This window comes from Somniosus microcephalus, chromosome 10 (assembly GCF_052327205.1).
Source record: "Somniosus microcephalus isolate GS21.2 chromosome 10, FLI_Smic_1.0, whole genome shotgun sequence".
NCBI classification, from domain to species: Eukaryota; Metazoa; Chordata; class Chondrichthyes; order Squaliformes; family Somniosidae; genus Somniosus; species Somniosus microcephalus.
In genome coordinates this window covers 18,154,721-18,226,809 of record NC_140996.1, presented here as the reverse complement: position 1 = coordinate 18,226,809, position 72,089 = coordinate 18,154,721, and the positions used below count along the sequence as shown (strand labels likewise).

Below are 72,089 nucleotides of genomic sequence, written 5' to 3'. Positions count from 1 at the left end.
TCGAGCTTCTTGCAGTTGCACTCATCCAGGCAAGTGGAGAGCATTCCATCACACTCCTTACTTGTGCCTTGTAGGTGGTGGAAAGGCTTTGGGGAGTCAGGAGATGAGACACTTGCCACAGAATCCCTAGCCTCTGACCTGCTCTTGTTGCCACTGTATTTATGTGGCTGGTCCAGTTAATTCTCTGCTCAATGTTGACCCCCAGGATGTTGATGGTGGGGGATTCGGCGATGGTAATGCTGTTGAATGTCAAGGGGAGGTGGTTAGATTCTCACTTGTTGGAGATAGTCATTGCCTGGCACTTTTGTGGCACGAATGTTACCTGCCACTTATCAGCCCCAGCCTGAACGTTGTCCAGGCCTTGTTGCATGCGGGCATGGACTGCTTTATTATCTGAGGAGTTGTGAATGGCGCTGAACACTGTGCAGTCATCAGCGACCATCCGCGTTTCTGACCTTATGTTGGAGGGAAGGTCATTGATGAAGCAGCTGAAGATGGTTGGCCTAGGACACTGCCCTGAGGAACTCCTGCAGCGATGTCCTGGGGCTGCAATGATTGGCCTCCAACCACCACAACCATCTTCCTTTGTGCGAGGTATGACTCCAGCCAGTGGAGCATTTTCCCCCCAATTCCCATTAACTTCAGTTTTACTAGGGCTCCTTGATGCCACACTCGGTCAAATGCTGCCTTGATGTCAAGGGCAGTCACTCTCACCTCACCGCTGGAATATTGTGTGTGGCATTGGATTCGCCACGCCCCTCCGTAAACCCATTACCCCCCTGTTAGTGCCCCCCTAGGCGCTAACGGGAGGCACTAACATACCGAATTTCTTCCCCTAAATCTCTGTGCCACCTGTCTCCCCATTCTCTCTTTGACCTTTCTTCAACCTTGGCTCAGTTAGTAACCTTCTCGCCTCTGAGTCAGAAAGTTATGGGTTCAAGGCTTAGTCCAGAGACATAAACATGTAATCCTAGCTGACCAGTGCAGTAATGAGGGAGTGCTACACTGTCGGAGGTGCCGTATTTCAGATGAGACATTAAACTGAGGCATCATCTGCTGTCTCAGGTGGACATTAAACATCCCACGGCATGATTTGAAGAAGAGCAGGGGAGTTCCCCCGGAGTTGGGCAATATTTATCCCTCAACCTGGGAGTGAGCAGTGAGGCGAGCAGCGAGGCTTAAAACTGGCAGTGAGGCCCGACCAGAACGACGGACCTGGGAGTGAGCAGTGAGGCGGGCAGCGAGGCTTAAAACTGGCAGTGAGGCCCGACCAGAACGACGGACCTGGGAGTGAGCAGTGAGGCGAGCAGCGAGGCTTAAAACCGGCAGCGAGGCCCGACCAGAGCGACGGACCTGGGAGTGAGCAGTGAGGCGAGCAGCGAGGCTTAAAACCGGCAGCGAGGCCCGACCAGAGCAACGGACCTGGGAGTGAGCAGTGAGGCGAGCAGCGAGGCTTAAAACCGGCAGCGAGGCCCGACCAGCGCGATGGACCTGGGAGTGAGCAGTGAGGTGAGCAGTGAGGCTTAAAACCGACAGCGAGGCTCGACCAGAGCGACGGACATGGGAGTGAGCAGTGAGGTGAGCAGCGAGGCTTAAAACCGGCAGCGAGGCCCGACCAATTCAACAACGGGGGAGAGAGGTAAAAAGTAATCAAAATGTGACATCACCAGGAAGCAGGTAAGTGATTGGTTGGTGAGTATTTCTCTTTTTAAACTTTAACTCTGGTTTATAGTTTCTCAGGTCTCTCTGGTGTAGCGGGGACTGTTGGTAAACCAGTTAACTGTAGTGTAATTAGTGGGCATGAATGATTTAATTTAAATTCAACTAATTAAAGGGTAAGTCATGGCAGGACAGCCGGGCCACGTGATATGCTCCTCCTGCGATATGTGGGAAATCAGGGACACTTCCTGTGTCCCTGACAACTACATGTGCAAGAAGTGCATCCAGATGCAGCTACTGACAGACCGCATTGCGGCACTGGAGCTGCGATTGGAGGCATACTGGAGAGTTCACGATGCTCAGGACATCGTGAATAGCATGTTTACGGAGTTGGACACACCGCAGGTAGAGGTTGGACAGGAAGAAAGGGAAAGGGTGACCAACAGGCAGAGTACTAGGCGCAGGCAGGTAGTGCAGGGGTCCCCTGTGGCCATCCCCCTCTCCAACAGATAAACCACTTTGAGTACTGTTGGGGGGGATGGCTTATCAGAGGAAGGCAGCAGCAGCCAACTTCCTGGCACCAGGGGTGGCTCTGCTGCACAGAATGGGAGGAAAAAGACGGGTAGAGCTATTGTAATAGGGGATTCAATTGTAAGGGGAATAGATAGGCGTTTCTGCGGCCGCAAACGAGACTCCAGGATGGTATGTTGCCTTCCTGGTGCAAGGGTCAAGGATGTCTCCGAGCGACTGCAGAACATCTTGGAAGGGGAGGGTGAACAGCCAGTTGTCATGGTGCATATAGGCACCAACAATATAGGTAAAAAGCGGGATGAGGTCCTAAAAGCGGAATATAGGGAGGTAGGAGATAAATTAAAAAACAGGACCTCAAAGGTAGTAATCTCAGGATTGCTACCAGTGCCACGTGCTAGTCAGAGTAGAAATAGAAGGATACTTCAGAAGAACACGTGGCTAGAGGAATGGCGCCAGGGGTAGGGATTCAAGTTCCTGGGACATTGGAACCGGTTCTGGGGGAGGTGGGACCAGTTCAAACCGGACGGTTTGCACCTGGGCAGGGCTGGAACCGATGTTTGCTAGTGCTGTGGGGGAGGGTTTAAACTAAAATGGCAGGGGGTTGGGAACCTGAGCAGGGAGACAGAGGAAAGGGAAACAAGGATAAAAGCAAAAGATAGGAAGGAGAAAAACAAAAGAGGCAGTCAGAGAAATCAACGGTTTAAATCAAACGTGGCCACAGTAAATAACAATTCTAATAGGTCTAAGAGCGTTAAAAAACAAGCTTGAAGGCTTTGTGTCTTAATGCGAGGAGCATTTGTAATAAGGTGGATGAATTGGCTGCGCAAATAGAGGTAAACGAATATGATTTGGTTGGGATTACGGAAACGTGGCTCAAGGATGGCCAAGACTGGGAACTCAACATCCAGGGGTATTCGATATTCAGGAAAGATAGGCAAAAAGGAAAGGGAGGTGGGGTAGCATTACTGGTTAAAGAAGGGATTAACACAATTGTAATGAAGGATATTAGCTCTGATGATGTGGAATCTGTATGGGTAGAATTGAGGAATACTAAGGGGAAAAAATCGTTCGTAGGAGTGGTATACAGACCTCCAAACAGTAAGGCGGAGGTTGGGGATGGCATTAAAAGGGAAATTAAAGAAGCGTACAATAAGGGCACAGCAGTCATCATGGGTGACTTTAATCTACATATAGATTGGGCCAACCTAACAATACTGTGGAGGAGGAATTCCTGGAGTGTTTACGGGATGGTTTCCTGGACCAATATGTCAAGGAACCAACCAGAGATCAGGCCATCTTAGACTGGGTATTATGTAATGAGAAAGGATTAATTAGCAATCTTGTTGTACGAGGCCCCTTGGGTCGGAGCGATCATAATATGATCGAATTCTTCATTAAGATGGAGAATGAAGTAGTTGACTGAGACTAGGGTCCTCAATTTAAATAAAGGAAACTACGATGGTCTGAGGAGCAAGTTGGGTAGGATTGATTGGGGAATGGCACTCAAAGGGTTGACGGTGGATAGGCAATGGCAAACATTCAAAGACCGAATGGATGAGCTACAGAATTTGTTCATCCCAGTTTGGCATAAAAATAAAACAAAAAATGGTAACTCAACCGTGGCTAACAAGGGAAATTAGGGATAGCATAGGATCCAAAGAGAGGACATAAAAATTGGTCAGAAAAAGCAATAATCCTGAGGATTGGGAGCAGTTTAGGATTCAACAAAGGAGGACAAAGGGATTAATTACGAAAGGGAAAATAGAATATGAGAGTAAGCTTGCAGGGAGCATAAAAACTGACTGTAAAAGCTTTTATAGATATGTGAAGAGAAAAAGATTGGTGAAGTCAAGCGTAGGTCCCTTGCAGTCAGAATCAGGGGAATTTATAATGGGGAACAAAGAAATGGCAGACCAACTAAATACATATTTTGGTTCTGTCTTCACAAAGGAGGACACAAATAACCTCCCAGAGATGCCGGGGAACATAGGGTCTGATGAAAGTGTGGAACTGAAAGAAATCAGTATTTGTAGGGAAATGGTGTTAGGAAAATTGATGGGACTAAAGGCCGATAAATCCCTAGGGCCTGATAATCTACATCCCAGGGTACTTAAGGAAGTGGCCCTAGAAATAGTAGATGCATTGCTTTTCATCTTCCAGAACTCGATAGACTCTGGATCAGTACCCATGGATTGGAGGGTAGCTAATGTTACCCCGCTATTCAAAAAAGGTGGTAGAGAAAAAGTAGGGAATTATGGACCGGTAAGGCTGACATCGGTAGCGGGGAAAATGCTAGAGTCCATTATAAAAGATGTAATAGCAGAGCACTTGGAAAGCAGTGACAGGATCGGACAAAGTCAACATGGATTTACAAAAGGTAAATCATGCTTGACTAATCTACTGGAATTTTTTGAGGATGTAACTGGTAAAATAGATAAGGATGAACCAGTGGATGTGGTATATTTGGACTTTCAGAAGGCTTTCGATAAGGTCCCACATAAGAGATTAGCGTGCAAAATTAAGGCACATGGGATTGGGGGCAAGGTATTGACTTGGATAGAGAACTGGTTGGCGGACAGAAAGCAAAGAGTTGGAATAAACAGGTTGTTTTCCGAGTGGCAGGCAGTGACTAGTGGGGTACCGCAAGGATCGGTCCTAGGACCCCAGCTGTTCACAATATATAGTAATGATCTGGATGAGGGAATTGGATGTAATATCTCCAAATTTGCAGACGACACAAAGCTGGGTGGGAGGGTATGCTGTGAGGAGGATGTCGTGAAACTGCAGTACGATTTGGACAGGTTGGGTGATTGGGCAGAAACATGGCAAATGCACTATAATGTGGATAAATGTGAGGTTATCCACTTTGGTGGCAAAAACAGGAAGGCAGATAATTATTTGAATGGCAATAGATTGGGAGAAGGGGAAGTGCAAAGAGACCTGGGTGTTATTGTGCACCAGTCGCTGAAGGTAAGCATGCAGGTGCAGCAGGCAAATGGTACGTTGGCCTTCGTAGCAAGAGGGTTCGAGTACAGGAACAAGGATGTCTTGCTACAGTTGTACAGGGCCTTGGTGAGACCGCACCTTGAGTATTGTGTGCAGTTTTGGTCGCCTTACCTAAGGAAGGATGTTCTTGCCATGGAGGGAGTGCAGCGAAGATTCACCAGGCTGATACCTGGGATGGCAGGAATGATGTATGTGAAGAGATTGTGTCGATTGCGCTTATACTCACTGGAGTTTAGAAGATTGAGAGGGGATCTCATCGAAACCTATAAAATTCTGTCAGGCCTGGACAGACTAGATGCAGGAAGGTGTTTCTGATGGCCCGGGAGTCCAGAACCAGGGGTCATAGTCTAAGGATAAGGGGTAAGCCATTTAGGACTGAAAAGAGGAGGAATTTCTTCACCCAGAGAGTGGTGAACCTGTGGAATTCTCTGCCACAGAGGACGGTGGAGGCCAGTTCATTAAATATATTCAAGAAAGAGTTGGATATATTTCTTAAGGCAAATGGTATCAAGGGACATGGGGAGAAGGCAGGGACAGGGTACTGAATTTGGATGATCAGCCATGATCTCATTGAATGGCGGAGCAGGCTCGAAGGGCCGAATGGCCTACTCCTGCTCCTATCTTCTATGTTTCTATGTTTCTCTGTAACCAACACCTAAATACAGATGATCTGGTCATTTATTTCATTGCTGTTTGTAGGATCTTGCTGTGTGCAAATTGACTGCCATGTTTCCTACTATATAACAGTGACTACACTTTGAAAGTAGTTCTTTGGTTGAAAAGCACTTTGGGATGTCCTGAAGTTGTGCAAGGCGCTATATAAATGCAAGTTATTTTTATGCAAGCTGTGTTAGCTTTATTTTCACGTTATTTCTAAGAGATAGGCTATACTGTGTTTTAATATTTCAGTGGGAAGGTTCTTATCTCAAAGTTCCAACAGCGTAGTTGCTTGTTTTAAAGTTGCAGGTGTAGCAGGAGACACATGTTGAACAGCGACTACACTTTGAAAGTACTTCATTGGCTACAAAGCACTTTGGGACTTTGTTCCACTGTCCATTCTGGGAGATTGTTTGAAAACTCATTTCAGAGGCTATTTTCACAGCCAGTCAATGCACAGGATGTAACAGTTTAACCTGTTTTGAGTTGTTGACGTAACCAGATAAAATTAAGAGCATTTTTTTGACATCGGGTGCCCTGACCACTCAAGCTTCCTTATTGACAGCTTACTGGAGCAGGTACCTCTGCAACAGAACATCGAATTGGCCCTATCTGAAGGGTTCCTGTAAATTACCCTTTTGTAAAAATTCATTCATGGGATGCGGGCGTCGCTGGCAAGGCCAGCATTTATTGCCCATCCCTAATTGCCCTTGAGAAGGTTCCTGCAGGAAGACCTGTAAAAAATGTAACACGACTCCTCCCACTTGTTGTATTCTGGATGTAACCTCATGAAGTCTTGCCATGACAAGTCTCCCAAGCAGAAAGGAATTGCTTGGTCGATACATCTTAACAGGTGCATCGACAGTCCGCTACTATTTGCGTGAGGAGAGGATTTAGGTGAGGAGAGGTCAGCAACCCCGAAAGCTAAGCTCGCTCTTGAAATGCATCGTGAGGCCACTATTTCTTTTCATTTATTTTTAGCTTGCACCAAACCAGCTTTATGATTTGTCTGTGCTTGGTGCCAATACTTGACGCCAAAAATAGAAATTACTGTCACTTCCCAGCACTCACATTTCCTCATGTTCATGGCTATAGAAATACTCTCTTCCCAAAGAGAGACAGAGGTGTACCATTATCAGATTCACCCTGTAGGCTAGGAAATACAGCAGAAGCTTTGCAACTTCGCATATTAGTGTTCTAAAGAAAAGAAGAAAGAAAGAAATATTTGCATTTATATAGCACCTTTCATGATGTCTCAAAGTGCCTTACAGACAATGAAGCCACTGTTGTAATGTGGGAAACGCCGCAACCAATTTGCACGCAGCAAGCACCCACAAACAGCAATGTGATAACCACCAGATAATCTGTTTTTGTTATGTTGGTTGAGGGATAAATATTGGCCCCAGGACACCTCTCCTACTCTTCCTTGAAATAGTGCCATGGGATCACCCAAGAAAGCAGATGGGGTCTCGGTTTAATGTCTCATCCTGTAAGGGGTTCTTAGAGATCGCAGAGGTTTCTCTCTCTAGAGGCCTCTCTCTCTTGCACAGTAAAACCTTGAGTGGTTCGACCCACTCCCCCTTAGATTCTATACACTGGACTTTGAGGCAGGAACTACAATGCAGAGAAAACTCTATAGACCAAGTTTAATGAAAATGAAATGAAACTTTGTTGCATAAAAGAACAAATCAAACTGCAAGCCAATAAGGTACATGGGAGGGAAAAACAAATCATAATACAGTACTGGCTAAGATATATACAGGCATATTATACTTTGCAAAGGTCCTCACGAAATGGGGAAACACACGGAACATCGAGGGACAACAACTCATTGTTAAAATTAACCCTTAAATGCCCACCCCCTACGCCTATCTAGATCAGATTATGAGGGGCCAGAAACATGCTCACCCATCCAGTTGGAAAGTATAGAGTTTTGAAAACGGTCTGTGTTTTGATCCTTTCAGGCGTCCTGTCTCCACGTGGTCAGCGCTGCGGGCTGCGACTCTCTCTCTTCTTCCTCGAGGTGAAGGTCACGGACAGGCTGGATGCTGGTGGGCCTGGACGGCGGCGTGGTCGGAAACCACCTATTTGATCATGGTCAAATAGGTTTCTTCGCAGAGCCCAGCTGGTTTACCATTTTCAGATAGGTTTCTTCTGAAGGGCTGCTGTCCTTCGTCTCATCAACGGCCCGGGGTTTGATGATGATCTCCTGATGGTTACCCCAGGGCGGGACGCAGACTCGAATCACCTTTTTGGCTGGTCTCCGGATCGACGTTCCTCCACGGCTCTCGAAAGAGCAAGCTAGCTCAAAAGCTACCAGCTACAGGCTCCAGGCTGAAAAAGCTGTAAAAGCTCAAAGCTACCAATGGCTACCCCGGGACTCCAGTTATACTTCTCAAAAGAGGCCTTTATCTCCCGCCAAATCAAGGTTAGTCTTTGTTTAACTTTTGGCGGGCTTGTAGCACAGCGGGGTAGTTATTATGTTTTAAACTACTTTGGGATGGCCGGTAATGGCCATCTCTGGTCTGGAATGACCCTACATTGTTTTTAATGTCCTTTTGATGTCTTAAACGGTTCTTGATGTTCCCCCTATGAATACGAAACTGTTTTCCTTTGTCTGGGTAAACATCTAGATGGCCTTTATCTACAGGCCAATCTGACTGGATCTGCATCCAATCCATATGTATGTGGTTCTGTCTGGTTTCATTTTCTCCGAAACGGCCTTCCAGAACTTACTGTGGGCTGAATCCACAAAGGCTGTCTGGGGACTGCAGGAACCATTTTAAAGTGTCCCAAAAAGCTGGTCACGGGGTCTGGCGGTCATTTTCTGGGCTTCTTTTAAAACAGTCTTTAAAATTAAGGCCTCTTCTGCCAATAGACTCTTATAGGACAATGTTCAATTTTGCAAATCTTACATCTGAAAGACGGCACCTACCAACAGTGCAGCACTCCCTCAGCACTGCACTGGAGTGTCAGCCTAGCTTTATGTACTCAAGTCCCTGGAGTGGGACTATGAACCCACAACCTTCTGACTCAGAGGCGAGAGTGTGCTACCAACTAAACCACAGCTGGCACATGGGACCAGATGAATACGAGTTGTTTTCAAGATGTTGAATTAGTGCACATTAGTTCATGAAGTTGTTCAGGATGCTTCTTTATTAGATTAGGCAAATATTTGTCTTAATGCTTCAATGGTTTTTTTTTATTAACAAAATACAGTTGGTTCAATGAAGAAGCAACAAACTTGAGTATGGGAAAACATTTTCTGTCAAATTTCAGTCGACACTTCCACAGATTTCACCGAAAGAACACAACAAAATAGGTCAAAATCCACTGACCCTGCTCAAGCATTTTGGGTCCCTTTGTACTTCCATAATAATTATTGTAATGCACTGTCACCAAAATGAAGACCTTCCTTCATTTGCTGAGTTAGGATCTAAATTGATTAGACAGTTCTTAAGTGCATGTATCTCAGAATTTAATTGATTGTTTGATTAAAACAGATGCCTTGATTTTTTAAAAAAGAATAGAATTCTTTGATATTAAATATGCCATTAATTGGGTTAATTCCAGCTTTGTGTCCCCAGTTAATCCAATTAATGAAAGGTTTCCCTACCCTGGTAATAGGATTGCCTTATGTATCAATGTTAATTAAAATCTTGGGTGTATAGCTAGGCTTTGCTCAAAAACTCAGTTGGCACAATCAAGGATAGTTTGCTAATGAAGGCAGTTTTCCCACGGGAGTGGGAATTCCTATACTTTACAGGAAACATGACAGGTATGTTAACTCAGGTCGCAAAATAACAGAATTCGGCAATCCAAGAGAGGGACGGTGAAAGAGTGATATGCAAAGAAAAAGCAAGAGAGTAAAAGAAACAGCGAGCCTGAGACAAAGAGAAACATGAAGGGGAAAATGTGCAGAGATTAAATATACCATGAGGTTAAATCTATCAGGAAAGGATGAACAGGCTGGGTCTCTTTTCTCTTGAAAAGAGAAGGCTGAGGGGTGACCTAATAGAGGTCTTTAAAATTATGAAAGGTTTTGAAGGAGTAGACACAGAGAGAATGTTTCCACTTGTGGGGAAGAGCAAAACTAGAGGCCATCAATAAAAAATAGTCACTAATAAATCCAATAGGGAATTCAGAAGGTCCTTCTTTACCCAGCGAATGGTGAGAATGTGGAACTCGCTACCACAAGGAGTGGTTGAAGCGAATAGTATAGATGCATTTAAGGAGCGGTTAGATGAGCTTATGAGGGAGAAGGGAATCGAGGGTTATTCTGAAAGTTAGATGAGGAAAGATGAGAGGAGGCTCGAGTGGAGCATAAACACCGGCATGGACTGGTTGGGCCAAATTACCTGTTTCTGTGCCGTATATTCTATGTAATCTATGAATAGGATGCAGGTCAGTGCGAGTGAGAAATGTCGAGAAGTCTTGCTCCTTTTTGAATGATTATGATGATTAATGTCTTTGCAAAAAGAGATACCACGACCGGGTAAAAATCCAACTAACTCACCAGTAGAACTACTCTTGTAATGTTATTACGATTTAATCAATAGATTTGGAGAGATTCATCTCTCTTAAGAGACCTCATCCACTTCTGTTATATTCCTTTACTGTCTTGAAAAATATCGGAGGAATTCCCTTGTATCTGTCCCTTTCTTCGTCTGTTTGGCTACCCAAGGGAAGAACACAGGACAGGCAACAAGAAAAAACTTACAGGAGAAGTAGAGAGGCAGTATGTGGGGCATGTACAATTAGTTGTAAAGGTTGCCCTGGTGATAATTAAATCCACATAGATACAATCGTGATTAAAGAACATTTTGGCCAATATCTTAGTAAATGCAAATCAGTGTGAATTTCAATTTTGCTCTTTAGTAAGTAATAAGACAACTGCCCTCGTCTTCTAATATATACAAGTCTTCTAATTTAGCATTCATCCCAATGTGTTTTTTTTTCAATTATACCAGACATTTCAATATGCAATCATTACGTTTAACAACAACAAGTTGCATTTATATTCAGGTGTCAGCCAATGGCTCAGTGGGTAGCACTCTCACCTCTGGGTCGAGAAGGTTGTGGGTTCAAGTCCCGTTCCAGAGACTTGAGCACAAAAAATCTAGGCTGACACTCCAGTGCAGTGCTGAGGGAGTGCCGCACTGTCAGAGGAGCTGCCTTTGGGATGATATGTGAAAACGTTGCTCTGTCTGCCCTCTCAGATAGATGTAAAAGATCCCATGGCACTATTTTGAAGAAGAGCAGGAGAGTTATCCCTGGTGTCCTGGCTAATGTATATCTCTCAATCAACATCACTAAAACAGATTATCTGGTCATTATCACATTGCTGTTTATGGGAGCTTGCTGTGCATAAATTGACTGCTGCGTTTCCTACATTGCAACAGTGACTACACTTCAAAAAAAGTACTTCATTGACTGTAAAGCACTTTGTGACGTCCGGTGGTCATGAAAGGCGCTTTTGTGTGGTAGTATCCAAAGAAAATCAAATGTCAATATCTAAGTCAGCTATCCCGGCCAAAGCTTCCGGTGTAACAGTGTGGATATCTCGTAGGCTGCCTGCAAATTTCCTCTGAGGGCAGTGCTCAATGATGTGCTCCTGGGTCTGATTAGGAGCTCCACAGTCGCATGATGGGAATGCTTTAATCGTCCATTTATGGAGAAGGTGGCAGCATCTACCATGACCGGTTCTGAGGCGGTTGATGGTTGTCTACTGTTTGCGAGGAAGGTTTGATCCATCAGCTTGTACTGTGGGGTCCTCTGTAAGGAATCCATTCCGTATGTCACAGTTCTTCCAAGCATTTCGCCATCGGTCATCAAGGCTGAGGCGAGATCACTGAAGAGCTTCGGCGACGGTCCAAAATGGCCACCTAGATTTGAGACGAGTTGTTGACAGCTTGTTCACATCAACCTGGATTGGCAAGTCTTTGCTGGTGTAGTGGTTGTATTCTCTGGAGACTGCATAATCGCGGTGTAGGTGGGGTGGTGCGATGTTTGCAAGCACGGGCAGCCAAGGTGTTGGTGGCAATAAAAGCATACCGGTGATAATTCTCATGGTAGAATTCAGCTGGACATAAACAGATTTGACATGCGGACTTGATAGCCATGCTGGAGAGCAGTACTCTGCTGTATGTAGTAAAATTTCCCAAGGCGCTTCACAGGAGCGATTATCAAACAAAATTTTACACCAAACCACATAAGGAGATATTAGGACAGGTGACCAAAAGCTTGGTCAAAGAGGAAGGTTTTAAGGAGTAGCTTAAAGGAGGAGAGAGAGATAGAGAAGTGAGAGGTTTAGGGAGGGAATTCCAGAGCTTAGGGCCTAGGCAGCTGAAGACATGACCGCCAATGGTGGAGCGAAGAAAGTTGGGACTGCGCGGGAGGCCAGAATTGGAGGAGCGCAGAGATCTTGGAAGGTTGTCAGACTGGAGAGGTTACAGAGATGGGAAGGGGTGAGGCGATGGAGGGATATGAAAGAAGGACGAGAATTTTTAAATCGCGGTGTTGCTGGAACGGGATCCAATGCGAGCACAGGGGGTGATGGGCAAGCGGGACTTGGTGCGAGTTAGGACACGGACAGCCGAGTTTTGGATGACCTCAAGTTTGCGTTGGGTAGAACGTGGGAGGCCAGCCAGGAGTGCGTTGGAATAGTCGTTGAAAGGACGTACAAACTAAACAAGGTTCTGTGCTAAGTTAGCGCCCCAAAGGGGGGGCGTGTCCCAATTTTTCACCCTTGCGCCTGCTTTTACCAGGCCTAAGAATTTCACAGGCACTCAGCGGGCACAAGTTGGGCAAATAGCGCAACCCTCCACCCTCGGAGGCCCTTCTCCCGGGGATGCGGAGGATCTGTCAAGAGGATTCTTGACAGATCACAAGTGCCGGGTTTTAGCGCATCCGCTTCGCATGCCTAAACCCGGAACTTGCGCGGCCCCTGCAGACACGTACACACCCGTAGGGGTCGCAAAATATGGCCCATTATCTTGCAAAGCTTGTGTATCTTACATTGGCCCAGAAATTAGGTTCGGGGGCTTGCCGCGCGTGCAAGCCCCCGATGTGCACTCACCCGGCGCGCCGACATCTGAAGCCTGGGCCTGCTTGGAATTCCTGTCACTGGCCCGGTTCAGATGTCGGCGTGATGTGCTTACCTGATCCAGTAGCGTAGTTAGTTCGATGTGCCGGCTGGGATCAGGTGAGCACTGTGCAGCCAATCAGGGGAGGGGAAACTTCATTCATGAGTTTGATAGTAAGAACTCATGGTGGCATAGTGGTTAGCACTGTTGCCTCACAGCGCCAGGGACCCGGGTTCAAATCCGGCCTCGGGCAACTGTCTGTGTGGAGTTTGCACATTCTCCCTGTGTTTGCGTGGGTTTACTCTGGGTGCTCCGGTTTCCTCCCACAGTCCAAAGATGTGCAGGTTAGGTTGATTGGCTATGATAAATTGACCCTTAGTGTTAGGGGGATTAAATACGTGGGGTTATGGGGATAGGGTGGGATATGTGTTGGTGTAGGGGTTACGGGGATCGGGTGGGATATGTGTCAGTGCAGGCTCGATGGGCCGAAATGGCCTCTATCTGCACTGTGGGGTTTCTGTGATTTCTGTGAACTGTCAAACTCATGAAAAGTACGGGCGCCCAAAAGACTAGTTTAACTTTAAATAAAATTTTAAAAAACATCCCAATAATTAAATAAAGTATAAATAACTTTAAAAAACTATTTTAAACAATTAATCAAATTTTTGAAAAAAATAATTTTTTAAGAAATCGGGTCTAAAAATAAACTTACCTTACTGTAAAGTCCTTAAAAACAATAAAGCTGTGGAAAAAATGTTATAATTTTAAATAATAGACCACTTACCTTAAAGAATCAATCCTTACGTCTCCTTTTTATATGTCTAAAAAGTTCAGGCCCTTACACACGGGCAAACCTGTCAAAAAGAAGGAAGTTCAACGCGTGCGTGCAGAGTCCTGCGTGCACGTATTGGACCTCTGAACCCCTTGGAGGAAATGCCGGTTTCCCGCGCATGCGCTGTGCATGCTGAAATCCGGCACTTCCAACGGGCCCACGCGTGAGTACCCCGTCCGTACTCACGCGTTGGGACCGGAATTACTGGCCCATAATCTCTAAACCAGTACATGTACCTGTGCAAAAACGCTGTCAGATTCAAGCAGCATGCTGGATGTAGGAATGACAGAACTACAGTATATTGATTCATGGTAGTCATCCTTTATGTAGTATCTGTCATAAAACAAACACTGGCTGTGGAGATTGCTACCAGTACTGTTGGGCATGTCCTCAAATGCTACAGCAAAGACAAAAAAAAAGGAAATGGCAGGCTCAATAAATACAAATACAACAACAATGGGTTATTTATCTGTGAAGGCAAGCAAGAAAAATAAATTCTTTTTGAATGATTTGTCACAAATATTACAAAAAAGATTGTTTTTCTTTACCGACCGCAGTCTCAACAATGAAGAGGAGAAGGAAAGAAGGCTAAAAAATGTACTGACCAAGATAAAGCCAAACAGATTGACTGATTGAACAGTACCTAGCAGTGATATGTAATAATGTCAACATGATATCCCATCAGCTGGTCTAGCTGGAGAAGAGTGAGTGTTTCATTTAAAGGAGCTTGAACTTGGGAAAGAGAATGAGAAGAACCCAGACAGAAAGAAAAGGAGGGTCTGGCGGGCTTTGTTAGGCCATTACGGGGTTTTAATTTAACTCGCACCATGCAGCATTCACTGGAATTTTCATTTGGGAAATTGAAAACCGGGCAGTTTCCGAAACGGCCAGCTAATCCGCAATGCCGCTTTTCATGCCGAGTCAGCAAGTTGAAAATAAATCCGACCCAGTTTAGTTGATGAGACAAAATGGTGCACCTAACAGTTTCCATTCTGGATGCAGTTGTACCACCCTTCCTTTATACACTGGATCAGTAGCAGGGAATGCTACTTTGCGACATTGCTAACAATATGACAGACAGCATCTCCACTTCTGACAGCGTTCCCATATTCTAGAACGCAATTTCACCAACTGAGATTTTGGATAGTTTGTGTGTTTCGCAACATCAACATAGAAAGCACGCCAAAATTTGTTCTGATTCTGCACCAAGCAATTTTCTTAAGCTTTCCAAGTCCCTCGCTTTCAGAATAGTCGCTAGCAATTTTTTCTTTTTACATTAGTGCTGGCATTTTTGCTGTCCTATTTCAAAGGATTTTCAACTTTAGTCCTTCTGAACTCTAATCTCTCTTGCCTGCCTGTAGCATGACAGAAGATAAAGAATGGAAGAAGATAAAAGGAGCCAAAATATAACGGCTCCTGAATCTAAAAAAGAGGGAAAGGTTGCTGACTATTTTGCTAATTAACCTCTTTTTGTTCATAGCTGGTCATTTAAGAGTACTGTGGGTTTATGCAGCTCTCTCTGTAACCTACTGAGGATAAATGACAAGTTGTTTCGAAGATGTTGGCACATTCAGTTGGAAATTCGGGAAGATCTCCCATGGTTTTATGAAGGGCAAGTCATGTTTGACAAATTTGTTGGAGTTCTTTGAGGAAGTAACATATAGGGTGGATAAAGGGGAACCAGTGGACGTAGTGTATTTAGACTTCCAAAAGGCATTTGACAAGGTGCCACACAAAAGATTATTGCTTAAGATAAAAAATCACGGGATTGGGGGTAATATTCTGGCATGGATAGAGGATTGGCTATCTAACAGAAGGCAGAGAGTTGGTATAAATGGTTCATTCTCGGACTGGCAATCAGTAACTAGTGGTGTTCCACAGGGGTCAGTGCTGGGTCCCCAACTCTTTACAATCTATATTAATGATTTGGAGGAGGGGACCGAGTGTAACATATCAAAGTTTGCAGATGATACTAAGATGGGAGGGAAAGTAGTGAGTGAGGAGGACATAAAAAACCTGCAAGGGGACATAGACAGGCTAAGTAAGTGGGCAGAGATTTGGCAGATGGAATACAATACTGGAAAGTGTGAGGTTATGCACTTTGGCAGGAAAAATCGTAGAGCAAGTTATTATCTTAATGGCAAGAAACTGGAAAGTACTGAAGTACAAAGGGATCTGGGGGTCCTGGTGCACGAAATTCAAAAGGTTAGTATGCAGGTGCAGCAAGTGATTAAGAAGGCCAATGGAATTTTGGCTTTCATTGCTAGGGGGATAGAATATAAAAATAGGGAGGTATTGCTTCAGTTGTACAAGGTATTGGTGAGACTGCACCTGGAATACTGCATACAGTTTTGGTGTCCATACTTAAGAAAAGACATACTTGCTCTCGAGTCAGTACAAAGAAGGTTCACTCGGTTAATCCCGGGGATGAGGGGATGGACATATGAGGAGAGGTTGAGTAGATTGGGACTCTACTCATTGGAGTTCAGAAGAATGAGAGGCGATCTTATTGAAACATATAAGATTGTGAAGGGGTTGGATCGGGTGGATGCAGGGAGGATGTTCCCGATGATGGGTGAAACTAGAACTAGGGGGCATAGTCTTAGAATAAGGGGCTGCTCTTTCAAAACTGAGATGAGGAGGAACTACTTCACTCAGAGGGTGGTAGGTCCATGGAATATGCTGCCCCAAGCTACATCATTACATAAATTTAAAACAGAAATAGACAGTTTCCTAGAAGTAAAGGGAATTAAGGGTTATGGGGAGCGGGCAGGAATTTGGACATGAGTCTAGGTTCGGATCGGTCATGGCCCTGTGGGTAGCGGAGCGGGCCCAGGGGCCGTGTAGCCTGATCCTGCTCCTATTTCGTGTGTCTAATTCTGTTAGATTCAGGAGATGGTTCTGTGATAGTAGATTGGCGGTTAGGATCAGATCAGCCATGATCTTATTGAATGGCGGAGCAGGCTCGAGTGGCCGATTGGCTCCTATTTCTTATGTACTTATGTACTTATGTGAAGAGTGCTCTATAACTGCGCCGAGGGCTTTGGGAGATGAACTCATTTGACTGTAAGCCCGCTATATTGGCACCCCATCCACAACCTTAAACATTCACTCCCTCCACCACCATCACACCGTGGCTGCAGTGTGTACCATCTACAAGATGCACTGCAGCAACTCGCCAAGGCTTCTTCGGCAGCACCTCCCAAACCTGCCGCCTCTACCACCTAGAACGACAAGGGCAGCAGATGCATGGGAACACCACCACCTCCAAGTTCCCCTCCAAGTCACACACCATCCTGACTTGGAAGTATATCGCCGTTCCTTCATCGTTGCTGGGTCAAAATCCTGGAACTCCCTCCCTAACAGCACTGTGGGAGTACCTTCACCACACGGACTGCAGTGGTTCAAGAAGGCGGCTCACCACCACCTTCTCAAGGGCAATTCGGGATGGGCTATTAATGCTGGCCTTGCCAGCGACGCCCACATCCCAGGAACAAATTTAAAAAAAGTTAAAGGAGAAGGTTGAGGGGTGGCCGAATAGAGGTCATTCAAATTATGAAAAGGTTTGATAGGGTCGATGTAGGAAAGATGTTTCCCCTTGTGGGAGTCCAAAACTAGAGGACACAAATAGAAGATAGTCACTAATAAATCCAATAAGGGAATTCAGGAGAAACTTCTTTACCCAGAGAGTGGTTAGAATGTAGACGTTACAACCACATGGAGTAGTTGAGGCGAATAGCATAGGAGCATTTAAGGGGCAGTTAGCTAAGTACATGAGGGAGAAAGGAATAGAAGGTTATGCTGATAGGGCGAGATGAAGCAGGGTGGGCGGAGGCTCGTGTGGAGCATAAAGAACGGCATGGGCGAGTTGGGCTGAATGGCCTGTCTGCGCGCTGTACGTTCTATGTAATGTGAAGCCGAATGCTTTGGGAGTTTAACTCATTTAACTGTGAGACAAAGTGAGCAATAGTCTCCTCTGCTGCCTGTTGAAATCACGGAATGACAACCATTGCTGACTGTTGTAATTTTCTCAGTTATAATAGTGAAAACCATTTCACTACATTGGGTGATTGCTAAGCTACTAATAGAGATAATCTGCAGACAAGCAGAATTAAGAGTTTTGTTAGCTAGAACCATCTTGTATGCAAGATTTAGTCAAAACTATGTTCAGATCGTAGTCATCACACAGTTATAGCAACAGAATTTTCCATGTTTGCAACTTCTTTTTCATAACCATTGATGGTAAGTTGAGCAATCCAATGAAAACCATGGTAAGTATTTTAACTGTTGCAACCAGAAGTTAGCTACCTGGCTGTAGATTGTTATGCAACAACAATAACTTGCATTTATATGAAGCCTTTAATGTAGAAAAATGTCCCAAGGTGCTCCAAGGCAATAATCAGGCAAAAATTGATGTCGAGCCAAAGATGGAGATATTGGCTGCGATTTCACCTACCTCGGTGGGTCCGGTGTGGCCGGGGTCGATGGCAGGGTACAACCCCGCTGCTGGCTCCACCCCACTCTGCAAAATTATTTTCCCCTGATTGGGCTTGTTAAGCCTGCCAATTGAAGGAAGCGGATCTGATGATGTCACTTGAATGACGTGCCATCAGCTGGTTTCCTTAAAGAGACCATGCCCAAATTGATTTTGACAGTTGTGCTGTCAGTGTTCTACAGCATTGAGGTGCTGCAAAGACTGATAAGCACTGCACAGAGATGCACGGCTGCACCCAGGCTCTCCCATGACTCCCTCCGTCCCTGGCCTCCCAGGCTGCAATATGGTTGGGTTCTGATGCCCTCTGTCCTGTGCAGCATCAGGTGATTGCAGAGAAGGTTGGTGGTGGTGTTGTTGGTGCTGCTGGTGTGCCTGGTGCTGCTGGTGTTGGGGCTGATCGTGGTGGGATTCTGAAGACCAAGGTGAGACAGTATAAAGGGCACCCCTGTTGATGGAATAGATGGCAGGTGAAGTAGAGATGACAGAAGCGATGTGTCAATGATGAGAGCGGTAATGAGGTCAGACTGGATGGAGACTTGTGTAAAGACTCGCAGCATGGTGAATCTGTTGTGGAAATGCAGTGAGGAAGAGTTTGTGGCTGAGGGAAGATATCTCTGTAAGGTGGGAGCTTTTATTGTACATTTGAAGCTGTCAACTCAACAGCTGATTCAATGGCCACTGAACTCCCACCTCAGCTCAACAGACGTGGTTCACGACCAGCGTGGATCCCATGGGCGAGCTGTCAAATGCAGAAGGTGAGCTGAAATTCATTCTTAAGTGGCTCTAAACAAGCCACTAATTACCTAAATTGGGTCCCCCGCCACTGTGAACTGTGTGTTGGGTCTGCTCAGCGCTGACAGACCCGTAATCGGGCAAAGCGTGTGGCAGCGGGTTCACAACGGGGTCCCGACCCGCTGTGGGAAAAAAACACTTTCCCACCCGACCCACCACCGATCGCACCTGCTGACCTCCCGGAAAATCCAGCCCATAGAGTTCGCACTTCCCGGTCCACACCTGTGGTTAACACTTTTCTTTACCTGCTCGTGGCCGGCCTCTTTGACCTCCGAGGCCATCTGTTTTTTGGTGCCCTTGTCTTGCGGGAGTGAGCGTGTTTCAGCTGGGACAAAACAGGATATTACGAAGTAAAACCTCAAAGGAATTTTGGCCTTGTCTGCTCAGACTCTCTGTTGAGTGGTTTTGCTCTGAAAAGCTGTTGATATTTACTACTGGTGCAGGATAGCATTGTTGGCCCCAACCTTTTGCAACATCAGTGGTTTTCAGACTCTTGTTCTTACTCCAGTGTTTGTTGCTTTCCGCTTCCAAATTCTAAGTCAGAAACATTTGGTCCCCTCACTCTCCTTACTCGCTGTCCCAATTGCCACGTGATCAAACCTCCAGAAATAAGTCAAACCAGAGTTGTCAGCCATAATAACTACATGTCTCTCTGTAATCAAACATGCAAACATTCATAAGAGACAAAGCTGCATAGATCTGAGGATTGCAGAGTGATAGATTGTTAAAATGGGTGCGTTAATGCATGTTCATATAACTTCAAATTTAGCTTAGTTGGTGAAGCCAGTGAAAGGTCTCAGGATCAGTCCTTGGTTAATCCTGGCTTTGCTGCTGGTGGGAATGATACAATGGACCACTGCATCATTGGGGTTAGTGGACAAGGTTCAGAATAGCATTCCATAGGACGGAATGTGTGGAGGAGCAAGTCACAGTTGAATAAGACAGATCTGGGGGGTCGATAGGTTAACCTTTACCGATAATAACAGGATAGATTCTAGGTGACCTGTGGAAAAATCAGGCTTGCTGTCCCAATTCTATGGGGGAAAAATTTGGTTGCTTTGTGCCTCCCGTTAGCGCTCCGAGGGTGCAAGGCACCTAGTGCCCGGGCGCGACACCGCTAACACCTCCCATGAAATTCAGCAGCAGGCTAGCAGTAGCAGTAGCCGGTAGCACCCTGCGGCGCTGCGCCTCCGGCGATGACGCCATTTTTTTGGGCGGCCTGCCAGCACCTGCCCCCTCTCGCCTCCTCCTGCAGGGTGCCGGCCGCAATCGGTCAGCCCGGTGCTCCTCTCGCGTGCCGGGCTCGTTTGCTGGCACCCCACTCCCCAGTGGTCCAGCAGGGCCCCGGTGCGCACCGCACTAGGCCCCTCCCCTTTAGTCAGGGGAGGGAGGCCTGTAGTACCACGGCGCTATGTGCTGGCGCGTGTGGCGCTGCTGCACGTAGCGCTGCGATATTCAATGGGAGAGCCCCAAGAGGGAGGAGGAGCGCTTCCAGTAGCGCCCCGCCTCCTACTTGGGGCGCTGCCATTCAATTTTGGGCACCGGGGCGTTAATTTTTTCGGGGAGCTAAAAATAGCACCCTGGCGAAGTTAACGCCCCAAAGGGGGCGCGACCCAATTTTTCCCCCTATGTTTATATGCTCCACAATCTAAAGCATATTAAGTCCGATTCCGTAATCTCATTGCTCACAGCTGCTCACTCCATGATTCTCTAACCCACTAACATCAGTGGACAGGAAATACAGAGCTGTGTACCAACAATGAGAAAATGATCTTTTAGATAATTCTCCCCACAGGTTTATAATGTTCAGCACCTGAGAAATGAGAAGCACCAACACAGATTGTTCCCTTTTTACTCAAGTTTATTATAACCTGATGTAAGCCCCCAAAGTGTGGACTGAGTGATATACACAGTCGACAACACTGGCTTGTTGTAAGAAAGACAGACCCAATAATTGAAGTAAAAACGGTTTATTCAGGCCTGGGGAGCTATGGCTCTTGTGTCCCAACACAAGGCTCCAACTCCACTGAATCTCTTGAGGTTCACACAGTTATACAAAACTTAAGGCCCTGCCCTAAAGGCGGGGATAAGCTTATTAACATATACAGAATTATAGTTAAATTGTAATTATAAAACCATGACATTCCATTCTTCCAGTCGCTTACAAATCTCACATTTCGTTATCAGTTGGTCCTGTTACTTTCTCATAACCCGGGCCTCAATTTTATTACTTTACGATCGTCCATTTGCTGTTGTCAGATGGCTTGGTCTTTCTAAGTATTTCTCTAAGATAGTAGATCTTTCCAAAGCGGGCAATCCGCAGACTTTCTGTCTCTCTCTCTTGAATTATTTCTACAGAGCAAAAACACTTTAGTTAGTTAAAAGAATAGAACCCTATTGAGCTTCACACTTAACAAACCCTTAAGTGCAAAGGTGTCGACTCGCGTGGCCGAACCCATATATCTCTCCCTCTTTCTAAGGGGTTGTTTTGACAGTTTTAATCTCTCCGCAGTTAACCCATAGTCCTGTTTAAACCTTATCTGGGTTTATACAATTTTTACAGACTTCTATTGTTCAACTCAGAGCACAAATTAACCTATTCCCTCCATTTTGTATATTGGTGTTACAGATGAATCCTGGTTTGTTTTTCCTTATTAAATCCAATTTTTAATATCTTACTTCAGTCCCCCCTTTTGACCTTTGGACAATTGCTCCAAACAGGTCAACATGTATTTCCACTTCCTGGTGTCTGCCAGAGCGTGCACTCCCTGGCCTTCTACCAGTTTAGGTTATACATGTATATATATCTTATCAATTTGGAGGCCGACTTCCCCCTCTGTGGTATGGTGGTCTTTCCTTTACGGTGGTCTTTCCTTTAGGGTGGGCTTTCCTTTATGCACTCCGTCCGGTGTAACCATTCCCGGGGCCCCTTAGACCCTACACTAATGGTTGAGGCTTTCCTGCTCAAGCCTGTCCCTCATTCCCACGTGGGGTGTGTGACGTGCCAATTCGAGACTGTCATCACACACCAGTCCTCATTCACCACCCTCCTTCTGCCACCCTCCTTCTGCCACCTCCATCTTACGGTTGGCCGGCCCGGTCTTTAATTACCATGCCCAATTAATCCCACATAATTTCAGTCGCTTCCCATCGCGTCTTACACCATTTGCCTTGGAGAGGCAGGGGAGTTGTCCATTCTTAACATCGCTACCTGCCCCTCCTCAGGCTCTACTTCCTTCACTGCACCAATTTCGGCCTTACTCATTCTGGCACAAAGGCACTGGAGAAATAAAAATACACAATATATCAGAATAACAATCAAGAGGAATATCATTATGCCTTGTACCACCGAGGCGCCCAAAGTCCCCGACCATCCTGATCCCCAATTGTCAAAATATGAGGACGTGGGTGAGTTTCCTCTAATGTTGTACTAATGTCTTTTTGTTGTTTCTTTAAGCCTTCTTCTATTTTATGATAGTACTTTGAAATTTCCTTTGTTTCCTGCCGTAACTTCTGCCAAGCTTCCTCTAACTTAGGAATTGCCTTGGGCTCTGGTATGACATAAGTTTCAACCCTTTTTAGTAAGTCTCATATTATCAAATGACCAGGTTTTCCTATCTGTGTAGGTATCTTTAGACCAAAACAACGGTTTGGTTGTGGAATGGTATAAGCCATATCTTGATATTCATATTTCTGTTCAATTGTGGTGACACAACAGGTCCCATTGTTCCTTGATGCTACCCGGGTCCAGTGTATCCCCTTGGGTGAACCTCGAGGGTGCAATTGGTAATTTTCGTAAATCCGTACTCTGATGTGTCTCCCTCGGTGGGGGGGTGTGTGCACACCCATGTCCTTCCCTTGTGGTGGCACCCGTCCACTACCACCCCCCTTTAGGTTTCATTCTTCTGTTTATTATCTTCATCCCTTTCCCAAAGTGTCTTGGTAGGGACATCATGATATTTAACCCACTTTCCCTTTGCACTTCTCATATATTAATCACGTCGTATCGGAGTTGTCCCCCTTCTGGGAATTGTGGGATGGCCAGTACAAAGCCAATCATCTTAGTCCATGGGGTCAGACAATCGCCTGCCCGGTATACTTGTCCCATTTTACATTCCTTACATAGGCTTTTATTTGTGTCAATCCAAGGTTCCAGATCCTTATTAGTAATCCAATCAGGGATCTGTCCATTATTTATTTGCCTCATATTATGCTGAGCATTCGACAATAGCTATGAGCCCTACGTGGCACATATTAGTTCCTTATCGGTTTGGCGAGAAGCATTATTAAGTCTATCAATAATTGTATTGATTGTTTCTGCATGGGGGCTACTATCTCTTCCACCCCCGACAATTGCATTATTGTTTGGTTTCCCTGCCAGTGTCAATTGCTGGCTATTTCCAGTAGCTTGTTTTAGTAACTTCTCTATTTTTGCTTGTAATTCTTCTACTCCTTCGTTTACTCCTTCTATGTCCAAGCTATTGACTGTTGCTAACCCGGCCGCATACCCTGCTCCGGTCGTTTCCAATACTCCCGTTTCTTACATCTTTGTAAGATAGATTTTTCCTGTGGATCCTCTAATTGTTTTACCCACAGGGAGTTCCAAGTTTGTTTTGTATCTCAAAAGTACTCATATTAATGGCAAGCTTAGTAACTCTATGTGCTACACTAAAATACACCTCATCCTGTGTTCTCCTTATTACTAATCCCCCTCGATAATGGCAATACTTATATTTATCCCTAGAATCAAGGCGAGGACGCTCCATCTCATTCCGGACGTCCAATGTTCCTGTAATTACAAAAAGGGGGCTGGTCGTCACCAGCCAGTTAGAATTATTCTGCTCTTATCCATTTTATCAGTTCAAAATGCTGTACATCTGGTTCATTTCTTGTTCTGTGGCTCTGTCCCCAGACATACCTGAAGATGCTAACTATGGCATATAATATCATCATACACAGCCTATTATCATCATACACAGCCCTATCATTGATGTATGTAGTAACTCCCCTTCCCATTCTTTATATCTTCTAGTATACTCCTCACTCTGTCAAAAAGGGCACCATCTCTGGTTTACTCATTGTCCTTCTTATATATTTTTAACTGAGTCCAGTGTTTCCACCTTCCTTTACCCGTTCCAGACCCATCTACATGAGCACATGTGTCATTATTCATTAATACTTCATAAGGTCCTGACCATCTGGGTGCTAGCCCTGGTTTGGCTGGCATTATTTCTGTTATCACTTTGCTATCTATTGCTAAGACCTCCTTCTGGTCGTCCCGTGTATCCTGTTCTCGATCCCGTATAATCTGTTGGTCTTTGGCCTCATGTCTCTAACTATCTGTCCAGATTTATCTTTGGGTAACAGGACAGCTTCCCAAGCAGTCTCCCTGCCGTTTGAGATGGTGCTGCAATTAGTTTATAAGATAACTTCCATTTATCAAATCCTAATTTTCCTTCTATCACTGTGGGGAAATATTAACTCAACATTAAGAAATTTACATTTAATAATGTCCAATATCTTTAAATTCTGTTCAGTAATACTGAAGTTGTTACTTGGTGAACTCAAACAGCTGTCAGTGGAAAGGGTTAACTCCTTCGCAGGCTTTTGAAGGTGGAGCTAAACATTATTGCGTCACTTCACGCAACCCAAAAAACATCCCTGACTGAAAGACAGTTGTGGTTTCACACTTTGATTCAACATGAACATTTGGGCTTCATTGGTCAGATTCCCTCTCTCAGTTGATCGTTTAACTGCCCATCCTCTTGTGTGCTTTAATTTATTATTACGGACTCTTTGGGTAGGAGAGAGGTTCCTACTAATTCTTTGATTATATTCTTGTCTCTTACGGGTCTTCTCCTGGTGTCATATATCCCTGCCTACTCCCGCTATCATGTAATCAGACACCACCCCAAAGGCATTCCGACTATCTATATAGGTTTACACATTTTCCTTTGGCTACCCCCCTTTGATCAAATCCTGTATAGGCTGGGCCATTTCTACTTTGTTTCCCGGGCCTGCCTGTTTGTTTGACTTATAATCTGGGGGCCAGTACACTTCATTCGCTTTAGGGTCGACTAAAGCTCCTACTTCTCGCAGTATATCTATCCCTAGGATTGTTCCTTCGGTGCTCTCGCATACCCACAACTGTGTAGGTATTATTATTATAGCCAATTTCTAGTAAGACTGTTTCGCTCTTATAAGCCCTGATTCTTCGTCCACCGATTCCTGCTATACTAACTGAAAGTTTTGTTCGGGGTAAGGGTAAGTCTGTCAATGAGATTGTGGCTCCTGTGTCTATTAACATTTTGCACTGTCGGCCCCCTACCAATGCATCAACAAACATCCTCGGATCCCCCTCCCCTCTCTGGCGCGGTCCCTTCCTGCTGCCATCCCTAGAAGCTTGCGAGCAATCAAAGCACGCAGCCAGTCCTAATGCCCCTCCCATCTGTTTTTGGGCATTTGTCTCTTCCCTTGTGTCACTATGTATCCTAGGTAGACTACTTCATCCTTCCCTACCTATACCTTTCTAAGGTTTAACTCTAGTCCCGCCTTCTATAAGGCTTCCAGTACCATAGTCAATTAAATATTGTAGAGGGACCTGCCACTATCGGATATTCTTGCGGAGTTGAGTTATCTTATTCAATTTGGACTACACCAATTTACATCAACCAGAATTTCACTGTGGCCACAATGAAAGTCTGGTTTTAATAGGTTAATTTACCTCATAACTTCAAGGTTAGATCTTAGACTGAAACTTAATCTTTCATTAAACAAACTTTTTGTTGCTCTGCTCAGTTTTTACACTTCAGCTTAACTTAAATTGTAATAGGTTTTTTTCATTCTGAGGGCACAATCTTATTTGCACATTCTTAAACTTCCAAAATCCCCGACAAGACAAAGGGGTTAAATGCTTTTACTTTAACACAGAGAAGTGGGTGGAGCTACAACACACAGCAGACATTTCTTTTTCTTAACGGACAGATTTTCAGACAAAGGAATATTGAATCCTCTTAAACATTCCTAATCAGGAAAACATCCACACTCACACATTTGTATACAAATTGTAATTTCAGCATATGTCTAAGGTTCCTTTCACTCAGCAAATCTCGTGTTTTACTTGTCTTGGTACAGATGCTAATAACTTCCATGTTGGTAAAGCTTTAAGTTTATCTTTTCCTTCCTTTTTAAATCTGACTCAACATCTTTCCCTAGTTTCCAAATCCCTGTTTGTTTGTTTTTTTTTTTTTGCTGGGGTTTCAAATTGGTTCGCCTGCAAATTAGATCTTTTTCCTTCTTTATCTCTCCCTTCTGTTTCAATTCCTTACATTATCTGTTGCCTCTTTATCTTTAGCTCCTCCCCACCAAGCCTTTGGCTCTCTGCACTGTTTCTTTTTATTTTCCAGGAGTCGGGTTATAGAATCCAGGTCCCTTGAGGATTCTTCTTCCACCCTCTTAGTCATAACTAACTGCTATGTTTCACGCATAATTCACGATGTTGAGGAATTAGGTTTGTACGCTACGTTGTTCGCCCCATAGCGTCACCTTCATTAGTTTCTTGCTTTCTATTAGTCACTTTGTTTCGTTAGACACACACCAACCCTTTAGTCCCGAGGTTTCGGTACTGTGGGGTCTGTAGCTCCCGGCGTCCTACTTGATCCTGGCCGTCACGTGGGACTACTGTCCTCTTAATTCAGGCTCAGGCTAGGTGCTGGGGACAGACCTCACCCTTGTCCATTCTAACCTCCTTATGACCGCAGGGTTTTATCTCATTCACTCACCACGGTGCACCCATTCATTCAATTGTTGAGATTTCGCCATCTCACGGATAAAGAGGATTTCCCGCCTCCCCGGGGTAGGGGTCTTTCCGCCCCTGTCGGTTCGCCTACCTACGGCTAAATGAGGACTTCTCTGCCTCCCAGGGTTTTCCGCCCCGTCGGTTCGCCTACCTACGGCTAAATGAGGACTTCTCTGCCTCCCAGGGTTTTCCGCCCCGTCGGTTCGCCTACCTACGGCTAAATGAGGACTTCTCTGCCTCCCAGGGTTTTCCGCCCCGTCGGTTCGCCTACCTACGGCTAAATGAGGACTTCTCTGCCTCCCAGGGTTTTCCGCCCCGTCGGTTCGCCTACCTACGGCTAAATGAGGACTTCTCTGCCTCCCAGGGTTTTCCGCCCCGTCGGTTCGCCGTTATACGGCTTAGGGAACACCTTATCCCTATCTTTTTAACCGCCTTCAATTAAGGGTGTCTTTTTATAGTTCTTTTATACGTCGATTCTGACTCACCGTCTCGCCAGCGATTAACCCCTAATTTTACAGGTGGTAATTAAAACATACTCACCCGTCTTAGGTTAACGCTGTCCGAGAGTCTGGTTCAGAACGCACATCCCATCCTCGTCGCCAATTGATGTAAGCCCCCAAAGTGTGGACTGAGTGATATACACAGTCGACAACACTGGCTTGTTGTAAGAAAGACAGACCCAATAATTGAAGTAAAAACGGTTTATTCAGGCCTGGGGAGCTATGGCTCTTGTGTCCCAACACAAGGCTCCAACTCCACCGAATCTCTTGAGGTTCACACAGTTATACAAAACTTAAGGCCCTGCCCTAAAGGCGGGGATAAGCTTATTAACATATACAGAATTATAGTTAAATTGTAATTATAAAACCATGACATTCCATTCTTCCAGTCGCTTACAAATCTCACATTTCGTTATCAGTTGGTCCTGTTACTTTCTCATAACCCGGGCCTCAATTTTATTACTTTACGATCGTCCATTTGCTGTTGTCAGATGGCTTGGTCTTTCTAAGTATTTCTCTAAGATAGTAGATCTTTCCAAAGCGGGCAATCCGCAGACTTTCTGTCTCTCTCTCTTGAATTATTTCTACAGAGCAAAAACACTTTAGTTAGTTAAAAGAATAGAACCCTATTGAGCTTCACACTTAACAAACCCTTAAGTGCAAAGGTGTCGACTCGCGTGGCCGAACCCATATATCTCTCCCTCTTTCTAAGGGGTTGTTTTGACAGTTTTAATCTCTCCGCAGTTAACCCATAGTCCTGTTTAAACCTTATCTGGGTTTATACAATTTTTACAGACTTCTATTGTTCAACTCAGAGCACAAATTAACCTATTCCCTCCATTTTGTATATTGGTGTTACAGATGAATCCTGGTTTGTTTTTCCTTATTAAATCCAATTTTTAATATCTTACTTCAGTAACCCAACCCAAATATAAACAAATACGACCTTTAAGCAGGGAATGCGAATCGACCGCAGAGGGTGATCAGTCCTCATAGCAGAAGGAGAATTCTTCTTCACATTGGTGTTCCCTGATGTTCCTGACATCACTTCCTCAGGATGCCTGATCCTGGGTTACGCCCCTTCTCCAGGCAACACACAATCTTAGACCTCTGTTCTTCTCGTGACAAAATCTTCAGCTTTAGACTGAATGCTCAAAGCCCCTTCACCTCTTCCTTTGCAACTGTCTTCTCCAAACCGTTCATGTGGAACTGACTGCAGACCATTGCCTCATCACATCTTTGAAGCTCTCTTGACTAATATGCGGAGACTGCAGCTGTAACCTGATCAGGCTCCTTTTAGACAGCGGTTATCATGTTCATTCTGTTCCTGCTGTCTCAGCAAGGTCTCTTACGACCACCTGAGGAGAGGCCAGCGGGACCTGTCAGTCTTTATTCTGAACAAATCCTTCTTAATTCCTCTGCTGATCTCAATTTTAATTCCTGATTCTGTCACGGTGAGCACTGCTCCTGGACGAGAGTGCAGAATTGGACCTACTGTACATTAAAAAGACCCTGAAATTACATTTATTTCTCTTTCTTTGCCCCTCACCCTTTTCAGACACATTGGCCCCGATGTTGACTGGGGTGGGTTGCGTATGCGATGGGGGAGGAGTTTTGTTTGGGAAACCCGGAAGGCGGTTTCCCCGCACGGTGTGGAGTTTTGCGTCTTTCTTTTTCAGCAGGTCCCCCGCCTGGAAGACAGCCTGATTGACAGTCTTGGCTGCCTGTTGGGCGGGGAGCACCCCGGAGGAGTCCATAGCCCCAGGAGCTGGTGAGGAACGGTCGGCTCCCCAATCCTTTTTTAAAAATTATTTGTTCACGGGAGGTGGGCGTCGCTGGCAAGGCCAGCATTTATTGCCCATCCCTAGTTGCCCTTGAGAAGGTGGTGGTGAGCCGCCTTAGTCCGTGTGGTGAAGGTGCTCCCACAGTGCTGTTAGGGAGGGAGTTCCAGGATTTTGACCCAGCGACGATGAAGGAACGGCCGATATATTTCCAAGTCAGGATGGTGTGTGACTTGGAAGGGGTGGTGTTTCCATGTGCCTGCTGCCCTTGTCTTTCTAGGTGGTAGAAGCAGTTAAGAGTCAACCACATTGCTGGGGGTCTGGAGTCACATGTAGGCCAGACCAGGTAAGAATGGCAGATTTCCTTCCCAAAGAACATTGGTGAACCAGATGGGTTTTTACAACAATCCGATAGTTTCATGGTCACTGTTACTAGCTTTGTTCAATTCCTGATTTATTTAATTAACTGAATTTAAATTCCGCAGGCGCATGTGGTGGCATTTGAACTCACGTCTACAGATTCATTAGTCTAGTAACATAACCACAATGCTACCAGTCCGAAGGGGTCTTTCGATAGGGGGGAGTCCGATTCCAGGGGTCTTTGTATGGGGTGGGAGGCGTCTGATAGCAGTGAAGAAGATAGCTTGGTGGGCTGGGAGCAAGCACTCATGCGCTTCCTGGCCCACAAGCAGTGCTGTAAGGACACTTACCTTCTCCCCGAAACCCGCTATCACCGTCCCACCTCTGTTAAACCCGGAAGTGGGCAGCTTGGAGGTGGATTGTGGGTTGGGGTTGAGACCGGCCCCAACCCACCCATTTTTGAGGTTTAAAATGACCCCCATTGTTACATCTTCCAGTCCAAGCAAGTAGTCCACACCCTTACCTAATCTAGAAGAGTCTCTGCCAGGGCTGGCTTTAAGTAGGCAGGGTGTGGAAAGGAAAACTAAAACAATCTTCCCTCTGATTTCCCGTCCATTGCTGCCAAAGCAGTGTGCTTCTAATTAATGCCACTCTTCCCTAACTCTGCTGAATGACAGCGACAAACTGGCAGCCTCAACAAAGGCCCTTAGTGCACCAAAAGACCTTTGCCAACTATGCTGAAACATTTCTTTAATTAGGCCTTGGACTTCGACTTACTTTTAATAAACTATTTTTCGAACAAGGTTCTCATTCGCCTGCGCTCCGTTCTGCCACCAGAACAGTCTATTAAACTTGCCAACTGCGTTAGTAACCAAAGGCTTCTAACTAATCATGTCAATTAGCAGGCATTAGTAGAAATTATTTTCTCACTTGTGACAGCTCTTCAGTCAATTGCATTAAGCATTTCATTCCAAGGCTAGAGAAAGCAAGCTGGATTAGTGCCAGTTCATAGTGAGGCTTGTCTCTGCAGATCCCATTAACTACGTTACAAATGACTGAGACGTGTCAAAATCAATGTTACTTCGCATTGCTTCCACCAATCCTTCAGGCAAAAGTGATTTTTTTAAAATTCATTCAAGGCCAGCATTTATTGCCCATCCCTAATTGCCCTTGAGAAGGTAGTGGTGAGCCGCCTTCTTGAATACAACTGAGTGGCCTGCTAGGCCGTTTCAGAGGGTAGTTAAGAGTCAACCACATTGCTGTGGGTTGGGAGTCACATATAGGCCAGACCGGGTAAGGACAGCAGATTACCTTCCCTAAAGGACAGCAGTGAACCAGATGGGTTTTTACAACAATACAGTTAGTTACAATTACTGAAACTAGTTTTGCATTCCAGATTAATTTAATTATTTTGAATTTCAAATTCCCCAGCTGCTGTGGTTGAGAGTTGAACTCATGTCTGATGGATCATTAGTCCAGGCCTCGGGATTACTAGCCCAGCAACATAACCACTATGCTACCGTATGATTAAAGGAGGGGGTGGGGGGGATACTTTCAGCACAGTACGCTCTGCCGTATAATCAGGTAAGTAAACAGGCATTGCTTTTAAAAAAAAGCTCTTACTTGGCAGGAGGTATTTGAAATGTTGGACGCACCCTCATATCGATATAGATTATTTTTGGTGGAGACCAAAAGCACACAGCACCGACTAGCTTGTGCAAAAAACCAAAACAAATGGAGACAGGCAAATCTGCACGATACAAAAGGAGACAGATTTTGAAACAGGTCTTCATGGTAAAAGCCTGAACCAAGTTATGTTATATTGTGTGAGGGCCCCCCATGCTTTTTGAAGCGTTCTAGATCAGACAGCATTGCATGGCATTGATATTGCTCCAATTCTCTTTACTCCCTATGGACCAACAGACTAATAGGTCTTAGCATTAACATCAGCTGAACAGGTCCCTGCTAAGTTTGAAGACCAAAAACAAAAGGGGCTAAAAATTCGGCTGGCTTCTGCCACCCATTAGAAACATAGAAGATAGGAGCAGGAGTAGGCCATTCGGCCCCTCGAGCCCACTCCGCCATTTAATGAGATCATGGCTGATCATCCAAATTCAGTACCCTCTAGTTGGTTCCTCGACATATTGGTCCAGGAAACCATCCCGTATACACTCTAGGAATTCCTCCTCCACAGGAAAGAGCCAAAATTTTGTGAAAACATGGCAGCCAGCTGGTGGCGGGTGTCGCGGTATCCGCCATTGTCCGAGGGCTGGCAGCGCTGCCGGTAAAAGCGATGGCAGTGAAAATTTAAATGCAACGCCAACCTAACGTCACCTCGGCAAACTTGGACCTTAGCGCTGAGTTCAGCGCTGGGTCTTAAGCTCTCCATGGAAACCCAGCGTTCAGCAGACTGACAGAGGTGCTGTCAGCACCTCTTAAAGGGACACACACATCTTTCAGGTAAGTTTGTGTTTCAGTTTTTAGACCGGATTTTTAAAATTTTACTGAAGTAGTGGCTTGCTGCAATACATGTTCAAAGTTTTTAAATTGTGCAGGGAGTGTTGCTGGAAGCAGGCAAGGCCTCGGATGGGATGAGAAGACAGAAAACGCTGCAACTACTCAGCAGGTCAGGCAACATCCGTCGAGAGAGAAACAGAGTTCACGTCTCAGGCCGAGATGCTGCCTGAGCAGTTGAGTATTTCTAGCATTTTATGCTTTTATTTCAGATTTGCAGCATCTGCTGGCAGAGGGAAGAGGAAGATGCAGAGGAGGAAGAAACAGAAGAGGAAGATGCAGAAGAGGAAGATGCAGAAGAGGAAGACACAAAGGAGGAAGATGAAGAGGGGAAAGAAGCAGAAGAGGAGGAAGCAGAAGGAAGGATGCAACCCCGACAGCCCCTTTCTGACTGGAATATTCGGGATGTAATCATCCACCTGCGCTACCAGTGACCACAGTCGCAATTCCCCTTTCAGCATTTGTCCCATACCTTACCTTCCCTCTGTTACTGACCATCACAATGTCCTCTTGGCCACAATGCTGAAATAAAAGCCACCACAACGCAAATTTTCCAATCCAACTTTATTCACCTATCCATCCAATATGTCATCAAGAAACCAACTCATCACCCTTATGCATTCCATTTTGACTGTCTTGTGTGAGCCTTTGCCTATCCTACTGATGTCACTCAGTGCTACCGCAGTGGCTGCAGCATGGCTGGTGGAAGGCTACTGACTTTCAGTGGGGTCACTGCAAATGACCTTGCCGGAGGGGCTGGTCGCTGGGAGTGTCTTCTTCTTCTTCTTCTTCTTCTTCTTCCCTCTCCCTCTGCTTGGTCAACCCTTGGCTGGGCAGGCTGCATTTCTTGAGTGTGTGAAATGAGGAAGGCACAAGTGTGGAGTTGTGGTGAGGGGAGGGTGGGAAAGCAAGAGGTGCATGCGAGAATGAGGATAATGTATGAGGATAACAGCATCTTGTATCCTTTCAGCCCTGCCGCTGGCCAAGAGTTCAACCATGCTTCTTCCAAGAATGGCCAGCTCGATCTCCTCCAAGGGGGTGAGGTGTAGCTAGGAATGGGAAGTGTTCCTCGTGATTGGTACAGATTGTCGGTAGGTGATAGGCTGCGGGGTGGGTGGGTGGGGGAGTGGGGGAGTTGTGCATTGAGAAGTGGGGCGAGTGATGCAGTTGGTAGGAGACGGCTTTTGAAGATGCATTCACTGACCTTGACCACTGGTCTGAGGTCATGAAGCTTCTTTGGGCACTGGTGCCAGGTCATGGGGGGCGACACAGCTGGTGCTTCTTCTTCTGCTTCCTCCACTTCTGTGCCTTCCTCTTCCCTCTGTAAACGGGTGCTGCAAATGTGAAATAACAGCGTAAAATGCTGGAAATATGCGGCTGGTCAGGCAGCATTTCGACCTGAGACGTGAACTCTGTTTTTCTCTCCACAGATGTTACGTGACTGGCTGAATATTTGCAGCATGTTCTGTGTCCAGCGGCACTCCCTACACACTTAAAAATCTTTTCACACCTATTGCAGCAAACCACCGCTTCAATAAAATCGAAAAAACTAAGGTAAGTTTGGATTTAAGGTTTTGGACTGGTTTTACCTGGCGTGCTTAGGACCCAGCGCTAGGGTCAAAGTTCGCGTTGGTGACATTAAGTCGGTGTTGCACACCGATTGACGTCACCACGCCACCAATTTTTCTTTCAGGGCACTACCAGTTACCGGCAGCGCAAAGGGGGAGAGGAATGTGGCGGCTGCCGCGGGACACGCCACCAGCTGGCGAAAGAGCGGCGGCCACCATTTTAGCTCCATTTCGTGGCACTACGGAGTGGCGCTCAACAGATGAATTTCTAGTCCTAAATGTTTTTTGAGTTTAGCAGAGCTGTTTGACGTGAAAGATGATGCGAAGCTTCATGGAAGCAGCTTTAACAATGGAGGTGTTGTAGGAATTCCATTTGGGGCCAGAGAAAATAGTAAGGCCAAGAACTTCAATGGACAAAGAAGAATTCAGGGTGAAACCATCAATGGGAAGAAGTCACTCCCACGGGATAAGTATAAAATGTTTTCGTAAAGAGTACAAAAGTATATGTGGAGTCATCTTAACCTAACCCACTTGATGGGAAACTGAGAGTATCGGATCAGCTATCTGTTTTACACCCTGCCTGAATGCTTCCCATCAGAGAGATCAAAGTGTAGAGGTACAAGCATTGCACAGTGAGAGGATTGGAGGTGTGTGCACTGCGGGTGTGCAACCAGAAGGAAGATTCAGTTAGAGTGGAGTTATCAGCAAAAGAATGAATAGGGTTGGATGATTCGTAGAGTAAATCACTGCTATGACCAAGGAAGTTGTTCCAGATGATCCCGAATTAAAATAGAGTAATGATTGTTCCTTTAAAGGCTTAGTGGGTGAATGTTTTATGCTTGTGGAATAGTATGCAAGCATGAGTGAATACCTTGAGGGTATGAAAGGAACAAACTGGAGGGACAGAAAGAAGAAACAATACTGTGTGCATTTTCAATGCATGGTGGCTCAGGCTCAATGCGTCAGGATTTATTAAGCCAATGTGCTTCAGGGAACCATTTCAGTTCTTGTTTTGCTGAGGCTGTTTCCTGTGGTTTGTTAGGGTAGCGATAATTCAGTGATGACAATTAGCTGTTGATGTAAATAATGGAACTGCGAGTATTCCCATGTTTTATAAGGAAATATGTGGTTAAGGAAAGGAAAATTGTGAAACTTCCAAGGCAAGGGAATTTTGGAGTCAATTCCATTCAGTTTCAACATGACTGCTTCACATAAAATTGTGACACAGCACAATTTTCATTTATCGACGTGTGTGGCGAATATAGGAAGGAGAATATGGACAGTTCATGAAAAATACAGGAAAAGGGATCTCAGATCAATAATCTCAATCCAAATGTTAGAAAAATATATCGTGCATGTGTAAATATAAACATAAGGCCCAAACTCCTCCTTGCTAAACTGCAACAGCCTATTTTTCTGTGCAGTGATGTTGTAAATAAGTCAATTTTAATTTTAGACGAGAATAGCTGTAAGGCAAAGTGCTCTCCTTCCCAATCATGGTAAATTTAAAAAAAACACATACAAAGTGCTCTAAAAATATAGGGCATGCTTAAAACATTCTTGCTTTTTTTTCCCTCTCCAGTGGAGACCTTAAGGGCCTAGAAATACGACCGTGACACAAAAGCTGCCAGTGACACTGCGGCAGCGGGTTAATGGCCGTCGAAAATGGTGCAGCCGGTCGGAGTGAAAAATTCACGCTGGGGACTAAAGGTACTTAGCCCAGTGCTAAACTGACCGTGTAACACCCACACTGGTGGCGCTAGTCCCGGCATCAGTCGCGAATGTGGAGTCCAAAAGCGGCATTGCATCTTCCAGCGAGGCAGAGATTTTGCTAGGCATTGTGGGATATTAAAAGGGCAATGCATTGTCGTTTGCTTAAAAGGGCAATGTCACCTGAAATGATAAAAAAATAAAAATGAAGTGAAAAATGTAGTTTTCGGCCCTTACAGCTCCACTGCCTTTTAAAAATAAATTAACATTTGGAAAAAAATTCCCAAAAGGGAGTCATCAGCTCTTAAAGCTCAATTCCCTTCCGCACCGCAAAAATTGGAACTGAAGTGGCTCAGCAAGCCAGGGAAGGGGCACCCAGGGTCTCGAATGCAGCTCTCCAGCTGTGTGCAGGGGGGTCAATACTGCATGAGAGGTCCTTTATCCACCAGCAGGTCCTCCAGAAAGAACGATGTGGGACCAGATCACCGAGCTCGTCACTGGCAGCAGTGTTGCCCCCACCATCTTGCTGCAGTGCCCAAAGAAGCTTCATGAGCTCACACCAGTGGTCAAGTTGAGTGAATGCATCTTCAAAAGCCTATCTTGCGATGTTGATCCCCAGCACAAAGCTGGAGTAGAAACATAGAAACATAGAAGATAGGAGCAGGAGAAGGCCATTTGGCCCTTCGAGCCTGCTGCGCCATTCAATGAGATCATGGCTGATCATTCAAACTCAGTACTCTGTCCCTGCCTTCTCCCCATATCCCTTGATCCCTTTAGCCTTAAGAAATACATCTAACTCCTTCTTGAATATATTTAGTGAATTGGTCTCAACTGCCTTCTGTGGTAGAGAATTCCACAGGTTCACCACTCTCTTGGTGAAGAAATTCCTCCTCATCTCTGTCCTAAATGGCTTACCCCTTATCCTTAGACTGTGACCCCTGGTTCTGGACTCCCCCGCCATCGGGAACATCCTTCCAGCATCTAGTCTGTCTAGTCCTGTTAGAATTTTATAAGTTTCAATGAGACCCCCACTCATTGTTCTAAACTCCAGTGAGTATAAGCCCAATCAACCCAATCTCTCTTCATACGTCATTCCTGCCATCCCAGGTATCAGTCTGGTGAATCTTCGCTGCACTCCCTCCATGGCAAGAACATCCTTCCTCAGATAAGGCAACCTAAACTGCACACAATACTCAAGGTGTGGTCTCACCAAGGCCCTGTACAACTGCAGCAAGACATCCTTGTTCCTGTACTCGAACCCTCTCACTACGAAGGCCAACATACCATTTGCCTTCTTAACCGCCTGCTGCACCTGCATGCTTACCTTCAGCGACTGGTGCACAAGGACACCCAGGTCTCGTTGCACTTCCCCTTCTCCCAATCTATTGCCGTTCAGATAATAATCTGCCTTCCTGTTTTTGCCACCAAAGTGGATAACCTCGCATTTATCCACATTATACTGCATCTGCCATGTTTCTGCCCAATCACCCAACCTGTTCAAATCATACTGGATTTTCTCGGCAACCTGCTCACAGCACACACGCCCACCCAGCTTTGTGTCATCTGCAAACTTGGAGATATTACATCTAGTTCCCTCGTCTAGATCATCAATATATATTGTGAATAGCTGGGGTCCTAGCACCAATCCCTGCGGTACCCCACTAGTCACTGCCCACCACTGGGAAAAAGACCCGTTTATTCCAACTCTTTGCTTCCTGTCTGCCAACCAGTTCTCTATCCAAGTCAGTACCTTGCCCCCAATCCCATGTGCTTTAACTTTACACGCTAATCTCTTATGCGGGACCTTATCGAAAGCCTTCTGAAAGTCCAAATACACAATATCCACTGGTTCTCCCTTATCTATTCTACCAGTTACATCCTCAAAAAATTCCAGTAGATTAGTCAAGCACGATTTACCTTTTGTAAATTCATGTTGATTTTGTCCGATCCTGTCACTGTGCTGCGTGTGAATCCCTCGGTGCCCGTTCTCTGGCTTGCTGAGCTATTGTGTTAGTGCTGAGGCAGTTTTCCCATTTTTTGAGGCTAGGAAGGTAATTCAGCTTTAACCATTGAATATTCACATTTGGGACTTCTTTATAATGTTAAATATTGTTTAAAAGGCAGTAAGGGCTGAAAACTGCATTGTTTCACTTCATTTTAATCTGTATTGCTTCAGTGTGCATGGCCCCTTTCATTCTCAGATCTCTTCATTACCCACAATTCCTCAATTCCAGAGGCTGTGGGGAAGTTGCAACGACGGACCCGGACAGAAACTTCATCCCGGATGCCTCCAGCAATGCCACCTGGATGGCGTTGCATGGAAGGTAAGCCCTGCGCCAACAATCTCCATCCCCCTAGACCAATTTTGCCACGTTAGCATTGTGGACATAGCTCCTTCCATAACTGGGGAGGCTCTCCTAACACTTCGATTGCTCTTGAACAGAAAGCAAAAAAACTTGTCACCTGATCGGTAATACCCCATCAGCTTTAGTCACAAATCTCTCTTGTTTCTCTACCTTATCAGCGTTACTATGGTCAAACCTCCTCTGAACTTGCCTCTCTTGTTGGCTCCAACTGTAAATAAACTATCCCACATGATCTTCCGCATTGCATCCTTTCTGCCTTGAAAGCAAGACATTATACACCATGCTACTCTAATTTATTCTTTCTTAGGACTTCAAACAGTGGAAATACTTGCTATCTTCACTAGTTTCTTCTATAATTTGCGGGCTTTTGAAACCTAGGACGCAATTTCGCCAACCGAGGCGGGTCCGGGGCGGCCAGGGTCGGTGTCGCAGTCCCAGCCCGCTGCCTGCTCCAGCCCGCTCTCTCCAAGTGATTTTTCATTGATTGGGCTTGTTAAGCCTGCCCTACAAGGTTCCCAGCCAATTAATAGGAAGCGGGGCTGATGATGTCATTTGATGATGCATCATCGGCCGGTTTTCTTAAAGGGGCTATGTCCAAATTGTTCGTGACAGTTCTGCTGTCAGTGTTCGACAGCATTGAGGTGCTGCAAACACTGACAAGCAAGGCACAAAGATGCACGGCTGCACCCATATGCTTCTGGAGGTAGCCACAGCATGCAGGGAGGTTCTCTTCCCTTCCCATGGGCTGTAGAGAAATCCTCAGGAGATCAACGCAGCCTGGTTGCACATTGCACAGGAGGGCAGAAGCAGGGGTGTGGTCAGGAGGACCAGGCTGCAGTGACACAAGCCTTTCAATATTCTGAGCAGATCGTGAAATGTTACTGCCAAGCCACACTCAACCTCATCCTGTTGTGCCATTCATCACATCCACATCGCTCTGCCTTCCCTACCCTACTCCTGCACATCTTTACTTACAGCAACTTACCTTGCACCTCCACCCATCCCTCTCTATCTACATTATCACTTCCCCATCTCACTAGCCACCCCTCACATTCACCCTCAACCTACTGCAAGCATACGAACTAACAACACACAAGGATAAGCACCTGGGTGGTTTAGCGAATGTTCATGTGAAGTTTCTGTTAATGTGTTGTCAAACATTGAAATCTATATTTTCAACACTTTACCTTATTGGACAGATCTGTGCTCACCTTTGGAAGTGTCTTAGTGAGTTCCAGTGAATGTTGAAACATAACTTCCACCCCCCACCCCGGCCAATTCTGATGAGTGTGAAAGGAATGACTTGGACGTTGTAGGGTTGCTTTATGGTGCTGGTGTGGGTTGGTGTCTGTTGTGTATGTAATATGTGTGCTACTTTGAACCTATGGACAGGACTGCACTACTTGTAGGGCGTAGTGATACGCAGTACCACTCCTGGCCATAGGGGTATAAATAGTACTGTGGGTACTGATCTCCCCTCAGTTCCCGCCTGTGGGCATGAAGTAAAGACCTACGTATAGTCCCTACCTCCAACCAGTAAAGACCTGTTTGAGTTATACGTTTAAGTCTTTGTGTTAATTGTTCAATACAATACACATACTTAACACTGGCGACGAGTCAGGTTCTTACCCTGCGGCAGTTGAAGAGAGGTTTCAAACATCACCACCCCACTAGAAGCGACAGGCTTTAGGACTCTGAAGCCTCCATCAGCGACTGAGCACTGGAGTGCAGCAGCCATCCTGACAGCTTCCAGCGACTGACAGAAGTCTTTCTGCAGTTTCCTTGTTCAACCTAGGTGGTGGGGTAAGCCGTGCAGCGTTGGCTGCAAAGACAGGGCTGGGGAAGTTGGAGAAGATAAGGGCGATCGCAATCCCTGATAAGAGCCGCGGTGAAACGCGCGAGCGGGTAAGCCAGAGCCCGGGAGGGAGCGAGCAAGAGCCGCTTCGGTCGGGAGCCACTTCGCGATCCAGCGATCACATCCGCTGATAAGGGCCGCACTCGGGCGGTCGCGGCGAAGATAAGGGCCGCACTCGGGGGCTGAAGGGAGACGGCATCGGGGGACGGGTGAAGACCGCCAAGCACGGGAAAACCGCCATTTTGTGGGCGGAGGACGACGGCAAGAGCGGGAAGCCGCCATCTTTGATAACAAGTAAACAAAATAAAATCTGAGAAATTGCAAATCTACAATGCCTAAACACGGGAATATTAGCACCTTTGATAGTGACCTCGAAGATTGGGCCATATATGTTGAAAGAGTAAAAAATTATTGTAAGGCCAATAAAATTTGTGACCAAGATAAAGCTCTAACATTATTAAATTTAATGGGTGCGAAGACATACGGGCAATTGAAACACCTGTTATCACCAGATGAACCGGCGGAAAAGACGTTCGATGAGATTGTTACTGTCCTGAAAGATCATCTAAACCCCACGCCGCTGATGCTAGCGGAACGATTTAAATTTTATGACAGAAGGCAGCTACAGCATGAAAGCAATGCTGAATATTTGCTGGAATTGCGTAAATTAGCGAAATATTGCCAGTTTGGAACGGGACTGACAGATGCACTACGAGACAAATTTGTGTGTGGTTTATTTAAACAGGATACACAAAAGCGACTGCTCGAGGAGAATGAGCTGACGCTTGAGAAGGCGGTCACTATGGCAGCAGCACACGAAGCCGCAGCGAGAGGCATGGCAGTAATGCAGCTACGGTCACCGGAGCTCAGTGCACACAAATTGGGTGTGAGTTCTGGCAAATGTTATCGTTGTGGAAAGACAACGCATGATCAGAACCAGTGTTGGTTTAAAAACCAAGAATGTAGAACTTGTGGTAGGCTTGGACATATAACTAGAGTATGCAGGTCAGGGAAGAAGACCAGCAACAAGAAGTCACCGCAAGGAAAATACGCAAAGGTACACAAGGTGACCGAACAGGAGTCCGATTCAGACGCTAGCAGTAATGAACTGGCTAGCTTAAGCTGTAATGAACTGGCTAGCTTAAGAGTACTCAACGCTGGTAAGGGTGCAGACCTCCAGACAATTTGGGTCACTCTTCAGATAGAAGGAGTCCAAGTAAAACTGGAATTGGACACTGGATCGGCATTGACGGTCATAAATAAGAAAGATTACGGAAAGTTATTCCAACATATTCCCCTACAGGATACGGGGATTATATTGAAAACATACACGGGGCAAAGAGTGTACCCCATCGGGAAAATAGAGGTTGCAGTGGTCCACAAGGGCGAAGACAGTCAAATAATGGACTTATATGTGATATCTGAAGGAGGTTCTCCACTACTAGGACGGGAGTGGATTAGGAAAATGAATATGGACTGGCATTTCCTACAAACAATAACGAGTGAGAACTCGGTGAAGATAGTCGGCCCAGACTCTGGAACGGATGATGGTAAGCCCAACTCAGGTGCAAAAGACAAAGTTTCAGCACAGAATTCCACTGAGCAACAACAACATAGTTTAACTGTGGATTCTGAGTCTGGCAAGTCTACTGATGTGCCCATTTCTGAGGGACACCGGGCTCGAACTCAACTCCATTTCAAACTACAACAGCAATTAGAACAAATGCTTCGCCGTTTTGAGCAAAGGTTGAATGCAACGAAAGAGTTCTTTGATATAGAGTTGGAGAATCTGGAAAGACAACAGAAGCAGCTGATGGAGAAAATGGAGCAGGAGCACACAAAACGTCTGATGTCAGAGGAGTTAACGGTCAGCCAACTCCTGCATATGCTGAAGGACAGGACTCTGAAATGGGAAAAACTTGAACACGAACTTCAATATTCAAACGAAAGGGGTTCGGAGCTCTCAAAGGTTATTGGAAGAGCTGAGGTGGCAACACAGACTGAGATGACTGCAACAGAGCAGCCCTTGGATGCCAAAAGTACGCTGACTCACGTCAACGTAGAACAACAGACCGCTGAAACAGCTGCTCCGGTAGAGGGATTGAATAGTCCGATCAATCAATCTCCAAAAGAAGTTGAAGTAGTAAAATCTCAAATGAGGTCATTAGTAAACGACTTGCTGAAAGCCCAGAAAAAGCTGGATGAAGAGGTACGCATGAAGAAGTCTCTTCAGGAAAGATGTCTGGACTTGGAACAAAAGCTGGCTAACGCCCAGCTGGGTATGGAGGAAATAGAAGACCCTCTCGCTGGCCTAGATCAGGACGACACCGAATATTACTATGTCCTGTCCTGCCCAACTTGTAACTTCGACTCCCACCATACAGAAATCATGGAGGAGCACCGAAAGTCTACGGAACATCGGGAGAAGGTGGCTCTACTACGGAAAAAGGAGGAAGAGAAGGAGGAACTGCGCATGCAGCTGGCAGCTGACAGTGGAGCCCAGAGAGTCTCCAAGAAGCAGAAAAGGAAAAGTCGAAACAGAAGATGACCCATCTGAACCATTATTACCTCTACCAGATCACACACGTGGTCGCTCCAAACGGAGCCAATTCAGTTCGGAAGTTCAAACTGTTAAATCCATGGAAGGACTATTGAATGAGTCACTCCAGCAACGTGAACCGACTACACCACAGAGATTGAATCTGTGAACTGTTTTCCGCAGAGACTGAATCTGTGATCTGTTTTGACATGAAGTTATCTATGTATCTATGTTATTCTGTTATGTAAACCTGAAGTTATATATGTATATATGTTATTATGTTATGTTAAATGGGGAGATGACTGTAAAGCTAGGAAGGGAGGAATGTTGTGTATGTAATATGTGTGCTACTTTGAACCTATGGACAGGACTGCACTACTTGTAGGGCGTAGTGATACGCAGTACCACTCCTGGCCATAGGGGTATAAATAGTACTGTGGGTACTGATCTCCCCTCAGTTCCCGCCTGTGGGCATGAAGTAAAGACCTACGTATAGTCCCTACCTCCAACCAGTAAAGACCTGTTTGAGTTATACGTTTAAGTCTTTGTGTTAATTGTTCAATACAATACACATACTTAACAGTGTCATGGGGCAACGAGGGTGTACAGCGTCAAGTGAAGTAAATCTGACCATGGTGAAGCCATCACTGGCCTCCTGGGCAGCAATGTTGTCAGGTGCTGAGACCCTGTGTCCTGTGCAGTATCAGGTGATTATGGAGAAGGTTGATATTGTTGTTGGTAATATTTTTGTGCCTGGTGATGTTGGTGTTAGGGCTGATTGTGGAGGGATTTAGAGATTTTTTCAAGGGCACCAATGTTGCTGGAATAGATGGCAGCTGAAGTTGAGATGACAGAAACAAGCTGTCAATGGTGAGAGAGCTAACTCCAAGGAGGTGACAGTGGATAGAGAGTTTACCCCAAACACTTCCAAACTGCATAAAGCTCAAAAGTGTCTCCCAAGCCCTGAAGGCTCAAGCTTCTGACATTGGTAGCTTTCATACCACTTTTGCAGCAGTCAACTATTTACAGCACTGGGGCGACATAGAGAACCCGACCTACTTACCTGACATGATTTTCGAACGACCTGAAGCCCGTTAAAAAAGTGGGAAAATAGAAATAGGCTGGCAAAATAGTAGTGAATAAGCGTTTAACAACTATCTTAAATGCCTCCCCCGCCACTTGGTGTCGGGTCTGCTTTTGAAATCGCAGACCCGACACTTTGGAAACTTACATGGTGGCGGGTTCGGAGTGGGTTCCCAACCCGCTGTCAATCATTTAGCTTTTGACAGCGCACCCGCCTCCGAATCCGCTCTCTGAGCGCCGGCAAAATCGCAGCCCTAGGCTCTGTGTCACCTAATCACTCCTGATTTATCTTACTTGTCCTTTTACTCTTTCCAACCTTGGTTTTTCCCTGCTCAATGGACCTGACCCCATCACTTTGGTCTCTCAATTTTAAAACAGTGTGTAATACTTTAAGCCTTCAGTTTTGGCCATGCTATTTCTTAATTTCATTCATCACACACATTAGGGAATACCTTTCAACACAATATTTATCTTTCCACTAGCATATTGTAAAAATCTATTTGTAAAAATGTTACCCCACAGCCATGAAAGTAACAGCTGCTCCAACAATCCAAATGATGTGCCGCAAATACAAAATCAAGAAGCACAGGGTATTTAGGATTCCAAATATAACTGATTTATTCTGTCACCCGGCCTATCACTAATTACTGTGCACAACATAAATACTCGTGAGAGCTCCACAAATTGAAAAACGTAACATTCTAAAAAGAGTGACTGTTCAATAACCTTGTCAAGAAGATCGGTCTTCCCAAATGGGATTCGGTTCTAGCTGTGGATTGCTCTGAATACATGTCTTCTAAAAGTAATATATATGTGAAAACCATAACATTAAAAAAAAAATTCTCTTCAGGATACTGCCCTAAGCTGCAGCATAGGAACTGTATTGGAAATAAAATTCTATATGAAGTGTGCTTGCTCCTGTGAGCCAGTTGTCCAATAGCTTGTGGGCAGGAGTTCCATGCCTTCCTGCTCTTCTTCTGAATGTTGCCCTTGAATTCATTCAAAAAGCTCCACTCCCATTCACCGGCTTGGTGGTTTCTTCTATATATTCTTCCAGGTCTCTTTCTCTGAACCACTCTTTGGCCTTCAAGCTACACTGTGCATAGGAACATAGGAACAGGAGGAGGCCATTCAAACCCTCAAGCCTGTTCCGCCACACAATCAGATCATAGCTGATCTGTATCTTAACCCCATCCACCTATCTTGGCTCCATATCCTTTTATACCCTTGTCTGGCAAAAATCTAGTGATCTCGGCCGGAATTTTGCCGGCGCTCAGGGGGCCGGTTTGGAGGTGGGACATCCGGCAAAATCGCAAAGATTGACAGCGGGTTGGAAACCCGCTGTCAACCCTCTTCCGATCAATCTTCCCAAGTGTCGGGTCCCCGATTTGTGCATGGACCCGATATCTTGTGGCGGGAAGAGGATTATAGCCACTTAACTGTCTGTTAAAACTGGTTAACAGGCAGTTAACAGGCTCTTTTGCAATTTTGACACATCTACTTTGGGCTTCCCGATGTCCAGACACCATGCCAGGTAAGTGTGGCGTGTTGTGAGTCTGCTGTAATGTTTCTGCATTGATGACAGCTGCAGAAGTGGTGTGAAGGAGCCAATGGTGCACTGGTGAGTTTCAGAGGTAAGAAAATGTTTGGAAATTAATTTTTAATGCATTTAGACTTTTCTGTAGGTAACAAGTTTTGAATTGTATGTGTAGTCCGACCTCATTGGTAGAACCTCTCTCACCAGTGACAGATCGCTTCTGTAACCTCACCTGCTGCTTCCATCTGTTCTAGCCTAAGGAGGGAGTTACTGGAGAGCCTGGGTGCAAGAGCTTACCTGTGAACAGTCATTATCAGTGTTTGCAGCACCTCAATGCTGTCAAACACTGAGAAATGAGCTGTCAAAGAAAAATTGTGCATAGCCCCTTTAAGAAAACTGGCAGATGACGCGTACTCAAATGACGTCATCTGACCGGCTTCTTCTTAATTGGCCGGCAAGCCCACAGGGTGGGCTTATCAAGGCCAATTGACTTAAAATCACGTCCGTGGGCCGGATGAAGTTGGGGGTGGGACTGGAACCCGGAAACCAGCTGACCCACTCCCAAGCCGCATCGATCGATAAAATCGCGGCCTACAGGTTCAATAGTAGCATAAGGTACACTTAACACATTTGTGTGTAATACCCTAGTCTGCTATTTTAGAAGCAAACATTAACCCACTTTTAAAAAAAATAATAAAGCCTTTGTTAAAAATAACAAAGGATTTTGCATTTGGTTGGTTATATTTGCATTGCGTTAATTTAAGACCCTCACAACCACCCGATAATGGGACAGATTTTGCTGTGGCAGGTCATCTAACAGTGTCTCCTGTTAGATCGACTTGTCACTGCAATTTTCAGCTCAAAAAAGCTGTGCCCACTAAGTTGCAGAAAGTATGAGCTGATAACGGCACAGCGAAGGAAACAGAGCATCTGGGACCCGAATGAACAGCACAACCAACAGGGTATCTCTTTAACCAATGAGATTTACGGATTGGGAAATCAACACAGGAAGGACTGAGCAGGAGGGTGAATTAATGGGGGTGAATGCAATGTCAAATCAGGTACAGAGAGGGAAAGAAATATTGGCTTAAGAAAATGAGGAAAAAAAGAGACAGAAAGGAAAAGTAAGAAAAAAAATTGAAAATTAAAATTTGACACTTTTTAAATCTCTTGAAACAATTCACAACCTGAAGGAATGAGATTTCACACTTATAATAGTTAATTTTTTAGTGCCAGAGAGGTTGATTGGCAGTCATTAACACTTATCACGTGAATGAAAATGTACTTACGCTGGTAATCACTAGCCCTGAATATCTGCGGCAGATTTAGTTTGCATCGACCGCGCCAGTGCACCAACTTCACGACTCTCAGTCCCTATCAATGGTGAAGAAGACGGCGAGATGCCGTTTTCGCGAAGCTAAAGGCGGAGCGGCGCATCTCAGACAGCAACTTTTGGATATTCGCATTTAATCGCGCAGCTGCCCCTCGCCTGAAGTTGCTGTAGCATTTATGCTTAAATAGTGGCGAGCGCCATTAGCCTCAGGGTTATTTTTACAGCAAAATCTGGCCCAAAGTCTTCACAAGCCTTCATACTCTGCTTTTCAGAAGACTTGCACTCCTGGGCCTGCAGGCGTAGGCCTGCGGAAAGGTCCACGTATCCCAGGGGCGCACGCGGTTCGCTGCTATCCCTAGGGTCACGTGGGGTGGACCAATCAATCACAAAGGGGAGATTCCCATTATGCTTATGGGGATTCCACTTACGTACGGGATCCCCCCATGAGCATAATAGGAATCACATAAACATGACATTTTCACACAACCAAAATAAAAATAAACCATCACATGTTTAAAATTAATCAAAATGCAATTTAATGAAACATTTAAAACCAAAATTAAACTTTTTGAAAAATAAATGTAAACATTTTTAAAGGGGCCAAAAATATCCTAAACTAATTTTAAAAGGCTTTTTAAAGTTTAAATGATTTTTTTTTAAATTACTTTATTATTTATTTAAACTCTTACGCTGGTATAATGAAGGCCTTACGCCTGCTTTTACCAGATGTAAGAGTTTTGTGGACATTGGCTGGGCAGTAGTAACCCTGCGCCAGCGAATGCCCATTTCTTGCACGTGCGGACAATCTGTCAGGCTGAAACCTGACAGATTGCAAGTTCCGGGTTTTGGCGCGCAAGTGGAAACCCGGAGTTCGCGGGGGCCACTTACAGCCGCGTGCGCGTCATCATCGTCTCCGGAAAATCCGGGCCATTAATTCCTTTGTGAATCATGTGACACTTTTATTCTGCAGGTGGCTTTACAATGTCCTTTCAATCTGTGATCAGTTTCCTTTCAGCTCTGCTGTGAGCCAACATCAATGTTGATTTTACATTGTTAAGTTAATTGTACATACTATTGGATGTTGTAAATGGTAGAGAATGAGTGTTAGGCTGCAATTTAATCAGCATTTGGACAAAATCCAGAAACCAATTGAGCTGTGCTTTTGTGATTTAAGATTTTATCCGGATTCCTAATTATATCCTTATTCATGCTCAAAATTACCCAGAAATCTATATGTGACAAGGTCACCTATAGCCTTCCTATAATGGCTTATTATTGTAGTTCATACTGCAGTCAATATGTATATTAATCATAATATATATATCACAGTAATACATTTTTGATAGCTGTTGGTAAGCTATTTTACTATTCTGTTATGCTGACACTCCCAATGCAGTACTGTGGGTGTACTGCGCTGTCAGAGGTGCAGTCTTTTGGATGAGATGTTAAAATGAGGCCCCGTCTGCCCTCGCAAGTGGACGTAAAAGATCCCACAGCACTATTTCAAAGGGCAAGGGGTTCTCCCCAGTGTCCTGGCCAATATTTATCCCTCAACCAACATCACTAAAACAGATTATCTGGTCATTATTACACATCCTCAGGACGTCCCAAAGCACTTTACAGCCAATGAAGTACTTTTTGAAGTGTAGTCACTGTTGTAATGTAGGAAACGCGGCAACAAATTTGCACACAGCAAGTTCCCGCCAACGGCATTGAGATAATGACCAGATAATCCGTTTTAGTGATGTTGGTTGTGGGAACACTGTTGTTCTTTATAAACATTTACAATTTTGCTACACCTAGTGGAAGCCATCCCCCCATATTAGAATCATGGAATCTTACAGTACAGAAGGAGGCCATTCCACCCATCGTGCCTGTGCCAGCTCTTTGAAAGAGCTCTCCAATTAGTCCCACTCCCCTGCTCTTTCCTCATAGCCTTGAAAATGTTTCCTTTTTAAACATATATCCAATTCCCTTTTGAAAGTTACTGCTGGTGGCTTCAACCACCCTTTCAGTCAGTGCATTCCAGATTATTACATATGTGTAAAAAAAATCTCATTTCCCTCTGGTTCTTATGCCAATTACCTTAAATCTGTGTCCTCTGGTTACTCACCCTCCTGCTAATGGAAACAGTTTCTCATTGTTTACTCTATCAAAACCCTTCATAATTTTGAATACCTCTATTAAATCTCCCCTTAACCTTCTCTGCTCTAAGGTGAATAATCCCAGCCTATTCTTTTCAAAACTCATCCTGTCTCACAATATGATTATCAAGTCAATACATAAACTCAGGAAGGGAAAATAAAAACATTGAAGGAGAAGCTGCAGATATGATTATCTATAATTGGTAATAGAAAGGCAGGCATTTAGATAGTTCAATTTTGCTGGAGTTATAGATGATTAATGAAAATTAAGTGTGATAAAAATTAATGAAAGGGAAACCGCTGTGAAAATGCTTTAATGAAATTTGGACTTATTTTTTGTCCTCCAGTATATAGCCAAGCTGAAATCCAGGGAAATTACAAAGATAAAATAACTTCCAGGTTTGCTGACTGCTAAATTGCTTACCCCCACCCGCCCCTCTGCCCCCACCCCGAGTTAATGGCCCAGAAATTCGTGTCGGGGGCTTCCCGCGGGTGCAAGCCCCCGACCTACACTTACCTAGCGCGCCGGCAGTTGAAGCCTGGGCCTGCGTGGATTTCCTGTCTGTGGCCCGTTCCAGCTCCCGGCGCGCTGTGCTTGCGTGACCCAGCGGCGTACTTAGTGCGATGCGTTGGCTGGGATCACGTGAGCCATGGGCAACCAATCGGAGGATGCAAAAGCTCATTCAAGAGTTTGACAGTAACTGTCAAACTCAAGAAAACTCCGGGCGCCCAAAACAGTAATTAAACTTGAAATAAAATTTAAAAAAAATCACACTATTTAAATGAACTATAAATAACTTTAAATAACTATTTTAAACAAATAATTAAAATTAAAAAAAAATATTTTTATAAAAAATCGGGGCTAAAAATACACTTACCTTACTGTAAAGTCTTTAAAAATAATAAACCTGTGGAAAAAAAATTCTAATTTTAATTAATAGACCACTTACCTTTTAAAACTAAGTCCTTACGTCTGCTTTTTTAAAGTGTAAAAAGTGGAGGCCATCACGCACGGGCAAACCTGGAAAAAAAAAGGAAGTTCAACGCGCACGCGCAGACTCCTGCGTGCACGCATTCGACCTCTGAACCCCTTGGTTCGGAGGACTGGAAATGCCGGTTTCCCGCGCATGCGCTGTGCATGCAGAAAACCGGCAATTCCATCAGTCCCACGCGTGAGTACACGGTGCTTACTCGCGTGTTGGGACACGAATTTCTGGACCAATATCGGGGCCAATATCTCCGTATGTGGCTCGGTCAAATTTTGTTTGATAATCACTCCTGTGAAGTGCCTTGGGTCTCTTTACTACATTAAAGGGAATACTTCGAAGAATGGAAGTTTACAGAACAGAAGGAAGCCCTCTGGCCCATCATGTCTATACCAGCTCTTTGCCAGAACAATCCAAGACTAAATTGCTTTCCTGGCTCCCAATCACCCTGTATCATTCTCTGCTTCAAATGTTTATCTACTTTGCCTTAAATGGTGCAATGGGCTCTGCCTCAACTACTCTCTGTGGCAATTATGGTAGAGGGAATCACTATTTCACTAAATTGATTCCTGGATGAGAGGGTTGTCCTATGAGGAGAGATTGGGCCTATATTCTCTGGAGTTTAGAAGAATGAGAGATGATCTCATTGAAACATACAAGATTCTGAGGGGGATTGAAAGGGTAGATGCTGAAAGGTTGTTTCCCATGGCTGGACAGTCTAGAACCAGGGGGCATAGTCTCAGGAATAACAACAGAAAATGCTGGAGAAACTCAGCAGGCCAGGCAACATCCGTGGAGAGAAAATAGAGTCGATGTTTCGGGTCAAACCCTTTTTCAAAACTGGAAAGGGAATGAAATAGATCGAAAGGCAGGGCTGGGAGAGAACAAAAGAAGTGAAGAGGCATTAAGAGGTATTCAAAACCAGACGAGATGGTGATAGGACTAGTGGAGACAAAAGATGGCTCTAGATTAGGTGTGAAATGTTTCACCGTCTCGTCTCATTTTGAATACCTCTTAATGTCTCTTCACTTCTTTTGTTCTCTCCCAGCCCTGCCTTTCGATCTATTTCATTTCCTTTCCAGTTTTGAAAAAGGGTTTGACCCGAAACGTCGACTCTATTTTCTCTCCACGGATGTTGCCTGGCCTGCTGAGTTTTTCCAGCATTTTCTGTTGTTATTTCGGATTTCCAGCATCTGCAGTATTTTGCTATCGGCATAGTCTCAGGATAAGGGTTCGGCCATTTAGGACTGAGATGAGGAGAAATTTCTTCACTGAGAGGGTTGTGAATCTTTAGAATCCTCTGCCCCAGAGGGCTGTGGGTGCTGAGACGTTGAGTATATTTAAGACAGAGATCGATAGATTTTTGGACTCTAAGGGAATCAAGGGATATGGGGATCGGGCAGGAAAGTGGAGTTGAGGTCGAAGATCAGCCATGGTCTCATTGAATGGCGGAGCAGGCTCGAGGGGCCGGATGACTTACTCCTACTCCTAATTTTTATGTTCTTAAATTAATAAAGATGTACTTGCCTCACTTTTCATTGAATCGAAAATGACCTTTAACCTATTATTGAGAAATAATGGACATTTGGATATAAAGTGGGGATTTTCGTTCCAAAATGCTTTGTCATCGTCCTGCTGTGGTTTGGATATATTTTGATTGTCCAGGCCAGGCTGAAACCAAATAAATCATGTTACAATTTGGAACTATCTTGCGATTTGAACTTACATTAAATGTTTCATGGCAGTCATTGTTTATAGGAGCTGTAGTTCTGATGTGGAACATATGGGTTAAAAACAAAATCACAAGGAAGCCAAATTTAAAAAAAATGGACATCTTGAACTTCATTTCACTTTACAACATTGGACGGCATTGCGACCTTTGACCTCCCATTGAGCAACAATGGCATTTTATACGTGTAACATACTTGGAAAAATAATCTTTGCTGGATCCTTTGACATGAATATCCTTGCACTTTTTGGAACCGTCTTGTTTATCCAAATTAAAGTTGAATGAATGCACTTGAGAAATGCCGATCAGGGCAACTGATGACATATGGATTTTCATCTGTTATTTTATGTTTGGAAGGTTTTTTCCACTAAATATTTGCACTGCTTCAGCATGCCAGACCATTCCTGTCAGGGAGACCCGACTTCCTATGCCTTGGACTCTACCTTGACCTACAGTTAGCACAGGAGATAAGCAGAGTACCCTTGTCACTGTTTTTTGGCTTACTGAATATATTGAGTGCCCTCATATCATTTCCATGGCTTTAGCATGCAGCAGAATAAACACTCTATCAAACTGTGGCTAAGACTATAAACTACAATCAGATTTATTGAGCATAAAACAGATAAATGAACACCATTAAATATAAACAGCGGATTTACAGTAATTACAGACTGAACTATCCTCCTTGGAATTTTGAAAACAACAAAGGCATTTCTTCTGCGCCATCCATCATTAGGAAACAGAACCCAGAAACCGCATTGTCTGTTTAGTCTTACATGTGGTTTTGCTTCATGGACTTTCTGACAGGCCTATCTTTGATGAGAACAACAAAAGAAGAGAGAAAGAGGGAGAGATGGAAAGAGAAAAGAAAGAAAGAGAGAAAAAAGGAGAGATGGAAAGAGAAAAGAAAGAAAGAGAGAAAGAGGGAGAGATGGAAAGAGAAAAGAAAGAAAGAATGAGCAGTGAAGTAATGAAATACAGCCTCAGATATATTGTTCAAAATTCTCTAAAGATATGGCAGCACGGTGGCATAGTGGTCAGCACTGTTGCCTCACAGCGCCAGGGACCCGGGTTCGAATCCGGCCTCGGGTGACTGTCTGTGTGGAGTTTGCACATTCTCCCCGTGTTTGCGTGGGTTTCCTCCGGGTGCTCCGGTTTCCTCCCACAGTCCAAAGATGTGCGGGTTAGGTTGATTGGCTATGATAAATTGACCCTTAGTGTTAGTGGGGTTACGGGGATAGGGGTGGGATATGTGTTGATGTAGGGGTTACGGGGATCGGGTGGGATATGTGCCAGTGCAGGCTCGATGGGCCGAAATGGCCTCTCTCTGCACTGTGGGGTTTCTGTGATTTCTGTGATATTGGGCCAGAAATTCCAGGCCAGAAGCGTGAGTACGGTCGGGTTACTCACGCATCTGGCCGTTGGAAATGCCGGTGTTCAGCAGGAACAGCGCATGCGGGGAACGCCGGCATTTCCAGACCCGAGGTCTATTCACAGCGCGTGCGACTGCACAGGCAGCGCTTGCGCAGTGAACTTTGTAGATTTCACTGATGGATTCAGTGAGGGTAAGTCCCTAGAACTGGCACTTGAAAAAAGCAAGTGTAAAGTTGTTAATTGGCTGGGGAAGGAGATATATTTTATGGAGGAGCTTATGAAATGCAATATTTAGGTTTGGGAAAGGGAGGGAAGTTATTTTAAGAAATTTTAACTAAGTTTTAAACTTTAATTTTTTTTTTTTAAACGGGTTTTCAGAACGGTAGGTAGAAGGAGCAATTGTGGCTGTGTGAATGGAATGTGAGAATGAGTTATGTATGTATGTCCACATATATTCCTTTACGTATATGTATGTATGTTTTATATTCCTTTACTAATGTGTATGAATGTATATTTTTAATTATGATTTTCCAATAAGTTACTTTCTCTGAAAGTCATAATTAAATAATACATTCATACACATAAGTAAAGGAATATATACATAACACGCAAAGGAATATATACAGACATACATACTTTCAGAAGCTCCACGATAAGAAATATCTTCCTCCGCAGCCTCTGGAGCAACTGTACCCATGCTTTTTTCATGTGTAAGTTGTAATGACTGGACCTCACTGAAAGCATTAATGAAAGTGGCGAATTATACTGCGCACGCGCTGCCTGTGCAGTCGCACGCATTCTGCCTCTGAACCCCTTCGTTCAGAGGACAGGAAATGCCGGTTTTCCCCACATGCACTGTGCATGCTGCAAACCGGCATTTCATCCGGCCAGATGCGTAAGTACCCCGACCGTACTAGCGCATTTGGAAGGGAATTACTGGGCCAACATTTTACATGTCAATAAAATAAAAAATTTAACAATTGCACAACTTGCCCCCTCGCATCTGCGACTGAGGGTCCAAGGAGGTGCATTGCGCAAGAGGTCATCGTCGTACGTATCCTCACACTGTTCCCTTTGGGGAACTGTATGAAGTGGTGGAAGGATTTATGGCCGTGATTAACGCTCATTCCGTGACCGTAACCATCTTTGAACCAGCCATTAGGGTGGTTAGTCCTATGGCGGGCGGGTTTTACGGGCTCCCACAACCCATCTGAGGGGGGGGGCCACCAACACCCACGGACGCAAGCATCCCACTGGATGTCCACCCAGAATTTAAAGTTGGAGCTCCGACTCCACTTGCCGGGACTGTCTGGAGTGGGGTTCAAAACCCTACTCCTTCTGGCCCAGCGGCGGGGATGCTTACTGCTACGCAAAAGGCCCACTCCGCACAAAAGGTGACACCCATACGTTTCCTGCGCCTTTTCCCTCCCCGTGACTGGAGCCCTATGCTGCCATTTCACGTTGCTAATCGGATTTTGCCTTTGTCATAGCGGTAGGATCCCCGCCGCTGGGCCAGATCAGGGTAGGGTTTCGAACCCCGCTCCAGACAGTCCCGGCAAGTGGAGTCGGAGCTCCGGCTCTAAATTCTGGGTTGACATCCAGTGGGATATTTGCATCCGTGGGTGTGGGTGGCCCCCCCTCCTTGTATAGCTTGTGGGAGCCCGTAAAACCCTCCCGCCATAGGACTAACCGCCCTAATGGCTGGTTCAAAGATGGTTACGGTCACGGAATGAGCGTTAATCATGGCCATAAATCCTTCCACCACTTCATACGGTTCCCCAAAGGGAACAGTGTGAAGACACGTATGACGACGACATTGCTAAATAAATAAATGGAATTTAAAAAATTCTTTTAGGGCTTTTAAAAGTCTTTAAATTGCTTTAATTCTCTTTAAAACTACTTCAGATTACTCAAAATAATGTAAACATTTAAAAAAGTTTATAAAAGTTACCAAAATCTTTAAAAAACTTCCAAAAACCTATTTAAACTGCTGCTTTGCATGTAAAAATCCTTAGCAGCTTGACAGAAACATTGGGGGCGTGTCCAGTGAAACTGAGACCTCAAGGGGCGTGTCTCACTTACACTGCACGCTCCTGGCTTCGCGCTGGCTGCACTCCTGGGCGGCGTGACGTCATACGCTGCCCGGGAATGTGCTTTCTATTTCTGCAAGTTCAGGCGTCCCAGAAGCTGATCGGCACGAGCGCGGGGTAAGTGCAAATACGGGGCTTGCACGCGCTGCAAGCCCCGTTCTGGAATTTCTGGGCCATTGAAACAATATATCTGATGATTCAAAATGGTGTTTGCCTGCACAACTACAGCTAATAATCAAACATATAGGGGAGAATTTTAAGTCTTCCCTTCTGGGTGGGAACAGAACAGGCAATCAGTTAAAATAGAGTGGATCCATTTCCCGCACCATTCCCGCCAATCTCAGGTGGGAACCTCTTACGTGAATACTAATTGGGGTCCTATGACATCAATATGACCCATGATATGGGCTAGAAATTCGTTATAGCCAAGGAATGGGCAGTGTTTAGACTAAAAATGGTGAAAAATTTTTGAAAATTGTCCAGACTGCACGCAAAATTCATCCTCATTCCTCATTAAAATGATTGCAGCCATAAATCTAATCTAAAAACCCAAGCCCATTGGCGTTACACTGAAAAGATGGGTCAATATCGGGTGTAGTCTAAATGCAAGTAACGATTGTCACAGGCTTTTTTCACTGCTGAAAGGGGAGGTCCATTGATGCTGCAGCACCTCACTCTCAGCATTGTTGGGTGTACAGCTGCCTCAACAATCATAAGTAGAAGGACAATGAGAAGGAGTACTTATTTACAAATGTTGATGGCAGATCGTCGCCCCAGGGAGAGAGCTCAGGGGCTTTCCGAGGAAGCTTTGGAGGCATTGGTTTTAGCGGTGGTAAGAAGGCGGGCAGTCCTGTAATGATTGGCAGGAGACCCTCATCACAAGTCCGCCCAGGTCCCACACCCAGTGCAGGAGGAAGTTTAATGAGTTCATACGGGTGGTCAGGGTGAGTAAAGGCTTCAACAAATGCTACATACCACCATCTGTACCACAAGCTTCACGCACTGCTCAATGTACCACACCCGCAGCACTCACCCACCAACAATCTCTACTGAGCAACTCTCACACCCACCTTGCCCACAGTGACAGCTATTTAACTATGGCACGCACAAGGGTCATTAGTTATTAGAATTCATGTGATATGTGTGATATGTTAATAGATAAATTTATTAATGGTGTTTGGAATATTTTGTGGTCTCTCTCATTTCACGTTTGCACCCTGGAGGTCACTGTGATATGGTGTGAGAGCGGAATGGTATGATGGGGGTGTGATGAGCTATGGGAATCTGGGGTTTCATTCATGTGAATCGGAGTCTGATGAGCCGGTCACAGACAGCCCGTCCAGAAGACTTATTGTCTCACTGCCTCCGCCCTCCCTGCTGTTCCTCCTGCTCCACCTCATCCTCTTCCTCCTCACCCTCCTCCTCCTCATCCTCTTCCTCCTCATCCTCCTCCTCCTCATTCTCATCCTCCTCCTCATCCTCTTTGTCCTCATACTCCTCCTCCTCATTCTCATCCTCCTCCTCATCCTCTCCCTCCTCACCCTCCTCCTCCTCATCCTCTTCCTCCTCATCCTCCTCCTCCTCATTCTCATCCTCCACCTCATCCTCTTCCTCCTTGTCCTCCTCTGCCTCCTCGTCCTCCTGTTTAATGCCGCCATCCCGCAGCCCCCATGACTGTCAGGAAGTGTTTTGTGCTTTAACAAATAATGAGTGACTTCTGCACTTGAATGAACACTCCCTGTCACCAAAAAATCTTGAAATTACTAAAGAAAGCTGTTTCAGTTGCAGGAAGTTGCAAACAGGCACTAAAACTGCAAAACGCTGTCAGGTACAGCTGATTGGGGATGGTGCCTTTAAATAATGCTGCTGCAGCCTGCATCCTGATGTTAGATGCCAGCTCTCCCTGTCGTCATTCTGCGCTGCCATTAAGTTAAGTGGCTAAATCCAATGTTGGAGATCGGGTGTCCAGTGAGTGTTGCACATTCACTGACGTCACAATCTCCATGATGGCAAGCTCTCTGGTGCTAGGGTTTACCAGCAGTGCTACTGGCATCATCAATGTGGTATGCACTGCTGGAACCGGCATCAGCTGTCGTTACAGCTGTCAACGGCATTTCAGTGCATCTCCTGGCACTAATTTTTTCCCCATGGCATTTTAACTGAGGCCTAAGGGGGAATCTACCAAAGCTCTCCCAACAGGCTGAAGCACATTGGCAGCTGCTGGATGATCAGGCCCTCTAGGTAAGTGAAAGAATTTCCTTTATTTTCAGTATTACTTCTTTATCTTGGTTATCCTATCTAATTGCTCCATCTCCTCCTCGCGCACCTTTTAATTATTGCCTTATTACATGGAATTGCATAGAATATACAGCACAGAAACAGGCTGTTGGTGAAAAATAAATTCACTCGAGTCTGTCTTAAAGTAAAAGTACACAGTTTATTAACAGAACGTTCCGTGGTCTAGTGACACCCTTCTCGTTCTCTCTTGGTTGGTACAGCTTTTTATTCTATTTTCATCCAATCACATTGTATTACAATAATCACCTGATCACATATGGCTTATTTATTCTTTTCAGTATTAGTAAAGGTTAGTTACATCTTACTATGCCTTTGGTCACAGGTCAAATTCTGATGACCCTTATATTCTGCTGTGTCTACAATTTTTAGTTAAAGCAGCACATTTCTTATCAAAGTTTCTCTACACACTGTCCTTTGTGCAAGACTAGCGACAGTAGCATTTTTTCCAGTCTGTACTGTCTTATCTTTGTTTTTCACATAAGAAAGTTGTTAGTATGAGTCTTCTTATCGCCACCTGGTTCCTTTTGGCTCTCGTTCATTTTCACATGACCCCACTCCTTTGTTCTGATTTTAATTCTGCTGGCACCACTTAATTAGTGGTTACCTTGGCTGTCTGAATTCTGAGAGGATTCATTTTAACCCCTTCACAGGCCATTAAGCCCAACCAGTCTATGCTGATGTGTATGCTCCACTCGAGCCTCCTCCCATCCTTCCTCATCTGGCTCTATTCCCTCCTCCCTCTAGCTTCCCCTTAAATGCATCTATACTATTCGCCTCAACCACTCCCTGTGGTAGCGAGTTCCACATTCTCAACATTCTCTGGGTAAAGAAGTTTCTTCTGAATTCCCTATTTGATTTCTTGGTGACTATCTTATATTGGTGGCCTCTAGTGTTATTAGCATTTGTTTCAGCAACACACTGTGACAGCTGAAAACCTGAAACATTCAACCCAGGAAAATTGCCATTTCCCGAGACTTGTGGTCAGCCTTAGAGTAAGGGGTCAATTTTAATCTTGCCAGGCAGGTGGGCAGTTTCTTATCCAGTGGAAACTCAATCCTCTGCCACCATTTCCGATTGGCAGGCTGGTTCTACAGGCAGGGCCTTGTTAATTTATGGAAATTGAGGTAATTTTAGGTCAATAGGCCCTCTATTGCATTTTAACTCGGGCAGGAGCAGGGAAGGTGATGATGCTTTCTTCCAGGCTGAAGCAGGTCTACACTGGGTAGAAGAGGCCTCCAAGCAGTTGAATTTCCTCGTACGTGAAACACAAAAAGTTAGCATGCAGATACAGCAAGTAATTAGAGAGGCAAATGGAATATTGGCCTTTATTGCAAGGGGGATGAAGTATAAAAGGAGGGAAGTCTTGCTACAGCTGTACAGGGCGTTGGTGAGACCACAGTTTTGGTCTCCTTATTTAAGGAAGGATATACTTGCATTGGAGGATGTTTAGAGAAGGTTCACCAGATTGATTCCTGAGTTGAAGGGGTTGTTTTATGATGAAAGGATTGAGCAGGTTGGGCCTATACTCATTGATGTTTAGAAGAATGAGAGGTGATCTTATTGAAACATATAAGTTTCTGAGGCGGCTTGAGAGGCTAGATGCAGGGAGGGTGTTTCCCCTCGTGGGGGAATCTAGAACTAGGGGGCATAGTTTCAGAATAAGGGGTTGACCATTTAATACGGAGATGAGGAGGAATTTCTTCTCTCAGAGGGTCGTGAATCTTTGGAATTCTCTACCCCAGAGAGCTGTGGAGGCTGAGTCATTGAATATATTCAAGGCGGAGATAGACCGATTTTTGAAAAACAGGGGTATCACGGGATATGGGGAGCGGGCAGGAAAGTGGAATTGAGGCCAAGATCAGATCAGCCATGATCTTATTGAATGGCGGAGCAGGCTTGAGGGGCCGAATGGCCTACTCCTTCTCCTATTTCTTATGTTCTTATGAATGGGATGCTAAATAAGTACATGAGGGAGAAAGGAATAGAAAAATATGCTGATAGCGTTAGATGTAATAAGGTGGGAGGTGGCTCGTGAGGAGAATAAACACCAGCATAGATCTATACAGCCGAATGGCCTATTTCTGTGTAGTAAAATTCTATGTAATTCTATGAGGTAATAGGAGTACTATTCATAGAATTACATAGAATTTGCAGCACAGAAACAGGCCACTTGGCCCAACTGGTCCATGCCTCCTCCCACCCCTCTTCATCTCACTCTATCAATCTATTGTTGTGGGTCATGCGTTTAGTAAATCTATATTTTAAATCTCTTCAATCTAATCAAAGGTAAATCAGTTCCAATAGTTAGTGTAGTGTGTTGGCATGAAACACGTCATAGAGCTGATATCACCACAGCTGGCATACCTACAAGCTCTGGAATGATTGGTACAAGTTCTGACAACACACTGGTCACCAATCGAGCTCAGAGTGCAAGATGTTTACTGGGCTAGGCTACTGCTGTGTCCCGTAGACTCTGTCACAACAAATCCATTTGCATCGCTCAATCCTTAGCTATACCACATAGGAAAGCCTGCCACAGGATTAGCAGCAATTCTCTCAGCGCATAATAATTCTTCCTCTGTGCTGCATTCCTTAGTTAACCATCTTGGGTAAGCGGGAAATTAGCTTTCTTCAGGATTAACCTCCTCCTGGGTGAAATTGGGCATTGCACAATTTTCTCAAGGATGGGGGATGAAGGTTCGTGTAAAGGTTTGGGGTTATTAGGGTCTGTAATTTAGGATTGCATGTCCAATGCATTGCCTTACTGTTATTGGTACATTTTTAAATGTATTTAAGTATCAGTGGCTATGTTACTGGGAATGGAGAGCAACTGACACAAGGGTATAAGTCAATTTCCTCCAGATTCATAACAGAATATTGACAGCTCCTAACAAAAATGTGACTTCTTTTCTGATGAGTTTTCAGTGACAATTAATAAAAATGAAGGAAAAAAAACATAAATCTATACTTACATTTACAATGCTATGAAGTAAAGCAAATCAGCACCAAAAAAATTCATTAAAGAAAAATGTCTGCTGTGGAAATAGCAACTCAGGACTTTGCAGACTCTGCTAGTTACTTTTGCCTCATACTAAATGTGCAACTTTGGGAATTCAAGACTATTGAGATGCTGGATTCTTCATTGCTCCTGCAACAGGAAATCCATTTGCTCGTGTGACACTAAATACTAAGTACCAAGGAAAGCACATCAATAAGCTGGACAGATTGTTTTTGAAAAAAAAAAAAAATCATTTGAGAACCGGGAATGATTCCTCTGATTGATCCCTGGACCATTGATCTTTCAGGATCAGGAAGTTGCCTTATTGTGCCTGACCTGAGAAACTTTAATGTTTGCTGTATTTCAGAACCAAAAATTGAATGTTGCGCTTTGATCATTTCTTCTTTGTTGCTCTGATTTGCTGTTTGCAGAATGTGGATAGGGTACTGATTCACAGTGACATATACAAAACCACAGTATAAGATGCAGAAAAGGATCTCGGTTGTTGGACAGTCGACAAATCTTAATTCTTTTGACAGTGCATTTGCAATGGCCTCATAAACGGCAATCATTTTAAGCTCCTTAACCTTGGTAAACCAACGACCCAGACATCCAGCCTCACCACTGAAGGCTAGAAAAATTGGTCACTTGGCAATGTATCGCTGTGCCTTGGGAATGCCAACTTTGGCAGCTGCATCCCCAATGTTCAACAGATGGCGACTTGAATAAATACAGCTGGAATCAGGCAACTGTGCGAAAACAGGAAGGAGTCGTGTGCCTCCGTATGGAAAATGTAAAGCTTAGCAACTGCTGAATGTTTTAGAAATTCATCCTACCTGCTTCAGAGTAATTAGAAAAGCTGACTGTTAATTTTAAGGATTTAGCTCAGCGGGAGTTCTTAGTCAGCATAATGCAGTGTTCTTCAACACAGCATGCTCTTTCACAGTTGTCATTTCTGATGCAACACTATTTATGGGGTTCCCAAAATGACAGTTTTGCTGCTTTTCAGTTTTGCTCACCAAAAGCTTTTGCAGTGGCAAGCAGTTAAATGGATTAAACAGATCATTTCACACTTCATTAAGTCTACCACTCAATGGAGGGAGGGTCTGCTATCGATCAATTTCGTTTAATTGATTTCATTGAATGAATAACTGCTACATTTGGTAATGATTTCGCTGCATTAGATTAAAAAGAGCATTTTTACCCAGTTAAATCTGGAGTCGCTGCTATTCAGTCTGCTATTGGTCAGTAACATTGGATTTCAATAAATTAACCTTTTAGGTCAATCAGTCCAAAAACATCTCTGGTGCAATTGGTGGTCTGCTTTTCTACACAGGCTCCACATAGAACACTTCCCTTGATACAATCTCCTTGGTTCTGAGATTAGCATTACATTGGAAGAAGGGAAGGAGGAAGTAAGGAAGGAAAGAAAAGTAAAGAAATACAGACTTGCATGCTTCTAGTACCCTATCTAGTCTATCAGGACCATCCTATTTCAGATACAATGAACTACTTAGAAGCACAATCACTGTTGTTATGTGGGGAAATTTGACAGCTGTTTGGCATATTAGCAAGGCCTCAATAACAGAATGACCAGTTAATCTATTCCTTGATGGTGTTGGTTGAAGGATGAATGTTGAGCAGAATACAGCTTTGTTTCAAATAGTGCCGTGGCGTTCTTGTTGAGAGCTCGAAATGGCAAACATAAATGATGAGATCATCATATTGTACTTTCAATGTCATCTTTCCTTTGCTATTGCTGGCATCTGTTGTCTTGGAAACTGCTAAGAAATATTATGCATGAATACTTCTCTGTTTGTTTTGTATTGTTTTATTAAGCAGTGCAATCTTCATTACCAATATAAATATTTCTACAAGGCAGCCTGGCAAATGACTGTATGTTTAACACTTGGATATTGCTTCTGAAGCTAAGCAACACCGATCATGGTATCATATCATATCTTATCGCTCTCATAATGCCAAGAGAACTATAAAAATACGTCGCACCCACGATCCTTTCTATCCGTCTACTTTTTTTCCCCACCTACAATCCTTTAGCTTTAGTTTTAGTTCGGGTTTACAAGAAAACAATAATTCTTTGTATGCTTCACTTGTATGTTTTCCCCAAATTTCTACTTTCCATCTGCAGGTGAGTGTAAGGACTCTAAATTGGTCCAATTGTCTTTCATTGATGGAAATTTTCCGTTTCAAATGAATTTACAATTCAGTATCCATGTGGAACATTATTGTGGGAATGTATTGTTTTCAGTTGTGCAGCAGAGAAGCGTGCACTGGGAGAATCCAACTGGTAGGTGTCCTTCCAGTGTATCCATAATACCACATATGAGGAACATAGGAAGAGGAGGCGGCCACTCAGCCCCTCGAGCCTGTTCCACCATTCAATGGCTGATCTGCGACCTAACTCCATATACTGGCCTTTGGCCCATATCCCTAAATACCTTTGGTTAACAAAAATCTATCAATCTCAGCTTTAAAATTAACAATTGATCTAGCATCAATTGCCATTTGCGGTAGAGAATTCCAAACTTCGACCACCCTTTGTGTGTAGAAGTGTTTCCTAATTTCACTCCTGAAAGGTCTGGCTCTAATTTTTAGACTCTGCCCCCTAGTCCTAGACTCTCCAACCAGCGGAAATAGTTTCTCTCTCTCTACCCTATCTGTTCCCCTTAATATCTTGAAAACTTCAATCAAATCACCCCTTAACCTTCTAAATTCCAGAGAATACAACCCTAGTTTGTGCAATCTCTCCTCGTAATTTAACCCTTGGAGTCTGGTATCATTCTGGTAAACCTACGCTGCACTCCCTCCAAGGCCAATATATCCTTCCTAAGGTGTGGTGCCCAGAACTGCTCACAGTGCTCCAGGTGTGGTCTAACCAGGGTTTTGTACAGCTGCAGCATAACTTCTGCCCCCTTGTATTCTAGTCCTCTAGATATATAGGCCAGCATTCCATTAGCCCTTTTGATTATTTTCTGTACATGTTCATGACATCAGGGGTATAAACTGGTTCTGTATCACATTAAATTCTTTTTTGAACACCTCCCACTGATCTGCTGTCATTTTACCTATTAACAGATTATGGAGAGAGATAACTATCTTTTAAGGAATCCCTCTGAAGATGCCCCTTGTTGTGATTCGGATGAACTCCAGGCACTTTCCCTCATGCTCATCACAAGTGACTACTACCACACGCAAACCCATGCTTCCAATCAACCAAAATAAAAAAAAGCTGTTTGCAAAGCAATCTGGGAGGAACATGAGAACATAATAAATCGGAGCAGGAGTAGGCCATTCGGCCCCTCGAGCCTGCTCCGCCATTCAATAAAATCATGGATGATCTAATCTTGGCCTCAACTCCACTTTCCCGCCCACTCCCCATAACCCTTGACTCCCCTGTAGCTCAAATATCTGTCTACCTCCGCCTTGAATATATTCAATGACTCCGCCTCCACAGCTCAAAGTAGGCCCAGATGAATAATAAACCTGTTTGCTATCAAAACGTTACTGGGACACTGAACTCTCCGATTGATGGGCAAATAACACTACCAGAGATTGCATAGCTCAGCTTACAATCTCTGAATCAAGGTTATTATGAAGAAATAGGTAAGAGAAACAGATTTTCATTAAATTATGGAAATGGGCAGAAATTGAAATTGTAAGTTGCTGCTGCAATTTATGCCCTTAGATAAAAATCTGATTTCTTACCAGCACTTTAAAACCATTCAAAATAATAAATGTGAAAATTTCAGGCTTTGTTAACTTAGAAAACATCTTGGCCCGTATTTTCCGATCCCTATGGGTGTGTATGAGCTGTGTACCCACCCATAGGGACATCGGAAATGCCGGTTTCAGGCAGGCGAAGTGCATGCGCTGAAAACCAGCATTTCCGATCTGTCAAGAATCCTCTTGACAGATCTTCCGCCTGCCCTGGAGAAGGGCCTCTGCGGGGGGAGAGTTCTGCTTTCTGCAGAACCTCCGCCCGCTGAAAACCCTTAGAAATCTTATGCCTGGTAAAAGCCTGCGCAAGGACTGCTTTTACCAGCATAAGAGTTTTAAAAAGTTTTTTTAAAAATTCACTCATTTATCATTTTAAAATGCTTTTTAAAAAGGTAAGTTTATTTTTAGTCCCATAAAAAACTTTAATTACTTTTTTCAAAAAATTAAATTTTTGTTTAAAATATTTACTTTAATGTAATATTACCTCATTTTAAAAACGTGATGGTTTAAAAAAAAAATTATTTAATGTTTTAGTGTCTTTTTTCAGTGATCCCCATTCATACTTTTGACGGGTCTATCTGTCAAAAGTATGAAGGGAGATTCCCTTCCTTCATTGGCTGGCCTGGCCCACGTGATCCCAGGAATGCTTGCGAACTGCCTGTGCCCCTGGGATACGTGGGCCCTGCGCATTTCGACTGTGGAGAGGCCCAGGGAGTGGAAGTATCCGGACCTCGGAAGTCTTCAGGTAAGGACTTTTTTCAGGTAAGGTTTTTTTCCGATAGGAAACATCCGCACGCAGGAAGCCTCCTATCGGAAATTACTGGCTATTGAGGCAGAATTTGCTGGACAAGTAATGGCAAGTTTACTGGCACACGCTGTTATTAGTGTGTAAAACCTGTAATGAGGAAGAGGTACCCCATGAGTTGGGAATTGTCACAAATTGCTGGACGATTTGCGCCGCTCCGCCATTATGTGCACAAAAAACGGATCTCACCGTCAACCTCCCCGTGAGTTACAAGAAATTGCCGTATTTGCACCTGAAATGCAAATGAAATGCGCCACAGAAAGCTAGGGCTGATATTTCACGATGTAAGGACCCATTTAATGATGAGATTTATGTTCCTGCAGCACCATTCAAACTGCATTGGCCCAGAAAAGAGAACAATTGAAACTCTGGAGTCTCACTCCTGCACACAGCAAATTGTTTCTACAAGTTTTAAAACTTTGAATTTTACGTTAATTTTTTTTAAATTATTTTTTCTTTCTGTCTCTTTATTCTTTCTCTCTCTTAATCCAACCTTTCTCTCCCTATCTTTATTTCTCTTTCTGTATCTAATTCACCCTATTTCCTTCTCTGTAGTTCGCTCTGTTTCTTTCTCTATCTTCAAATCTCATTGTTTAAGGTGATCGACTGTTGGTCCTGTCGTTGACCAAGGTCCCAAATGCCCCGTTATCAGCTCGCACTTCCAACAATTTGCAGCGCAAAATATTTTTGAACTGATGGGTGAGGAAAAAAAATCGAACTCATGGGGCACGCCGTGAGATGCCCCACTCCAGCAAATTCTGTACCATTGTGAGGGAAGACCTTACATGTGTAATTGGAAATTCGGGGTTCCAAACATCCCACTGTCCCCAGCTCACTCAATTGTGTAGTGAAGTGGAAATATGCCCCAGAGCTGAGATAGAAGACAACATAATACCCACTTTTTGCTTTGAAGTCTGAGACAAAGAAACATTAGAATGTATCTTTTGTAATTAATCAAAAAAAACTATGACAAAAGACTGATAGATATCACTCACAATTAATCAAAACTGACCTATTTTAAAATGTTCTTGCAGTGACAGAGACATTAATCAAATTAGGCTTTACAGTTTTCACGGAAACGACTTAGGTACTGACCTCTTTAGAAAAAAACAGAGCAGACCTGCGCATCTAGTACACAGCCCCCTACCCCATCCCTCATTGGGACAACTAGCCATATTTAATTGTGATTCAAAGGGCTGATATCAATGTAAATGAAATGGACTGAACACCTGGCCAGGTATCAGCTCAGCGTTCATGTTAATTATTTCCATCATAACAATCCACACGACAGATAAGACATCATTAGGTGTCAGCTGTGGCTCAGTGGCAGCACTCTTTGCCTCATGAGGCTGAAGGTGATGGGTTCAAATCCCACTCCATGAGACTTGTAGCACATAATCTAGGCTGTACACTCCACTGCAGTACTGAGGGGTATCTGTACTTTAGGAGGTGCTGTCTTTCAATGAGATGTTAAACAGAGGCCTTGTCTGCCCTCCCAGAGAAAAGATCCCATGGCACTATTCTGAAGAAGAGCAGGGGAGTTCTCCATGGTGTCCTGGCCAGATTTCAGAGATGCTAACTCCATGTGTGTCTTGATATCTATTCTGACACCCTCAGCTACAACCTCTTATTAAGAGATACTATAGAAGGCTTTAATCTACCTTTGAGAAATTAATATATATTTGCTGTTGTCATATAGTTGGAAGTTCTCCATTTTCCTCCACAGTTTTCTCCACACCTTCTATGAGCCCTATGCCGTTCCCATAAAACATGACACTTGGACAAACCTCAACAGTTTGAACCTTTCTGTGGATTCTGCAGCTATCCAAAGCTAACAATTAATTATATATTTCATCTAGGTAATTTGATCTGACTGTCCTTGGAAGTACTGAAGTGAGGTCTTCCTGGCACTTCAGTTGATACAAGATCAATACATGTGATTTAGTCTTCATAAAGATACATAGCTATTGTCATGAATCTTACCATTCATGTAGAAATGACTCATGAGATAACACTGGGTGGCCAGCTGGTGGCGCCGTCCAAGGAAAGTATAAATACTCGGGTGTTGGCCCAGCTTGCTCAGGACATTTTTGTAACCAGGAACCAGTGATGTAACTAGAGCTCATGGTTGTGAAACAGTTGATTAAAGCCTTGTTTTACACTCAAACCAAGTGCTTAGTTTTTTTCTTACCACGCTACATGCCCTACATTACAACAGTGACTACACTTCAAAATCACTACATTGGCTGTAAAGAGGTTTGCAACATCCCGAGGTCGTGATAGGAGCTATATTAATGCAAGTCTTTCTTTCTTTTGCTAAGCCGATTTTCGAAGACTAAATTCTTTATAACCTAATGGAGGCCAAGTGGGAATCTTCATTGGAAAAAAAAGGCAGAGTTGTTCTATTTTATAGCCAATCCTCTGGTGCGGTGGCGTTGAGTGAAGCGAGAGTTTGGTAAGTGAGAGAAAAGTTATTTAAGTTTATTTAGTGAGTTTAAGTGAAGGGAAAATTTAATTTTCTGAAGTAAGTTTAATTTATTAAAGTAAATTAAACTGTTGGGGAGTTTAAACCGGAAGTAGAGTCAGGGTTTAAAAAGGGGCGGGCCAAGTGCGGCAGCGCGAGTGCGGTGGCGTTGAGTGAAGCGAGAGTTTGGTAAGTGAGAGAGTTCGGGCAAGTGGGAGGTGAGGGGGTGTTCCTGTCCTGTTTTGTTTCCTACTCTCAGGCTTAGCCAACACTGCGGAAGTGGTGCAGCGAGATGACTCAACCTAACAGGCCCTGCAGACAGCATTCAAAAGGGAGGTAGGTGATCTGCTGCTTGGTAGGTCCTCTTCCTTCTCTGTTATACCTTTATAAGTTGGTAAGTCCTATTAAATTAGTGGTGTGATATTCATCATCTATATCGGGGCAGAGGGTCTTCATAACTAATAATAAGAAATTTAATTAATTACATAGAAATGGGTGAACAGCTGATGTGTTACTGTTGCGAAATGTGGGAGCCGGTGGACCCCATTGAGGCTCACGGTGATTACATTTGCGATAAGTGTTTGCTGCTAGAGGAACTCAGGCTCCGTGTTAAAGAGCTTGAGACCGAGCTTCAGACACTGCGACACATCAGGGAGGTGGAAAAGTACCTGGACTCTATGTTTCAGGAGGTAGTCACACCTATGAAATTAATTAATTCAGATGTAGTCCGTGGTCAGGGACGGGATGGTGTGACTATGAGTGAGGCAGGTACGGTGATCCAAGAGGTAGTGTTGGAGGAGCTGTAGCCCTTGCTCTTGTCAAACAGGTTCGAGGTTCTTACTCCCTGTGAGGGCGGGAGCGGGGACTGCAGGGGGGATGAGCAACCTGGCCACAGCACCGTGGATCGGGGGGCCATTCAAGAGGGGGAGTAAAAAGAAATGTTGTAGTGGTAGGGTATAGTATCATTAGGGGGATAGATAGGGTTCTCTGCAGTCGAGAGCGGGAGTCCCGAAGGCTGTGTTGCATGCCCGGTGCCAGGGTTAAGGACATCTCTTCTGGGCTGGAAAGAAACTTGGAGTGGGAGGGGGAGGATCCAGTTGTCGTGGTCCATGTTGGTACAAACAACGTAGATAGGACAAGGAAGAAGGTTCTGTTAAAGGAGTATGAGCAGCTAGGGGTCAAATTAAAAAACAGAACCTCAAGGGTAATAATCTCTGGATTATTGCCTGAGCCACGAGCAAATTTGGCTAGGATAAATTAAATTAATGAGTTAAATGCGTGGCTCAAAGACTGGTGTGGGAGAAATGGGTTTTGCTTCTTGGGACACTGGCATCAGTACTGGGGCAAGAGGGAGCTGTTCAGTTGGGACGGACTTCACTTGGCCAGTGCTGGGACTAGAATCCTGACGAATCATATAACTAGGGCTGTAGAGAGGGCTTTAAACTAATTAGTGGGGGGGAGGTTTCTAGAGAGCAAATAATAAAAATGACAACGGAGAAGGTCATAGACCTAGGTAGCAGTAGGGGAATTAAAAACCAGAGCATGTCAGGAAGGGACAGAAGGTATGGAGTAAAAGGTAAAGTAGTAAAAGGGGAAAAAGCAGGAACTAAGTGTCACAAAACATATTTGAAAGTTCTTTATCTGAATGCACGTAGCATTCGTAACAAAATGGACGAGTTAACGGCACAAATAACTACATATGGGTATGATCTTGTGGCCATTACAGATACATGGCTGCAGGGTGACCATGACTGGGAATTAAACATACCAGGATATTTAACAATCAGGAAGGACAGGCAGGAAGGAAGGGGAGGTGGGGTGGCTCTGTTAATAAAGGAAGGAATCACTAATACAGAAAAATGATATTGGGTCAAAGGATCCGGATAGTGAAACAGTTTGGGTGCAGATAAGGAATAATAAGGGGAAAAAAACACTAGTGGGCGTAGTCTATAGGCCTCCTAACAGTTGTAATTCTGTTGGACGGAGTATTAATCAGGAAATAGTTGGGGCTTGTAATAAGGGAACAGCTATAATTATGGGGGATTTTAACTATCATATTAACTGGACAAATCAAATTGGGCAGGACAGCCTTGAGGAAGAGTTCGTTGAGTATATTAGGGATGGGTTTCTTGAGCAGTATGTAACTGAACCGACCAGGGGGCAAGCAACCTTAGATCTGGTCCTGTGTAATGAGTCAGGATTAATTAAAAATGTCCTAGTAAAGGATCCCCTTGGAATGAGTGACCATAACATGGTTGAATTCCATATTCAATTAGAGGGTGAGAAGGTTGGATCTCAAACAAGCGTACTGAGCTTGAATAAAGGAGACTATGAAGGTATGAGAGCGGAATTGATTAGAGTGGACTGGGAAAATAGATTAAAGGGTAAGATGGTACATGAGCAGTGGTGTACATTTAAGGAGTTATTTTACAACTTTCAAAAAATATATATTCCACTGAGGAAAAAATGGTGTAAAAGAAATGACAGCCATCAGTGGCTAAGTAAAGTAATTAAGGATAGAATCCAACTAAAAACAAGGGCATATAAGGTAGCCAAATCTAGTGGGAGGATAGAAGATTGGGAAGTCTTCAAAAGACAGCAAAAAATAACTGAAAGATTGATTAAGAAAGGGAAGAGAGATTATGAAAGTAAATTAGCAAAAAATATAAAAGCAGATAGCAAGAGTTTCTATAGTTATATAAAAAGAAAAAGGGTGGCTAAAGTAAATGTTGGTCCCTTAGAGGCTGAGACCGGAAAATTAATGGTGGAAAACATGGAGATGGCAAAAACACTGAACAAATATTTTGTTTCAGTCTTTATGGTAGAGGACACTAAGAATATCCCAACACTGGACAAACAGGGGGCTCTAGGGGGGAGGAGCTAAATACGACTAAAATCACTAAGGAATTGGTACTCGGTAAAATAATGGGACTCAAGGCGGATAAATCCCCTGGACCTGATGGCTTACATCCTAGGGTCTTGAGGGAAGTGGCGGTAGGGATTGTGGATGCATTGGTAATAATTTTCCAAAACTCCCTGGACTCAGCAAAGGTCCTGGCAGATTGGAAAACTGCTAATGTAACACCCTTATTTAAAAAGGGTAGTAGGCAGAAGGCTGGAAACTATAGACCAGTTTGCCTAACATCTGTGGTTGGTAAAATTTTGGAGTCCATTATTAAGGAAACAGTAACGGGACATTTGGATAAACATAATTTAATAGGACAATGTCAGCATGGTTTTATGAAGGGGAAGTCATGTTTGACAAATTTGCTTCAGTTCTTTGAGGACGTAACATACAGGGTGGATAAAGGGGAACCAGTGGATGTAGTGTATTTAGACTTCCAAAAGGCATTTGACAAGGTGCCACACAAAAGATTATTGCTCAAGATAAAAAACCACGGGATTGAGGGTACTCTTTTTGTTTGAACCAAAAAAAAAACCCAAATTGGACTGTAAACAAAAGTTCAACTAAAACTTTACAAATCAAATTAAAATTTGGTTTTCCGGGATGATGATGCACTCCAGTCCCCGCGGCGCCCACCGGTCGTGGAAATACTCAAGCGCACCGGCGGACACCGCGTGCTCCATCTCCAGGGCCACCCGGGCGCGAACATGGCCGCGGAAGAGAGGCAGGCAATCTGTCTGGACGACCCCCTCGACCGCCCGCTGCCTGGACCAATTGATGGCTCGGGATTGGGGGTAATATTCTGGCATGGGTGGAGGATTGGTTATCTAACAGAAAGCAGAGAGTTGGGATAAATGGTTCATTCTCAGACTGGCAATCAGTAACTAGTGGTGTCCCTCAGGGGTCAGTGCTGGGACGCCAACTGTTTACAATCTATATTAACGATTTGGAGGAGGGGACCGAGTGTAACATATCAAAGTTTGCAGATGATACAAAGATGGGAGGGAAAGTAGTGAGTGAGGAGGACATAAAAAACCTGCAAAGGGACATAGACAGGCTAAGTAAATGGGCAGAGATTTGGCAGATGGAATACAATACTGGAAAGTGTGAGGTTATGCACTTTGGCAGGAAAAATCATAGAGCAAGCTATTATCTTAATGGCAAGAAACTGGAAAGTACTGCAGTACAATGGGATCTGGGGGTCTTGGTGCACGAAACTCAAAAAGTTAGTATGCAGGTGCAACAGGTGATCAAGAAGGCCAATGGAATGTTGGCTTTTATTGCTAGGGGGATAGAATATAAAAACAGGGAGGTATTGCTGCAGTTATACAAGGTATTGGTGAGACCGCACCTGGAATACTGCATACAGTTTTGGTGTCCATACTTAAGAAAAGACATACTTGCTCTCGAGGCAGTACAAAGAAGGTTCACTCGATTAATCCTGGGGATGAGGGGGTGGACATATGAGGAGAGGTTGAGTAGATTGGGACTCTACTCATTGGAGTTCAGAAGAATGAGAGGCGATCTTATTGAAACATATAAGATTGTGAGGGGCTTGATCGGGTGGATGCGGTGAGGATGTTCCCAATGATGGGTGAAACTAGAACTAGGGGGCATAATCTTAGAATAAGGGGCTGCCCTTTCAAAACTGAGATGAGGAGAAACTTCTTCACTCAGAGGGTAGTACGTCTGTGGAATTTGCTGCCCCAGAAAGCTGTGGAAGCTACATCATTAAATAAATTTAAAACAGAAATAGACAGTTTCCTAGAAGTAAAGGGAATTAGGGGTTACGGGGAGCGGGCAGGAAATTGGACCTGAGTCTAGGTTCAGATCGGTCATGGCCCTGTGGGTGGGCCCAGGGGCCTTGTAGCCTGGTCCTGCTCCTACTTCTTGTGTTCTAATTCTGTGTTAGATTTCAGGAGATGGTTCTATTCACAGGGATTAGTGGAGACCTCGGGAACAGGCTGCCAGCTAGGAGTCCTTCAAGAGTAAATTGGGCCTGTTCCTGGCTGGGGTGGAGATCATCTTTTACAGAAGGTAAGTACTGCAGGAAATACAGCGACAGAGTGGTCTCCTGGACGAGTTTCGATCGCCTAGATGGGTCGGAGTGGAATTTCCCAGATTTTTTCTCCCAAATTGGCCATTGGGTTTTTATCTGGTTTTTCGCCTTTCCCGGGAGATCACATGGGTTCGGGTGGGATGGAGAGTGGAAGTAGATTTGAGGTTAGGATCAGATCAGCCATGATCTTATTGAATGGTGGAGCAGGCTCGAGGGGCCGATTGGCCTACTCCTGCTCCTATTTCTTATGTTCTTATGTTGCAGTTGAAACAACTGATCAGAAAAACAGTACACTTAATGGGAAGTGTTTGAATTCTGTCAGTGGTCTTTCGTGGTTAACGATAATGGAGTCGATGGTTAAAATGCTGGCAGATAGATCTTACTCTTTAAGTCCAAAGAAATTCAAAGCTTCTTGAGTCTGAATCTTGTGTCCTCAAGGTTTTCAAATCATTCTGGAAATAAAAATCAACTCTGCTACTTTTTGTATCACAGTTCCAT

General features: G+C 44.4%; 1 long non-coding RNA gene across 1 annotated transcript; it reads right to left on the bottom strand.

Moving 5' to 3' along the window:
• Window positions 1-21,011: 21,011 nt before the first annotated feature.
• Window positions 21,012-49,166, bottom strand: LOC147111451 (uncharacterized). The gene is made up of 3 exons (XR_015079690.1): window positions 49,096-49,166; window positions 35,314-35,471; window positions 21,012-27,939 (listed from the first exon to the last, which is right to left on the bottom strand). It is a non-coding gene; the product is annotated as an uncharacterized LOC147111451 (long non-coding RNA).
• Window positions 49,167-72,089: the final 22,923 nt, after the last annotated feature.